The following is a 72,089-nucleotide window of genomic DNA, read 5'->3' as shown; positions in this document are numbered from 1 at the left end:
CATAAATACATCTCATGGAAAACTTGCTTTTATGAGTTTGTATGAAGTTCATAGGGAGATCAATATTTGATTTCCTAAAGAATGAGTCTAGGAAAATAATCATATATATTTCTATCTGTCTATCTATCTATCTATCTATCTATCTATCTATCTATCCATCTATCTATCCATCTATCTATGTAATTTATCATCTTTCTTCCCATCTATTTCTTCCTTCATCAATTTCTCTATTTGATAATGAAGTCTGTCTCTTCACGAAAGTTTGGGAACATAGAGGGGCTTCGTACTTCTGACTGTGGAACTATCAGTGCAAACGATTAGTCATTGCAGTAAAGTGAGCATGAGTTTCTCAAAATTAGATTTCAGTATTCTTTTTCCAAATTTGGGAAAGTGCATAATCCATTTTTGTTATTTTAGTTGCCGTTAAGTCATGATGGCAGCAGAAGCTATAGCAGTAAAGGTAATTGTTAGTCTTAGAGCAGTGGAGGAACTTCCCATTCTCTGCCCACATAGATAGCAAAAGGAAGACACTCCAAACTATGTATGTGACTCTCAGTTATATTTATATTTTTCTATTGGATTTTAACATTCAGTATTTTAAAAATTAGGTTAAAACCAAAGCTTTACCAAAATATAATAGTGAAAAATATGAAATAATCAATATATATTTAACTATATATATTATCTCTCAATTTATTTATATTTCTATATCTCATTATATTATGGTCTTTCATTTGTGCTTATTTCCCCAATTATAAGCAACGTTCCAGAACTTCTATTTATAAAATAAAATATCATAAGTCACTTTTCAAAGCATCAATAACAAGTTTTAGACAAATTAAGAGGAATACACAATTCTGCATTCTAATATTCAACATGAATGTTATGTTACATAAGCCTATAAAAGAATCAGGAACAGACTGGAATAAATTTCATGCATAAAAAGTGTTCAATAAATATCAATCATATTATCAAAAATGAGTAAATGATGTATATGTTGCACCATAAACAATGACATGTATTTTTAGGCAAAGCATTAAACATAGTGCTAATTCTTATAGTTTTCCTGTTTTGTTTTGTTGTTATTAAACAAAGAGAGTATATCCATTTCTTAGATTATTATGTCTTTTCAACTGGACAAAAGATGAATATTATACTAGATGTGCCTGATGTACTTATAAAAAATTTTGATATGTAGTATTTTATTATTTGAAAAATATTCGGAACAATATATACCTTCTCATGTATACAGCGCATATTTCTACCTCTGGGCCTTTCTACTGCCTGTTAGTTAGGCATGAACTATACTTATCTAGATTTTTTAGCACTCATTCCCAAACTATAATCAAGCCTTTTGAAATATTGTCCTCTTCTCCCAAACTGAAACGTATAGAAACATGAGTCTTTTTAGGTCCAACTTTCCCTGATATTCCTATTTGAAACCATAGCTCCCATCACTTTTTCTCTTTATCATGGTTTATTTTTATTGTGTATATAAAATCCTAATGATACAATACATATTTATTTATTCATGGTTTATTTCCACAGTATCATGGTTTATTTCCACAGTGTCACTCAGGGATCTTAATAGCAGTCAATGAAAGTGATTCTGCTAATGAAGCGAAAATGGTCATTTAAAAAAAAAGAAAAATAAAATCAGTTCACAGCATTGTTTGTAGAGTTGGGGAACCAGTCTCAGAACTCCATAACATGATGGAGAAAAAAATTGACCGTCAGGGAAACAACATGATTGCCACTGCCTCACCGAACTCTGGAGAACTGCTGCTTCTAATGATACTGCCAGCTTCATTGATGCCTTTTCTGTGCCCAAAACTCAGTCCACAGCTGCTCCTGAAATTAAGATGCCTGCTGAATTAGCCAAAAATTAATTCCCATCTCCTTAGAGTTTCCTTCCTCAATTTGCTCACTTCCAAATCAAAGTCTCGCATTAATACGTTTGAATGGTAGGGGTTTGGCTCAATAAAGTTTGAATGCATTTTACAGATTGTGATTTTCTTGTATATTGTCCCTGTGCACTTAAGCTGTCATAACAAAATGCCACAGACTGGGTAGCTTAAATAATAGAATTTATTTCCTCACACTTCCGGAATGAGGAAGTCCCAGATCAGGGTGCTGGCACTATTGATTTTCGATGATAGTTCACTTCTTATCTTGCAGAGGGCTGGCTTCTTTTTGTGTCTTCACAAGGTACAGGGATGGGAGATTGAAATGGAAAAGGGGGGTTAGAGAGAACAATCTCTTTGGTGTCTCTTCCTATAAGGGCATTAATTCTATCATGAGGGCCTCAATGCCATAACCTCATGGAGCCTACTTACTTCCCAAAGGCCTTCTTTAAATTATTTGGGAAAGAAGTTAGTCTGACGATTTTTTATATTTTTAATGTATTTTACTGAATAATTATAATCTGTAAAGATGATCTCATTGTAGAGATATCCCAATACAGGACAAAATTATTATTGTATTAATTATACTTTCAAAACAATAATATAAGAGTGGTTTCAAGTGTACATAAATTAATTTAAGTCAGTCACGATCATTTGAAGTTTTGAGAGAGCATGTCATGATTTATTCATGTTGGACAGTTGAGATGTCAGACATATGAAAAAATTGCATACAGCTCCCCTTTTTCTCAAAAAGAAGACTCTCTCCTATATTTTGTGAGTAATTGATTCATGTCTCCAAATCACTTTTCTATGTAGATTCAGAATTTTATATATGTATATACTAAGACTATCCCAATAAATAAACAAAACATTTCATGTAATAACATATTACATTAAAGCTTTACTAAAAAAAATTGTTGGTAATATGAAACCCACCTGAAAAGATTGAATCAATCTATGATTTAAGAAGTGTGCACTTTTTGATATAGTGGGTAGGTAGGACAGATGTTGGAAGATAACAAAACAGATGCTAAATGATTCTCTTTTTACAAGACATTTATAAAAGAGAAACAAAATTAAATGTCAAAATGATAGAACTACTCTCAGTTCAGAGATATAAACCTCCCCAAACTCATTAAACTGGAAACAACAGCCAAAACAGGTGTTTACGTAAGTGGGCGCTTAAAACTTATATGGTATGTGGGAAAATAGGTTCTTACTAGAATAAGATATATATGCCAATTTTTCTGTTCATATTTAAAATACTTTACAGTGATATTTTGAGAGAGGCTACTTTATTTTCACTATCTGTGGGTGAATTTAAATGAATACAATTTCAACATCACAAATGTATAACTAAAGAAAAAATGTGCCTATGCAAAAAATGAAATAGAAAAATCGCTGTCAAAAACAAAGAGAAAGTGCATTATCATTTGAAAAATAACACTACTTTCTTTGAATTATCAAAAATAGATATATTTAATTATGATATCTAGAAACAAGCTTAGAGGAAATTGTAGACACAGGCACAGATGTGATTTTGTGCAGCCAATATTAAAATAGTACATAATTACCACCACAAATAGAATAAATGTCTGTGTCTAGTTCTGTAGGTATTTCTTTCTGTTTCCGGGAATGCTTAGATTTTAAAACTGAAATGAGCAGCATATTCACTTTTTCCCATGTGTTTATAATGAGGCACAAAGAGGGAAAAGTGAATTCTCCTTTAGGCCAATCAATGCAGAAGGCTGTCTGATAACCAGTTGACTTACAGTCAGTGATATACCATAGCTTCCGAACTGAGGTGACTTTAAATCAGGTATTAGACAATAAAATAACAGGTGAGTATATTTCAAGGTGCTTAAAATATGGTACTTAATTGCAATCTAAATTGATTACCATATATTGTTGTAATTGTTGCATAGGTCAATCGTTTCTGTCCATGAAAGTTAACTATATGGAAAGATGTAAAAATGTATTGCATTACTCCTATGTATATATTTATCTTCATTTAAATTTAACTGTATATATATTTTATAATTTTTAAGTTCAGGGGTACATGTGCAGGTTTGTTACATAGGTAAATTTGTGTCATGGGGGTTTGTTATACAGATTATTTCATCCTGCAGGTATCAAGCCTAGTACCCATTAGTAATTTTTCCTAATTTTCTCACTCCTTTCATTCTATAAGAAAGATTTTCCAAAAGATATAGTTTTTATTAGTCATTTTAAATTTAAATGTTTTTATAAATGGCAAAATGAATTATCCTAAGTACTAGAGATAAAAAGTGTATACCTACATTTCCAAAGGAATCATTAAACTTTGGATTGAATTTTGTATTAATGTTAATCTGATTTTGCTCAACCAAGGTGTTAATAAAATGTATATGTCACTGATTGCTTTTTATTATAAATTTATATTGAATACTGAGAGTAATAGAATTTTTATTTTAATAACTCTGCTAGGCAATAAGTTGATTTACATCCTCAACATGCAGGGACATAAACTAACTACAATGTAGTTCTCTTGCATTTCAGTTGGCATTCTTGGTTAGCAGATTGAAGATAAGCAACATTATTCTAAGGTGTTAACTGAATTAATTTATTTAGTGTATAGTTGTTAAATGTTGACAATGTCTAGAACATTGCCCAGGGACTAGAGATAGATACACTGGAGAACAAAGTAAATACAATTCCTGGACTCCTGGAATTCAGAGCGTAGTGTGAGTGAAAAATATTAAGCCAATATTCACAAGAAGCATAATGCAAATGCTTATTGAACTGTGTTCTAGATTGTTTCCTTCCTAGAAAATTGTTATTTTATTTTCCTCATAATGATTTATTTTACATGCAGTGTAACTGGGGAAATATTCTGAAAAAAATTAAGACTCTGTTTACATGTGTAACAGAGAAACCATAGACTTGGGCAAATTTTCCCTGAAGATAAAACATAAAACCAAATATTGATAGTGGCACCTAAACAATGAGTACGAAGAGTGAAATAGGAGAAATTGGCTGTTATAGGTTAAGAAAGCCGCAAGGTTAGTGTTAGATTTTAAAACTGAAATGAGCAGTATATTCACTTTTCCCCATATGTTTATAATGAAGCACAAACAGAGAAAAGTGAATTCTTCTTTTGACCAAGAAACACAGAAGGCTATCTGATAACCGTTTGACTCACACCCATAACCATTTGACCTGAGGCAGGTGCGGGAACATCAGGTTGAAAAGTCCTAATGATCAGCCAGGTACAGTGGCTCACACCTGTAATCCCAGCAATTTGGGAGGACAAGGCAGGTGGATCACCTGAGGTCAGGAGTTGGAGACCAGCCTGGCCAACGTGGCGAAACCCTGTGTCTACTAAAAAATACAAAAATTAGCAGGTTATGGTGACAGATGCCTGTAATCCCAGTTACTCAGGAGGTTGAGGCAGGAGAATCACTGGAACCCTGGAGGTGAAGGTTGCAGTGAGCCAAGATCACAACACTGCACTCCAGCCTGGGCAACAGGAGTGAAACTCTGTCTCAAAAAAAGAAAGAGTTTAGCCTTGAAATAATGGAAAAATCATTGAAAGAAAGGAAAAAAAAGGGAAGAGTATCCTTTTTAAATAGTTGAAATTCCATATTTATGATTTTTTATTGTTTCATTATACACAGAGTTTGATTCAGTTGGTGTTAATTTGACTATTGTGAAAACACTTTTCCATAGAACAGAGCAAAGTATATTATTATAAGGTTATTACTAAGTCAGTTAAACATTAGAAAGTAAGTTCATGTTTCTTTCAGAAACTTTGCCCAGCTGCAGTAATTAGGCTAGTCTGATAAAAATGACTTCGGTTTGAAGTTGCTTTGTAGAAAGTTCCTTAACTCACTCTTCCACTGACTCACTATGTCACAGAAAAGTCTAGTGACCTAGAGTATCACAATTTGTTTATCAAAATGCTAGTAAAAATGTTTTTAAAGAAAGCCCATTGAGTTTCAGTTCTATATACAGTCCTTGAATAGAAACATTTGCTCAGCACCAATTCTCTTCTCAAGTATCTTGGATCCAGAGATTAGTACTAAAAACCTTGAGACTCAGAGAAGTTAACTGGTTTCAATCACTCTATGGGACAGGCAATAGAATAGAGGTATGCTGATTTGCCAGTGTGCAAGATGTATTGGTATATAAGTGACTTTCACATTTATTTAAGGTGATTCTTTAAAACCCTATAAAGTAAACACAAACAGATCAAGTTACTTGCTCAAGTTACACAGCCATTAATATATAGGGCCTGATATATTTTCTATGATACTTTCAGGCTTTTGCATTACATTTCACTGTCTCTATAACCCATTTGATCCAAAGCACATTTACTTTTAAGGCTACATAATACCTTATAAGTGAGGTGGTATCAAGTTAATGGCTTTCTAACTTGAGAAATAGGGGTGGGATTAATTTTTATTCAAAAACTATAACTCTTAAAAGTATCACATTCACTTCCCCGACTTAATGACAACCAAAGAAGCAGCTGCATTCCATACAATACAAATTGAATGTATTTTTGGTGGTATAACATATAGATGATACCATAATTGCTCCTTATAGATGATTAAAAAACTACCCAAATTAACCCTTGTAATTGCCCCAACATAAGCATAATGCTCTACATAGAAAATAAGTTCAAGATACAATACTTGAGCCTCAATATCCATAACAACCTTGTGAAGAAAATACCATTAAATAAATAAATAGATAGCAGCATTTAAAAGAAGGAGTATTAGGAGGAAATTGACTTTCTGATGTGACTGCATAATAGTAAAAATGCTATCCGACTACACACAGGATTGTAGTCTAACTTTAAAATGTAAATTAGAGCACAACAATACCCACATATATGATGAATATCACATATATTTTATTAGTCTAAAAAGTTATGAAGGATATGAAACATTCTGAAAAGGGCAACATTTTTTGTGTCAATAAGGACTAGGATACCATAAAAGACAGACTCTTCTAGACCAGGCACGGTGGCTCACGCCTGTAATCCCAGCACTTTGGGAGATCAAGGCGGGTGGATCATGAGGTCAGGAGATCGAGACCATCATGGCTAACATGGTGAAACCCCATCTCTACTAATAAATACAAAAAAATTAGCCAGGTGTGGTGGCGGGCGCCTGTAGTCCCAGCTTCTTGGGAGGCTGAGGCAGGAGAATGGTGTGAACCCAGGACCAGAATAAATAGCCTACCAACAAAAAAAAGCCTAGGACAAGATGGATTCACAGCCAAGTTGTACTAGATGTACGAGGAAGAGCTGGTAGCATTACTACAGAAACTATTCCTTCAACTCATTCTATGAGGCCAGCATCATCCAAATCCCAAAACCTGGCAGACACATACACACACACACAGACACACACACACACTCACACACACACAAACACACATGCCAAAACAACAGCAACAACAAAAAAAACCTTTAGGCCAGTATACTTGATGAACACTGATGCAAAAATCCTCAGCAAATACTTGCAAACTGAATCCAGCAGAACATCAAAAAGCTAATCCATCATGATCAAGTAGGCTTCATCCCCAAGATGCAAAGTTGGCTCAACATGCCCAAATCAGTAACTGTGATTCATCACATAAACCGAACTGAAGACAAAAATCACATGATTATTTTAATAGATGAAGAAAAGCATTTGATAAAATTCAGCATCCCTTCACGTTAAAAACTCTCCATATTGAGGTATTGAGGGAACATACCTGCAAATATTAAGGGCCCTCTATGACAAACCTAAAGCCAACATCATACTGATTGGGCAAAAGCTGGAAGTATTTCCCTTGAAAACTGGCAAAAGACAAGGATGTGCTTTCTAAACACTCCTATTCAACACAGATTGGAAGTCCTGGCCAGAGCAATCAGGCAAGAGAAAGAAAGAAAGGGCAACAAATAAGAAGAGAGGTAGGCAAACTATCCTTGTTTGCTGATGACATGATTCTATATCTAGAAAACCCCATAGTCAAGGCCTAAAAAGTTTCTTCAGCTGACAAAGAATTTCAGCAAAGTTTTAGGATACGAAATCAATGTACAAAAATATCTAGCATTCTTATACATCAACAACAGTCAAGCTGACAGCCAGAACAGGAAGGCAATCTCATTCACAATTAACACAAAATGAATAAAATACCTGGGAACGCAGCTAACCAGGGAGGTGAAAGATCTCTACAAGACAATTACAAAACGCTGCTTAAAGAAATCAGAGAAGACACAAATAAATGGAAAAAACATTCCATTCTCATGAAGAGGAAGAATCAATATCATTAAAATGACCGTACTGCCCAAAGGAATTTCCAGATTCAGTGCTATTTCTCTCAAACTACCAATGGCATTCTTTGCAGAACTAGAATATTTAAAACTTCACGTGGAAACAAAACCAGCCCAAATAGCCAAGGCAATTCTCAGCAAAAATACCAAAGCTAGAGGCATCACATTAACTGACTTCAAACATGGCTATAGTAACCAAAATAGCATGGTACTGGTACAAAAACAGGAACATAGATGAATGAAATGGAATAGAGAGCCCAGAAATAAGGCCACACACCTATAGCCATCTGATCTTCAACAAAACTGACAAAAACAAGAAATGGAGAAAAGACTTACTCTTTAATAAATGGTGCAGAAGATTGAAGTTGGACACCTTCTTTACACCACATGTAAAAATCAACTCAAGATGGATTAAATATTTAAATGTAAAACCAAAAACTTTAGGAAAAAAAAACAAACCCTGGAAGATAATGTAGGCAATACATCCTGAACACAGGAATGGGCAAAGATTTTGTAACAAACACATAAAAAGCAACCAAACAAAAGCAAAAATGGACAAATGGGATCTAATTAAAGAGCTTCTGCACAGCAAAAACAAACAAACAAACAAACAAACAAAAAAAACCATCAACAGACTAAACAGATAACCTACAGAATGGGTGAAAATACTTGCAAACTATACATCTGATAAAGGTCTATATCCAGCATCTGTCCTGAACTTAAAGCACATTTATAGGGGAAAAAGAAACAACTCCATTAAAAAGTGTGCAAAGGACTTGAACAGACCCTTTTCCCCCAAAAAAGAAATTGATCAACAAGCATATTAAAAACTCAATATTGCTAATCATTAGAGAAATGCAAATCAAAACCACAATGATACTATCTTACACCAGGCAGGATGGCTATTATTAAAAAGTCAAAAAATAACAGATGGTGGCAATATTGCAGAGAAAAGGGAACACTTATACACTGTTGATGGGAGTATAAATTAGTTCAGCCATTATGGAAAGCAGTATGGTGATTTCTCAAAGAGTTAAAAACAGAACTACCATTTAACCCAGCAATTCCATTACTGGGTATAAATTCAGAGGAATATGAATTATTGTACTATAAAGTCATATGCACACAAATATTCATTGAGGCACTATTCACAATAGCAAAGACAGAATAAAAATAAATGTCCATCAATGACAGATTGGATAAAGAAAATGTGGTAGAGATACACGACGGAATACTATGTAGCCTTAAAAATGAATGACTTCTGCAGGAACATAGTTGGAGCTTGTGGCTTTTATCCTTAGCAAACTAATTCGGGAATAGAAAACCAAATACCACATGTTCTCACTTGTAATTGGCAGCTAAATGATGAGAACTTTATAGGAGAAAATCTAATAATCTGCTTAAAAATAGGCAAAAAATCTGAATAGACATTTCACATAAGAGGCCATACAAATGTCAAACAGTCATATGAAAAGGTGCTCAACACCATTGACCATGATGTGATTTGCATTAAATGCAAATCAAAGCTACTATGAGTTATCTTCTCACCCCAGTAACAAAATGGCTTTCATCCAAAGACAGACAATAACAAATCTAGTGGGAATATGGTGAAAAGGAAACCCTTTAACACTGTTGGTGTGAATAGAAACTAGCACAAACACTGTAGAGAACAGTGTGAAAATTCCTCAACAACGAAAAATAGAATACCTGTGTGACCCAGCAGTACCACTGCTAGCTGTATCCCCAAACCAAAAGAAATCAGTGTATTGAGGACATATTTGCATTCTCATATTTATTACAGCACTATTTACTTCGTCAGGTTTTGGAGGCAACCTACGTGTTCACCTACTTATAAATGGATAAAGAAAATGTGCTACACATACACAATGGAGTGCTATTTAGTCATAAAAAAGAATGAGACCTGTCATTTGCAACGACATGGGTGAAACTAGAGATCTTTAGGTTAAGGAAATAAGCCAGGCACAGAAATACAGAATTGCATGTTCTCACATATTTGTGGATCTAAAGATCATAATAATTACACTTATGGACAGAGAGTAGAAGGATGGTTACAATAGGCTGGGAAGAGTAGCCAGGGAGCGTGTAGAGGAGGTGCAGATGCTTAGTAGGTACAAAAAATAGAATGAATCAATAAGACCTACTATTTGGTAGCACAACAGGGTTACTATATAACTTAATCGTACATTTTAAAGTAACAGTATAATTTGATTGTTTGTAACACAAAGGATAAATGCTTGAGGGGAGAGATATCTCATTCTTCATGATGTGATTATGACACATTGCATGCCTGTATCAAAACATCTCATACGCCCCATATATACACACACCTACTATGTACCCACAAACATTAAAATAAAAAAATCTGATAAAGAGTTAATATCCAAAATGTATAAAGTACTTACACCACCCAATAGCAGAAAAACAAATTACCAAATTAGAAGATAGACAAAAGACCTGAGTAGACTTTTATCCAAAGAAGACATAAAAATGGCAAACAGGCTTGTGAAAAGTTGCCTAACATCATCAATCATCACAGAAAGGCAAATTAAAACCACTGTGAGATACCACCTCACATGCATTTGGATGACTATTATCAAAAAGTCTGAAGATAAGAAATGATTATAAATGTGTGAACAAAAGGGAACTCTTTTACACAGTTGTTAAAAATGTAGATTGGTACAGCTGTTATGAAAATTAGTGTACAGGTTTATAAAAAAATTAAAAATAGGCCGGGCGTGGTGGCTCATGCCTGTAAACCCAGCACTTTGGGAGGCCGAGGCGAACAGATCACGAGGTCAGGAGATCCAGACCATCCTGGACAACATGGGGAAACTCCGCCTCTACAAAAATACAAAAAATTAGCCGGGCGTGGTGGCGGGCGCCTGTAGTCCCAGCTACTCGGGAGACTGAAGCAGGGGACCAGCTTAAACCCGGGAGGCAGAGCTTGCAGTGAGCAGAGATCGCGCCACTGCACTCCAGCCTGGGCAACAGACTGAGACTCTATCTCAAAAAAAAAAAAAAAAAAAATTAAAAATAAACAAGCATATGACCATAATACATGTATGTTATATACACATAAATGCATACATATATATTACATAAACATATGTGTATGTATAATATATAGTACATGTGTTCACATAATATATAATGTATAGATAGCATGTGTATATAAAATATACAGTGCATGTGTGGTATACGTATACATTATTGATATGATTTGGCTCTGTGTCTCCTCCACCCAAGTCTCACCTCAAATCCTATTTCCCATAATTCCCAAGGGTCAAGGGCGGGGCAAGGTGAAGGTAATTCCATCATGGCGGCGGTTTCCTCCACACTGTTCCTGTGATAGTGAGTCTCAAGAGATCTGATGGTTTTCTAAGCATCTGGCGTTTTCCCTGCTTGCACTCACTCCGTTCTGCCGCCTGTAAAGAAGGTGCCTGCTTCGCCTTTGCCTTGTCATGATTCTAAGTTTTCTCAGGCCTCCCTAGCCCGGCGGAACTGTAAGTCAATTAAACCTCTTCCCTTCATAAACTACCCAGTCTCAGTATTTATTCGTAGCAATGTGAAAACGGACTAATAAAGTGCATGTATAGTATACATTATGTACACTGTATATTATATATACACATATACTATATACAAACACTACACATGCACTATGTAATATATATGCACGTATGTAGTATATATAGTACATATACACACTATATATGTACTATTCAGGCACTATATTTATAAATATATAATATGCATAAAAAATATATCATATATTTGTATGAAAAGCAAATGGATTTATCCTTAATGTAGTTAGAATAATGTTTCAAATTTGTTGTACATTTATATAGTATATCTAGGTATATTCAGTATACATATGTATTGTGTATGCATATGCACTATATAGCATACATAATATAGTAGATATACAGAATGCATAGACTATAAATTATATATAATATGTAATATATATATTTGAATAATATATATTATGATAAATGTCATTCTTAAGCCATATTTTTATATTTTTAAAATATAAAAATTATTAAAATTTTAGACTGAGTCAAAGTGAAAGTATATCGATCTAAAAATATGAAGTGGCACAACTGAAAACAATTGGAATAGAGTATACCTTAAAAGTAATTCTCATAGAAAATTTTTAAGGTTCAATCACTGACCTTTAATTTTTCTCTCCTAGTTCATTCTGCTATATTAAAGTTATGATACTTGATGTACAATTATTTGTTTCAAAAGCATGTATATACATTTTATATATACGTATATAAACGTATAAAATATATACATGCTATATAAATAGAGTTATATGAATGTGCCGTTACTTATAAAATGTCACAGGGAAGTTAGTTTTGTGCTACATAGTAAAACAGCCCCTTTCTCAATACAAATTAAGAAACAAATGAAACCTAGAGAATTATATTATTTGATGATAAATGCCTATGATATAATAAAATTACAGTTGCAAAATTCATAGTTACTGAAATTCATTAAGTGATGTATAAAAATCAACTTGCTTTGTTTTACTTTATTAAATAAAAATAAAAAAATTATTGTATTAGTAATGACAAATCTGAAAAGCAAGCTTTAGCCCGAGGCTCTTAAAGATGATACAAATTTCTTTAGGAAGTAAAAATGATTTGCCCATGGTCTCATAATTATTTAATAACAGTAGGAATTAATGCATTTGCATCATAACACAAAGTTATCTATTTTTAAAAAATTATTTTTAGCCTTTGTTATAGATTGTCAAAAAAATTACTTGTGAATAAATCTTAAACTTTTAAAAGAGTTATTTGCATTTGTGTGAATTCAAACTTTTAAAATATCAAATTGTGAGCTCCAGAAGCATAAGGATTCACTGGACAATTATGACAATACCTTCAATAAGCCGTGTTGAATTCCTGACCTAGAAAACACTGAATTACAGACTATAGAGATAATAACAATAGCAACACTTGTATGTTACTTGGTGTATTCCAGGCACTGTTCTAAGGGCTTTGCAACTATCACTTCATCTATTCCTCACAATAATGCAGTAAAATGGATAGAATCACTGTTCTGGAGTGAGTGTGTGTGTGTGTGTGTGTGTGTGTGTGTGTGTATTAACAGAAGCACAGAGTAGTTAAGTGACTTGATTGATTCCTCAGGTGGGGATTCAAGCACTTAATGCTGTAGACTATGGCATCTAAACAAACACTGACATGAGTATGACTTCCAATATGCAAGAAAAGAGGCTTAGATCAAGATACTGCAGGACGTACAAGCAATCTAGTAATGGCATAAAACCTGCTATCCGAATTGTCTAAAGTGATGTATTCCCCCAAAATAAAGACTTCAGAGTATGAGTAGATTTTTATTTTTACATAGACAAAGATACTAATTCTTTCATAAGATATAGCATCTCTCAAATGTTGAAGGTTTGATTCCCATATATCATAATCATTTTCTCTGACTAAATAACAAAATTAAAAATCTGGGGAATCAAAAAATGTTGACTGAAATTCTCATATTTTTAAGGATTTTATTGATAGCGTGATATTCATTACCCACAAAATGAGCAGGCTGTGAAAATTTGGCAGTAAATTTAAACATACCCTGCTGATTGACATATTACAGATACTTAGAATGACAAACCCACCGAAAACAATACAAACATTTTTTGGTAACTTTTTTTTTGGCTTTATTAAATATTTTTGATCAAATTACTTAAGCTGTTTTAGATAAATGACTCTTTAAATAAATGTCTAGCGTATTAAATATTCTGGTTCTAGTTAACCAATTTTTGCCTAGTGTTCCATTATTGGAATGCTAAGCATGTGGAAGTTATTTATACCCTACTGCTCAAGGTCATCGCCAAGGTCTGATTGCAAAAATTTTAAAAATTGTATCCTCAGGCATAAATGGGTTAAAAGTTGATAAAATCATATACAAGAAAACATATAAATGCTCAGGAAGAAAAAACAAATATAACCTTTCAGTAAATAATTTCCTACATTACTCATGAAACATCCAAATAGTTACCATGAATACAGATTCAACCCAATTCAAACCAATTTGATTTGATGTGATGCATGTTTATCCTGCTGACATATATTGTATGCTGCTCTATAATCAGATTGTCTGATTTACATGAAGATAGTACTTATAGAATAAAACACTGACAGTTTAATTGTAGGAAACTAGAACAACATGATTTAAGAGCTCAAAATTATAACTTGATTAAAAAAAGCAAACTCAATGTTTGAGAAAATCTTGTTTCTATGCATTGACTTTTATTTCCTACCACTAACTCCAATTATAGTTGCCTTTCATTCACTCATTCATTCACTTATTTACAACTCTTCTGAGTGCCAATTATGTTTCAAAAATTGCACATGATGCTGTTGACATAGTGTGATAAAGGAGACTTTGTCCAGGACTCCACAATATTTACTGTCCACCAGTCATTCAATATTATGTACTGGTGATTTGGAAATGATTAATTTGAAGAAGTTTTAAATTTTCTTTAAATGAAATGTACTTATGTATGTATTAATACATACTGTGTGATGCGATATGTAACAATGGCAAGCTAACACCTGCACTTATAGAAAGAAATTGACATTACTTTCAAACAGTAAGTAAGGTAAGAATTTTGAATGATGAGATAAAATTCCCAGAGCACCGAGACACAGGGCTGATCATTTCCTTGCTAAACTAGATGCAAAATCATTGTTGTTGCTGGAGTAAAAATAAAAACTAAAAACCAAGGCTCTGTGTTTTACTTATGCTCCTCCCTTTGCTAAATCCCTAGGCATGAGGAGTAGGTTTCCAAACAGTTTAAAAGCTGTCACGAGATGAAGATGTTTATGGGATAATAGAAATGCACATGATTTCCCACAAGTGAGTGAGGGTTGCCTAGAGGTGACTCCTTCAGTCTTTGGGTCTCAGAAAATACCCTGAGAAAGCAGGCAGAAGTTGGAAAAGCAGGACTCATGCCACTCAAGCCAATCCGATGGATGGGAAGAAAGTTGAGGCTGAATATTTAAGAAGGGAAGATCAGTAGTACTATATGCTATATATTTACAACTTTATTTTTGAAGATATTTTTGAATGCTTGTACTGAAAAAAGTAATAAAAAGATCAGGAGAATCTACTCTGGTCCATATTTTGGATATCCTTGGGAGTACTGGCAGAGGAGATTATTACAATAAAGGCAATAGTCTACTAAATCTGTGATACATACATGTGACGTTCAATGAAATAAAGATTGTATCAAATATAAAAGTTCAAAAATATTTTTAAATAAAACTATAAGAGAAAGAAAAATTGGAGAAACAGAAATGAATCTTTAACCATTTCTTTCTTTTTGGAAGTCCATCATTCCATATTATATTCAGATACCTTAAAATTCTGCATAATCAAATAAAATAATTATTTCTTTTTTCAGAAGGTAAGAATGAAAAAATATTCCTGTAAAAATATCTGAATATGCCAAAATGCATAACCCAGCTACTGTGCTTATGTTCCAAAATACTATCCAGTTTTAAATATTTCATGTCTCCCATTTTCTAATGACCCCTGTAACTATAAAACATGCCGTTAATTTTAGATGTCCTATAAGTTTTGAAAATTTCATTTAGCTGGTACTGCTGCATAACATTAACACATTATCCTTTGCAAATATCACTCTTATATTGAGGGCATTTAAACTAGTCTTCCATTTTAATTAACTAATAATTAATTTTAATTCATTCTTCATATTAATTCTTCATGTTAATTTTCAATTTTAAACAGACAAGTCACTTAAAAATCTGTATACCTCAATTCAAGCTTGGTAAAATTATGTGTTTGCTAGGTTTAAGTAGCACAATTTTATTCTGGTTATATAATTAAATTTATGAGTCAAGTTAAAAGTATAGCTTTATGTGAAAGAATAAAAATCTCTTACAGTACTATCACCGTTCATATATTACTATACCCAAGACTCTGTTAAGTTCATTCTTTGAGATTCAAATACAGTTTCTGCACAGTCCATCTCTGTCTCTTTTGTGGTTTCTCCTCTTCAGTCCCAAGACAAAAACATCATCTATACAATGCATCCTCGTTTACAGCAAGCTTAACTGACTTCTGCTATGACAGTGAGAGCTTACCTCATGGCTCCGTGAAGAAAACAGCCAAAATTGAATATCAGATCCAATTAATTCAATGAATGCATATTTTACAGCATTAATTTTCCTGTTAAAAATGGCCAATTTTGCATACTTTTTTCTTTTGCAATAACAAATAATTGTCGTGATATTGAAATTTTAGTCTTTCTCTATTTTCATAGCCTTTACCATGAAGCGTACCAGGAGGCAGATTAGTTACTTATGTCACAAATTCACTATATTACTATATCAACTATTATATCACTAGTAAGACATGGTTGACTTAAAATGATAAAAGTGAACATAGTTATATCAAAATGCCTTTTTTTCTGTTAGCCATGTATCTCTCAATATTTAATGATGCGTTTAGACATACAGAGTCACTGTGTGTTTATTATAGAATATGTAGTATTAAAAACAATTTAACACTGTTTTTTGATTTCATACTTTTAAAATAATTCTATATTTTTATATCAGATATTAAATGCCTATATGATTTGTCTTCTTTGCTTAACATTGCTTATACCATTTGAAATAATTTTACTGCGTGTTATAGTAAAAAACAAAAGATGTCAATCAAAGATAAGCACAAACACCACAAATGATACACGACAGGATCAGAATAGAATAACATAAAATAAACATACGAAAAATGAAACAAAAAAAGTTTTTACAAACACAAGCTTATCAGGATACTCGAATCCTAGTGATTCCTAAGACTCTTGTCATCTCAGGGAGAGGCAGACTGGGACCACGTGGACAGACTGGTCTCTGCTTTCAGATAACGACATCAAATTATTTGCCTCCTTCCACAGACAGAGAATGTGGATAAACAGACTAAGTCAGAAGACACCGATCTTTAAAAGACATGGTTGCAATCTTGATAAAAGAATGCTCTTTGTACATGCTAAATTCCTCACAAGTTTGAATATCACCACTGGGTTCAACCAGAAGCTAAGAAGTCCAATTGAACTTTTTAATTACTAGGCTACTTAAGGGACTTCATTGCTAGGTTACTGAAGGAAAAACAGGCAGAGCCATCCAGAGAATATATTGCTTTTCTTCAAGAAAGTGGGTCTAATGTAATATTTCTTTCAGATTTTAACCAATTTTTCCAAACCATCTATGTATTAGATGTAGTCTCTTTCTTTTGATATGTGATTAAAAGATCATTTGCACGATATACATATGTACATCCTTATATGTGTAAAAATATTTGAGGGAGGACTTCTAATCTATTCTATTTAATCCATACCACTGTGATAAGGTCAAAAGCAGTGCGCGTTCATAGTAAATGTTATTATCTGTCGGGACATGACTTTCCTTTATCTCTTGTATTACTCAGAATCTCCAAATTAGTGATACCTCTTTATTTTCTCAGAAAGAAAAAAAAAAGACTTCTTGGCAGAGTATCCTAATCCACTTGAGCATATTCTAGTAATAAAAGGTGTACAGTCAAGATCAATTTGTATAGCGTAATGTCGATTGAGGACAAAATACCTCAAAAGTTCATTATTGCAAGTAAAGCACCTTTCATACCACATGTGATGCTGCTTATCCTGCAACAATGTAGCAGTTTAACAAGTTAGAGTTGAGAATCAGGGAGATTTGGCTTACTGGTTAAAACATAGGGAAAGGTAAGTTAAGGATGCATGAAATTAGAGGGGAGAGTTAGAATTCCAAAGTCATAGAGAATTCAGTTCAGGATGTCAGACTGAGTAAATATGTGTACATTAGTTAATTTGAAGAGCACCACCGATATTCTGAAAACAGGAGCTGGTATGAACAGTAGACCAAAATAATTCTAGAAATATTTTTAATTATGAGACATAAGGCTGACAGAAAAAGTTGCTGTCAACTTAATGTAGAAAAAAGGGAGTTGCTACAGAAATGATGATGATGATGGTGATAATGATGGGTGATGATGACAATTAAGGGAGTTGCTACAGAAATGATGATGATGATGATGGTGATAATGATGGGTGATGATGATGACAATGATGATGATATTTCAAAGAGAATCCTGGCAAAGTCATAGCTCAATGGGTACACTAATATCAGAAATAGAGCAAGGATTTACTAATGGGATTATTTATTCAAGGAGAACATGCTGCATGTCATGGTCGTTTGTGTACAGGAGTCATTAAAAGAATCACCCCTTTAGACAACTGATTGAAAGTAAGTGGGAACTTTCCAGCTGAAATAAAGGATCTACTATAGAAGACTACTATAAAAGACACAAAAAAAACCTTTTGGCTTTTGCCCTATGATGTAGAGACTTACAAGGAACGTTGTTCCCAGCTTGACATTGACAAAGAACCAAATGTACTAGAAGTTTATGAATTTTTTTTAACCCTTTGGAAAATGGAGGTTGGACTGCAAACCTGGCTCAGAATCTAAGGAGATTTGGTGCCTGCAGGGACAAAGGTGAAGCAAGATCCTCATTACTATGCTCTGACCTAAATCCTGTTTACTTACCCAACTTTATATCCTACCTCTGTTCTCCTTGCTCCTTGCACATCATTACTTCTTAATATTCAAGCAAAACTGCTAAGAGACATTTTGAAATTCTCGTGTTATCACCCTCCTTTCCCAATTCTACCAAGTAGTGAGTCATTTTCTCAATGGTGTCCTCCTACTCACGTTCATATGAATATTCTTAACGCCATAATGGATCTAGAGATGGAATGTGGTTGTTGTCTATGGGATCCATGCAACTTCCTCATGAAGCCTTACTTAATGGAGGAGGAATCTTCTTCGTCCCTAAGATAGTTTGCAGGTGGAAAATTAATATATGTTGAAAGCTTATGTACTACTAGGAAATGTTCAAAGTTCTTCAACCTGTTAGAATATCCTTTACCTTCTTGACATCCCGACATATTAGAGGTAGTTATAATACATATATTACAGATGAGGAATCTGAGGTGCAAAGACGCTAACTTATTTCCTCAAGTTCTCACAACAAAGAAGGGATATAGCTGGGATTTAGATCAAAATGGGCTTATTTCATGGCCCATGTTTTAATCAGTACAACATACTGATTTGTAGGAATTGCTGTGTGTTTTCATCTTATTCCCAAGCAGCTTTCAGCCATAAAACAAAGGTAAAAACGGGGGAAAAAACAGAAAATCCATTCATTTCTAATGAATGAGGTCAATTAACAAATGCAAATAATTCATAATTTAGTGTGAGACACATATAATCTCTCAGGTTATAGTGACTATTTGTCCTTTGGCATGATTATCCACTTCACTTGCTCACCAGCAAAGCCATTCTTATATCATTATATGCAATATTTATTCATTAAACACAGAACCACACAATTTTCTTTACCAATACCAGTGACATGAGAATCATTACACAGCAATTATTCATAGAAATTGAGCTCAACATAATATAACTACATTAAGGAAGCTCCCACATATCTGAGTAATAGCTATATAATTTTTTTTCCTGAGATATAGCCTCAGAGTTTCTAATTCATAGATGCTGAGTTGGGGAGAGAAACTCTGAGGTTTTCTACACCCTGCAAATGTGTTAATTTGCTCTATTTTTAAAAACCTAAGGGCCGGAACAGTGGCTCACGCCTATAATCCCAGCACTTTGGGAAGCTGAGACGTGTGCCTCCCTTGAGCCCAGGGGTTTGAGACCAGCCTAGGCAACATGGCAAAACCCCATCTCTAGAAAAAAATGCAAAAATCAGCCAGGTGTGGTGGTGTGACTGTAGTCCTAGCTACTCAAGAGGCTGAGGTAGGAGGATCATTTGAGTCTGGGAGGTGAAGGTTGAAGTGAGCTGAGATTGCACCACTGTATTCTAGCCTCGGTGATAGAGTGAGATCCTGTCTCAAAAAAAAAAAAAAAAAAAAGAAAAGAAAGAGAGAGAGAGAAAGAAAGAAAGAAAGAAAGGAAGAAAGAAAGAAAGGAAGAAAGAAAGAAAACCTCAGCTATGGTGAGTTTAAAATGTTTTTTAAGATTCTATTGATATTATAGTTAGTTAAAATAAATCCTAGACTCTAAGTATACATCAAATGCAAATTTTAGTTTGCATATATATTGGAGAAGGGTTGTGAGCTTTCCACTTATTTCATGTATTCATAGACATCTTAGTAGTTATAGGGATAATCTTTCCTAGAACCTTATAGTGATTGCTATTTATAACCAGTAATAGAGGTTAAGTAATCTAAGCATAAATTTGTTCACTGTTTAAATATGAAAACGTATACTTTTTCATTGCTTCTAATACCTACCTTTTATTTCTTTTATGTTTTACATTCTTTTTTTAAAATTCTGTTTTTTGAGTACATAGTTGGTGTACATATTTATGGGGTACATGATATATTTTTATCCAGGCATATGGCATATGTAAATGGAGATCCATCAACCCAAACATTTCTTTTTGTTACAACATTTAACTATACTCATAGTTATTTTTAGTTACATTATTACAAAATGTATAATATTGTTGACTATCATCACCCTGTTGTGCTATGAAATTGTATTTGCTTTTTTATAGAGCTCATTATCGTTTGTCTTCATTATTCAATCATTTTTCATTTATTTTCTAAGAATAAATTATTTTTCTCTTTGGAGGAACATAAAAATTTAGTAATGTACTTCATGTTGAAAACTTGGAGGGAAGATAAATAGATGATGATAGATACGTGGATAGATAGATAAATGATAAAAAGTGAAATAGAAAGTAAAGCTGGGTGGTCTTAATATTTCATATGATTAACATGATATTTGAAAAAAAATCATTACAAATGACAAGAAAGTGGACAGTGAGTTGTTAGGGAAAGCTCACGTCAAGCAGGAGGTGGGCAGAGGAAGCCCATGGCCCAGAAGGTGGCAGTGTGTTTGACATATTTGACCAAGAACACGCAGGACAACAAATGCTGCAGTAGTCTGAGTGAAATGGGGAAATTTAAGAGATTAAATGAACGTCTAGATGTTAGAGGCTATTGAAAGCCATTGTGAACTTTATGGCTCCAATTTTGAAAGCAATGAAAAGTCCTTAGTTTGAAGCTGAGAAATGACATGATGAGATGTGGTAGACATTGTGATGTGCAGGTCATCTCAGATTTGGATGAGAATCTTGTTGCCTCGGCTACTGGGATAGTATTGGCAGGCAGCCAGCCTTTACCTTCCAGGTGATTCAGAGTTTGCCACAGCTGCAGAGACCTTGCCCAATATCATGCTCTTTTCAGGGTGCATCCCAAAAGAATAGCCCTCTAAGCTCATCTTGGAAAACTTTGAGATAGCCCTAAAAGGTTTTTACAACTCCAGAGCACCCAGTGAGACTGGCTGCGTCTGCAACTGGATCTTCTTTCAGCTTTAACTTCTCCTTCTGCCTATGTTGCTTCTTTCTTTTTCCATCCATAGCTGTTAAAGGAAAAGATACACCTTGATAAATAAACTGCATATTAAACCCCATCTGAGAATCTGCTTATTGAGGAGACCAACTTGTGTATGTGACACAGGTCTTCACAGGTTAACTATGGTGGTTGTGTTGAGAAAAAAAAAAGGGGATAGATAGACGTAGAGAGAGTATTTAGGAGACGACTGAAATCATACAATGGTTTAGGTGTTCTAGACCTAGTTTATAGTAGATGAGGTAAAAAAAAAAAAATACGTGGACAACTTCCAGATGTATTATCAATTTAATATCAAATATGGGATGTGAGAGGAAGATAACAGTCAATTGTGACTTCCAAATTTTGAAGACTAAGAAAAAAAAAAAAACAGTTGCTATTAGATGAGATACAAAAGGCCGCATTAGAAGCAGATTTTGGGAAAAGTTCCTAAGCACAGTTTTGTCATTTTAGGTTAAGATGTCTTTTATACTTTAGAGTGCAAACGCACAAGAAGCTTGGAAACGCCAATCTGGAGTAAAGTGTAAAACAAAGTAGCAAACATAAAAAGCCTTGTTTACTCATTTCTGCTTGCCAGCGTAATTTCACAATGCCTCTGGCTCTTGTAAAAGAGCCAGACCTATATGTCTGGAGACTATATGTCTCCTGAGACTATATGTGTGGAGACATATAGGTCTCCAGAAAGATGCTTTGAAGACAAAACAGAATAGAAACATGGTCCCGTATGTCTCTTGCCTGAGCCACTACATTCCATATAAAAGATAAATGACCTAGGCTGGGAATGGTGACTCATGCCTGCAATCCCAGCACTTTGGGAGGTTGAGGCGGGTGGATCATGAGGTCAGGAGTTCGAGACCAGCCTGACCAACATGGCAAAACCCCATCTCTACTAAAAATACAAAAAGTAACCTGGCGTGGCTGCGTGCCGTCTGTCATCCCAGCTACTCAGGAGGCTGAGGCAGGAGAATCGAGATTGGGCTGTCGACAGAGCAAGATCCTATCTCAAAATAAAATAAAATAAAATAAAATTTAAAAAGAGAAAAGAAATGACCTTAGCCCTTTGCTTTTCTTATACATAAGATAATGTCTGACAGGGTTAGTTATTATGCTTCTGTAATCTAGAACTAGATGTGCTCTTACACCCAAACCACAATGTGATTCTACTTTAACGTAACTTGTAAGTAGGTGAGACGTGATTTTGCAAGCACTGAACCTCCACCACGGGTGTATAAGAAGTGGGCTGAAATACTCACTGAATCTCTCTACAGGGCTGCTCCTGAGACTGAGGCTTCAGTCTATAGTCCCCGGTAAGATTACTGAATAAAATTCACCTTAATTCTGTAAAAGCTTGATTGACTTTCTGTAGTCAATGTGAATATAGCCACAGGCAAGAGGTATATGTTTAGAAATATTATAGGTTTAGATTATATTTAAAAACAATGAAGCTGGTTGGGCACACAATAGGAGTATATGTGGAAATACAAAGGATTCAAGGACTGAGGCCTGGAACCCTCCAGTGTAAAGAGGTGAAAGAATTGAGATAAGCCGGGCGCGGTGGCTCACGCCTGTAATCCCAGCACTTTGGGAGGCCGAGGCAAGTGGATCACCTGAGGTCGGGAGTTCAAGACCAGCCTGACCAACATGGAGAAACCCCGTCTCTACTAAAAATACAAAATTAGCTGGCGTGGTGGCGTGTGCCTGTAATCCCAGCTACTTGGGAGGCTGAGACAGGAGAATCGTTTGAACCCGGGAGGCGGAGATTGCGGTGAGCCGAGATAGCACCATTGCACTCCAGCCTGGGCAAAAAGAGTGAAACTCTGTCTCAAAAAAAAAAAAAAAAAAAAAAAAGAAAAGAAAAAAAAAGAATTGAGATAAAACTAAGAAAGAGACACTGAAAATGGGTTTCTGGTGAAGGAGGACAGTGGTATTTATGAGGTAAGTGAAGACAATACGCAAATGAGGAGAAACTAATAATGCGTGTTAAATTCCATGATGAAATGAAGAGGACTAAGACTTGACCATTAGATATTAAAAAGCAAGTATCCGTGGTGATATTGACAAGAACAGCGTTAGTGAAGTGATGCATTGGTCAAAAGCCTAAACACAGTTGGTCCTGAAGAGAACTGAAGAAAAGCTATTGTGAACAGCAAGTAAGTGAAACTCCTTTGGAAGAGCTTTCTGTAAGGGATGTGAATAAATGGGTTAGTGATTAGTGGGAAAATTAAGTCTATCGACAGTGGTTTTAAGATGGCAGAAATAACGACGTTTGCTTGCCGCTGAGAAAGAGCAGTAGAGAGAGGTAAGTTGAAGCTGTCGCCATAAATAAATGAATCTGGAGCAGTGACCTTGAGGAAATGAGAGTGTCTGTGATCTAACCTCTGAGAAGAGGAATATGGATTGCCAAGCCAAAGTAGCATAAAAGAAAGTATAGAACGTGGGGACAACTATGGGTAAAAGGGTAAATGTGCTAATATGAGCTTATAAGAATTTCCTTCTTACCAAATCTATTTTCATTATCAGATAAGAAACAAAGTTGTTTGGCAGGAATGAAGACAGATGAGGAGATGTTGGAGGTTTAAAAGTAGAGCAGAAGGTCTTAAGTACAATTGTTGTGAAGTATTCATTTTTATATTCTAAGAGCTCTTAAATTGTATTTGTAGTTGTCGCTTAATGTTGTATTCTACAAATTAATTCATATCAATAAAATAATAGATTTATATATACTATCTTATGTAATCATTTGATAAGAAAATTGATTGTTTCTCATCACAGTGTTAGAGGCAATAAAAAGATCTTTTACTTTCTCAGCAGCTTTCGTTTTAATCTGATTTTATGCTGGAGGCAAAGCATTGCATTGATTTCTCCAAGCAAATTGCTTATACAAAACTCTAGTAGCAACTCTTCTGGCAGTCCTTAGATCAATGATAACCAATAAACAGTGTCTATGTCTTTTTTGAATTATTTGTTTGCAAGCTAGAGAAATAAATTAGGCTACCTTTAGCAAAATTAAGTAATTTATTGGAAAGATAGGGGACAACCCACAGAATCAAAGCAAAGGCTACAGAAAACAATTCTTGAAAAGGACTGAGACAAGAGAACTCCTGTAGTTTTTATAAATCAATGGGCAGTCTCCTCAGAAAACAAAGACAGGATGGATTAACCTAAACAATGGCTCAACATATCTATATCTTTTACAGGGACTGTAAAAACAGTGAAACACTTGTTCATTCTTCTTCTGCCATTTAAGGCTACTGCTCTGTAATACCTCATTAGCTCCAGGGTTGTGAAAATTCAAAGCAATAGAAGATTGTTTTGAGTTTAAAGCTGGAATTAAGCCATATCTTTTTGGTTTCATCCATATTATACATTATAATGAAGCCAGTGATGATGGATTATTAATTAGGAAAATCAGTGGAATTTGTGATTATAAATGTTTTATCTTTATGCACTGTATCTGTTATATGACTTACTACTCAATGGCAAAATGTTACTCTGTTAAGGAGCTTGCAATTCACTTACTCTTTTAAAACAGCTGATCAGAAATAGGCACCATCTTTCTCTCATTTTTCTACCCACTTTCTGCTCATGACATCTGTTACACTAGGTTTAGTGTATTATTTCTAATACTAATGGGCAAGTGTAAATTCTTAAACAAAATGTCACAAACTGGGCCTCTGCCAACAGAATCTCAATATTTATTCTTTTTCAAATATTTATGGCGTGCAGTTGAATATACTAGTGCAGTTGATGTATATCATTTTCTCATTTCAATATAAAGAACATTTTTTATTTACTGTATATTTAATTGTATAATTTAGAATTTACAGTACAATACTGTAGTTAGACTATAACTTCTCTAACTTTAAGATTACATCATCCCAGCCTCCAAATCTCTTAATAATTAACCATATTAGTATACACCAAGACAGTGTTATCTGTAAATTTGTCATAATAACCTTACTATGCCATCATGTTCTAGGCTTCCTCATTGCCCAAATTCAGTGCCAGTTCTTAAGTTTATTGGAAAGAAAAATAATGCAATCAGAACAAGAAGAAATAGAACGAGAGCACAATGAAGAAGTAGACAAAAATCGAGAAAGAAGCAAGAGAGACAGTGAATACAGATAGTTGAACCATTTTACTTGTTTAAAGTAGGGGGACATGACAACAATTAGCAATATTTCTGTTATGCATCAATATCTCTTATGAAAATCGGAAAATTCTGGCAATGTGACTAGGAATTCAATAACTGATAAAACTTAGAATTTTATCTGTCTCCTTTCAATCACTTGTGATTTATGAGAATTTATTTTCTATCATAGTTTTTTAACTTCCAGATTTTTGTGGCCACACGGTTCATTTCCTATCATTTAATAATATTTAGAAATAAGATCCATCAAAAGTTATAAATTTTTCTATATGTGTGCTTTAGATAACTCAATTCTCTGCCTTTTCATTTATCTTTAGCTTTCTCCTCTCAAATTTAGTATTTTGCTACCTCTCTCCTCTCTCTCTCTCTCTCTCTCTCTCTCTCTCTCTCTCATTACTTTAAAGAGTTTCTGATATGGTAGAAGAGATACATCTTTCCAATTCATCCCTCATTCAAGATATGAAATATATTTTTAGATGACACTAGACTTTTGCAGCAAAATAATCTGGAGAGAAGATGAAGAATCACATTACCTACTGTCACTGTTTATGATGATGGCCTTGCCAAAGTTGTGTACTGGAACTTGTATCTAAGGCAAACTACACACAGGCAAGGCCATTTTTATTTTAACTTCATAGTGCAGGATGGGTGGAACTTCAATCTTCAATCTTCAAGTTTTCTCCGGAAATTTATTTCTTTTAAAGTTCCACTCACTCCTCTTTGATGAATGGTTAGAAAGGTAAACTCACTCTTCCATTTAAAAATAAGTGCCTTAGGGTCAACAATGTAATTTCTCCCACTGGACATTTTATAGGAACAAAATGGTCACATAGTTTCTTGCTGAAAATAAATTGTGTGTGTAACATACAGCCTGATTTTTTCCCTCCAGTATATGTAGAACTTCTGTTTCTTAGTTTTGTTTGTTTTGGTGAAGTGAGATTGCTGCATTAGGAGAAGATATGTGACATGGCCATAGTGTTTGACTCAGTGACTCACTGGTTGAATAGAAGAGTCGGTTTATTTGTCAAAATCGTTATAAATTTGTGTGAGATATGGTGGCCCATACACAGTAGACACAAAGTAGTAAAATGAACAAAAACCATAGAGGGTAGAATTTTTACACAATAGAAATTCACATATTTTTCTAATAGGAAAAATAAATCTGCTAATACACCTCAACCTCATCTTTGTCAATTATTTTCAACTTTTTTTGTTTTTTTTTTTTAATACTACACAGTTGATTTAAAACATTTGATTACATTGTGACCTCATGGTGGCCAACAATCTTACAATTAAAATACAATCAATTAATCCCTGTCACTTTGCTGAACCTTACTCTCTTTGTAAGATTATCTGTATGTTTTTCCTACTTAAATTCCTGGAAACGGCCTCTTTGTTCGTCTTTTCCAAACCCAAAAAGGCTCATTTTTTCCACTGAGTTTTGATTTCATTTATTAATAGCAAAGTCTCAAAGTGTCGAAGGCTAGATTGATATCCCAGGAGGAGTAAATACCTCCCTAAAATGTGCCTTGGAAATAATCTGTTGGTAAAGGAGCAGATGCTTTCCTTCAGAAAAGGCGCAGAAGAACCTCTTGAACTTGCTGTCACCAGGTATGTTAACATCCCTCCTTCAAGACCTTAGTGACCCTACTTCATACTTGTTAGAGTCTAACGTTCTTTTTTTCACATAAAATAATCAAGTTATGCACAATTACAGGTGACTCCAAGTACTGGGAAATCTCAAACAGCAACCAGTACTGGAAAACAGTTTTCAGCCAGTAGAGATCAGTTACACGATTTGGATGTAGGGAAGCCTTATGGGACATGTGATGGAAACAAAATCTGTTTTCATGTAACTAAAAGTATCTTCCCCTAACCTCACAAAAATATTTGGCTCCTTCTTCGTGTCATTAACCTGGGTTTGCTATTTTCTTATGATCAAATTTTCTCTCTTGAAAAGTTTGATATACATATTTACACTATTATTGTTATTATTTTAGATCAGCATCATAGTCCCTAGTCTATTACATTTATGTTTTAAACTGTATTCTCAACTCCACCTTCATTTCTATCTAGTCTAACTGTCATACCACGGTCATCAGAGCTAGCTTTTTAGCATAATTTACCATAATTTTATAAAATATAGCAAGGAATTTAAGATAATATTTTTAAGAAATTAGAATTCACATCTATTTCTCAAGGGTCAGACTTGTTTTGGTAAATAGTCATTCTCTAATTTTTAACAGCTTCTGACATAAATTTGGTGATCAAAAGTATTCATTGAATTGAACATTTAATTAAAAAGCATTAGAATCTCCTTGAAGACATAGCTATCTTGTATAATTTCAGACTGATTGAAAGAATAAACAGTGCTTGGCACATTGTAGATTTTCAAATGGTTATTTGAATGAATGGCTACTTGGAGTATATTAAAGATTTAGTCTAAAATGTAAAATAATGGTAATATTTTAAGAGTTTCTTTGCTTTAATGGGGATTCCTATTTTCAGGGCATCAAATTCTTAACATCTAGAGTGGAAGTTCAGCAGGTGGATAAACAACAACAATAATAATACATTTAAAAAGTGACAAATGCATGGTGATGGGCATTGTGACTATTACTGTCATGTCTACAGATTCACACATAAATATTAGGAAAATTGTGATAATTAAACTATTCCTGCCTCGGGCTGTTTTAGAAATGCAAATGTGGAAACTTTCTGCCTAGTGAAACAGGAGGCAGTTTCTGAAAAAAATGTATTATTTCTCCAGTGAAATAGCCAGCAGGAAGGATTGTTCTGTCTCTTTGTCTGAATCTGTCATGTTAGGACGAGATAACCAGAATTGCTGCAGCAATCTTGCTACCTAGACAATTAAGATACATGGAGAACTTAGAAACTTGAAAATAGTACTAAACTGATCATTGAACCAACCTGAAATTTACCCATCTTGGACTTCCTGAGGAAAGCACTGTGTTTTTCTTATTTCCAAAAATAATTGAGTCGCATTTTCATCATTTACAGTCCACAGCAGCCTAAGAGATTGACAATTTTTTGTGTTACTTTCTGTGGTGATTTGGTGTTTGCTTTATTTACTTAGTGCTATCCAAATTCAGTTCCATGAATAGTTAAGTTACCTAACACAAATGCACAGAATGAAATTGAATTTAAAATAAGGATAAGTAAAAATGAGGATAAATAAAGATATTATAGCAAGTTGAAGGCAAAATGAATTCACCGATGAGAATATCATCAGCTATTCTGTAGTCAACAGTGGTAAGCAGTTAATTTGGTCCTGAGATTCCTATCAGCCTACGTGAGGAAGAAATCCTATTAATTCAAAAAGTGTATTCAATTAAGTAAAAAGAAAGCAGGCCTGGCACGGTGGCTCATGTCTGTAGCCTGGAATTCCAGCACTTTGGGAAACCATGGCAAGAGGATGACTTGAGCCCAAGGAGTTTGAGACCATCCTGTGCAACATAGTGAGATCTCCTCTCTACAAAACAATTTAAAAATTATCCTGGCATAGTGGTGTGTACCTATAGTTTCAGCTACTTGGGAGGCTGATGCAAGAGGATTACTTGAGCCTAGGAGATCAAGGCTGAAGTGAGACATGATCATACCACTGCACTCCAGCCTGGACTACAGAGTAAGATCCTGTCTCAAAATAAATAAATAAATGAATAAATAAATAAATAAATAAATAAGAAAAAGGAAGTCATTGTACAGAAAATAAACATCTGGTTTATTTTATTATTTTATTTTATTTTATTTTATGTGTGTGTGTGTGTGTGTATTTGTTTTGGTTTGTTTTTGTCATGAAGTATAGCTATAAGTCTTTATATGACAACAAACTTTAAGAAGTACTTATAACTCAATGTCATTTCCAATTCAACCTGAAGAGGTAGCTCTCTTTCAATGTGAGGAGACAATGTATTTTTGTGTTTATCTATCTTTGATAAAAATATGAGCTCCCAGTGACTAAAAAAATTCAATTCAAACTGTATGGAACATTGAAAAAAAAATGTTTGGTACATTTTGCTAACTCAAAACTTAAAGCAGAAGGCAACGTTTGACTTATGTCTCCTCACCAGCATCACCAAAGATCCAGCCTCTGCCTAGTACATTTTCTGTTATTTCTCTCAGGCCCAGCCTTCTGGGAGGCCATGAGTTTCTCTCAGGCAGCATCAGGTGCTCTTCTTGGAGTCACATCGGAAGGCCAGCCTTCCTGCTCACAGAATTGCTCTGCAGATGGAGAGAGAGCTTCACTCTCAGAGCAGCTAAAGCCAGCCCAATTCCTGAGCCCGGTTTTCAGTGGCTTAAAATCTGTACAACTCTTTCCTGAAACAAATGAATATAATTAAGCTGATTGGATTACGCCAGTTACTAAGTCTATATAGAGGTGAAGCTGTGGTCCATCCCACCAAAATTTATTGAGAGTTTTCCAAAATATTGTCAAAAATAATATTAAAGAACACAGACAGAATGAAAAGTCAGAGAAAAGGAGATTTTCCTCCCTGTCTCCCTGTCTCTGTTTCCTTGTCTACCTTCTTCCTCTCTCCCCTCCCCCTCCCCCTTCTATCACCCTGACATCTCTCTTCTAGAGCTGGGACACCCTTATTTTTCTGTCCTTGGATATCAAAACTCTGGGACTTTTGGTTTTTGGACTCTGAAACTTACACCTGAGACCCTCAGGGTTTTCAGGCCTTCAGGATCCAGCTGAGAGTGACACCTTTGCCTTCCATGGTTCTGAGGCTTTGGGACTTGGAATGAGCCACACTACTGTAATATTTTAGGGTCTCGAGCTTACAGAAGTCCTATGCGGGAACTTCTCAGCCTCCATTATTATGTGAGCCAGTTCCCCTAATAAATTCTCTCTGATCTATATCTATCTATCTGTGTATATCCTACCACTTCTATCTCTCCACAGAATTGTGACAAATACAATTGTCTTGTAAACTAGAAAGATTTTTAAGTATAACTACAAGTAATTAATCCATTCAGGAGAAAGAAACATAGCACAGGATATTTTTTATTAAATCAATTTGATATGAGAGAAAGATTTATTAACTGGTATAAGGGAGCATCAGTACAATTAAAGCATACCTAATTCTAATCGTAATTGTGAGTGGAAAGCTAGCTTTTTACTTCCACTTATACAGGAAGGAATATTCCAAACGTGGGAGCGTTATATAGACTAACATAAATTGTTCATGCATTTGTTTGCAAATTCTATTGTTTTCTTTTTGATAGAAACTCAGTGTTAAAAAAATATATGCAATGATTCACCATAAACCTGCTAAATCTGTGCAGCTGATGAATCGAGGGTGCTGTAAAATTCATTTAATTTACAACAAGTAAATACACAGAGATTAGTAAAATTGCTAAGTTGATACAAATTCACATAAAATTTCCTAAACTTGAGAATACATTAAAATAGCTCAAGGCTTTAGTATAAATGTCAACAAATAGCTATGCTGGATTAGGGAATGATAAGGTGATTTTACATTCTTAGTTATGCTTTGAACATTTGCTTTGTTTTTAAATTTTTGTACTGTATGACACTTATTTCTATATGCAAATTGTCCATTCTAACCACTAGTGACAATAGAATACATGTATCGTTAAATTCATATGGCTTTGTCTAGCTTTAAAAAAAAAATCATACTGGATACCTTTTTTCATGAGGCAAACAGGGTAGGCAATCATTAGTGTTAGCACATTGAGTGTTTTCACCTCAAGAAAAGTGTATACATTTAGAACCTTCTCTTCAGGGTCAGTCCTCATAAAATTGTATGCATAAACAGATTTTTAAAACTCTCATATTCCTTGAGTTTATAAAAAAATTGCCTGAATCTTACTTATACTCATGTTATTCAGAAAGCTTCTGGTATTATGAAATTAATAACAAACAGAAGAAGACTTCATAGCTAAAGTAATTAGGAAAGTTAAAGCAAGGAATCATACAAAACAATATAAATTTAACATTTGGCTGTATTAATTTTATTTTAATGTAAAATTTACCTACATAGTGTTTTGGATATTAATGCTTGATGTCCAGACTTGGACATAAAATATTGTATATTGAATACTAAAAACAAAGTAGTTATTATTGTTAATTTTTTATTTCACTTTAACTTCCAGGATACATGTGCAGAACATGTAGATTTGTTACATAGGTATACATGTGCCATGGTGGTTTGCTGCACCTGTCAACCTATCATCTAGGTTTTAAGCCCTGCATGCATTGGCTATTTGTCCTAATGCTCTCCCTCCCCTCGACCGCCACTGCCTTACTGGCCTCGGTGTGTGTTGTTCCCCTCCCTGTGTCCATGTGTTCTTATTGTTCAATTCCCACTCATGAGTGAGAACATGCAGTGTCTTGTTTTCTGTTCCTGTGTTAGTTTGCTGAGGATGATGGTTTCCAGCTTCATCCATGTCCCTGCAAAGGACATGATTTCATTCAGATATGGCTGCATAGTATTCCATAGTGTAAATGTACCACATTTTCTTTATCCAGTCTATCACTGATGGGCTTTTGGGTTGGCTCCATGTCTTTGCTATTGTAAGTTCTAAGTAACCTATAAAGGAAAACCTATCAGATTAACAGCAGAAACCTTACAAGCTAGAAGGGATTGGGGTCCTAACTTTAGCCTCCTTAAACAAAATAATTATCAGCCAAGGATTTTGTATATAACATGGTGTCTCCATGATTGGTATAATAGTCTACCTTCTAAATTCTTTTTCTGGCAATTCAGAGATTTCATCTTGGTTTGGATCTATTGATGGTGAGCTAGTGGGATCTTTGGAGGATATTAAAGAACCTTGTGTTGTCATATTGCCAGAATTATTTTTCTGTTCCTTCTCATTTGGGTAGACTATGCCAGAGGCAACATCTGGGACTCGAGAGCTATTGTTCAGATTATTTTGTCCCATGGGGTGCTCCCTTGATGTGGTGCTCTCCCATTTCCCCTATGGATAGGGCTTCCTGAGTGCCAAAATTCAGTAATCGTTATTCCTATTTTGGATCTAGTCATCCAGCAGAGCTATCAGGCTCCAGGATATACTGGAAAGTGTCTGCAAAGAGTCCTGTGATGTGATCCATCTTCAGGTCTTTCACCCGTGGATACCAGCACCTGCTCTGGTGGAGGTAGCAGGGGAGTGAAGTGGACTCTGTGAGGGTCCTTGGTTCTATTTTTGTTGAGTGCGCTGGTTTTATGTTGGTTGGCCTCCAGCCAGGAGGTGGCGCTTTCAAGAGTGTATCAGCTGTACTTAAGCAGGGAGGGTACAAGCTTGTCCTAGGGTCACTTTTGGATGACTATTCCGGTTTCTCATGCAGTGGGGAGGGCCATAGAGGGATTATGTCCCTTGTCTTCAACTACCATGGTGGGCAGAGAAAGACCATCAGGTGGGGGCACGGTTAGGCATGTGAGCTCAGACTCCCCATGGGTGGGGCTTGTTGTGGTTGCCTTGTGGAATGGGGGGTGTGGTTTTTCAGGCCAATGGAGTTATGTTCCCTGAGGGATTGTGACTGCCTCTGCTGCAGCCCCCAGGTTGCCAGGGAAGTAGGGGAAAGCCAGCTGTCACAGGCCTCACCAGCAACTAAAAAGCTTGCAGCCCAAAAGACCAGACTCAGTCCCACACCATGCCCCTCTAACAGCACCAAGTTTATTTCCAAGCAGCTGGTGAGCAAGACTGAGAAATTGCCTCAGGCTTCAAGCCTCCCAGCTGAGAAAGCAAGCCGACTCACAGTTCCTCAGCTGTTTCATGGAACCTGCAGCTGTAATCCACCTCCTTCAAGGGTCTGTACACTCTCTCAGCTTTCCTGGTATGTTCCTGTGGTAGTTCTTGGAGCAAAAATTCATGAGGTGGATCTCCACATGCTGCTCAGTCCTTCCAACTGTGAGCTGCACGTTAGTTCTGCCTCCTATCTGCCATTTCCCCCCCCCCCCCAGTGTTTGTTATTCTATGTGGAAGATGGTTTATACGTTTGTAACATCAAATCAATTACAGTTAACAAGAAAATGAACACTTCAAAAAAAGAAAACATTCTCACTAATACAGATATTCAGTGGGCAATAATTTCTGCTGCCCTTTCGCTTGGATGATGTAGGCTTTATAGGAAATCATAGGTTTGAGCTGCATAGAAGTAGAGGATTGTATGCTCCATAGAGGGCTACAAAAAATATCTCCAACCCACATGCTGCTCTTACAATGTAACTTTGAAGTTATTCTAACTAAAAGATAAGTGTCTGCATTTCTTCTGAGAGCTGGGTGGTAGACTTTTAATTTTGGCAGATATCACATGATTTGACATCTGAGGCTGGTTCATTTAAGGAAGAGTTGAGATCTTTGAAGCCATGAATGTTAATGTAAGAAGTCCAAGATTTCTATGCCCCGAGGAAGGACAGGATATGTGAAGTACTGGTCTGGAGGACAAAGCCAGTAGAAATCTTGCTTGCTGCCAGCATCTACCAATAGATGTGTGAGTGAACATGCCACCACTTGATTCTTTTGCGCAGAAACTGAAGCCTCTCAAGTGAAGCTTCTGCTGTCATGAGCAGATACAAATTCTTTTTGCTTATCTTCTGAATTCCTGCCCCACAGTACCTGTAAGCATAATAAAATGATTGTTTTAAACTGAACATTTGGGGTAGTTTAATATGCATTTGTAAATAATTGGAGCTGATAATGGAACCGATTGTAGGGTCTGCCATAACCCAAACCTAAACTATACAACATTTCTTTGAGCCTTAAGGTTTCTGTTAATGACAGCCTAAAGGGAGTTAGGAATCATCTTAATGAAGCCTGCATGGCCTGGAGAAATCTGTCAGAGAAAGTTTAAAGGAGATTAAGGGAAATGACAGTGGGAACTAGAAGAAAGGTGACACATCATACAGTGCCACTAAATTTGACAATACTCTTGCCTGAATTAATTTGCAAAAGAGAAAACATCCCTAGTGAACTCAATGATCTAGTGAAGGAAATCTCCAGGCAAAATTGTTGAAGATGCCACCTGGCCTTTTCTCTCTGCATTTAAATCAAATGAAAGAGAAGAGATAGGAGCTAAAGAATTGATGGTTAAATATTTAAGTAGTCAAGGATTGCAGAGTTTTAAATTAAAACTGCATCTTTTGCCAACCTCTCCAGATGGCAAACCATCCCTAATTTAAGAAATAGCTTCCAGGAAAAGATTCAATCCAAGGTAGAACTGCAAGATCTTATGTTAAGACCTTAGAAAAGATCTAAGATGAGGTCTTATGTAACCTTTCAGACAGACAAAAATTCTTCCAAAGAGTGTGAGATTATTCCTCAAAGGTCTTCTCTATTGAACAAATGGTTTTCTAAGAATCTTAAGGACTGCCCTATCGCAGTACCATAGGGAGACCAAATAGATATGAGATTATCTTGATGAGATTGTGGGTGTGACTCTTGTCTCTGGAATAATTTATAAATTAACACATACTCCAAAGCTTTAAAAGTTTTGTTTAATGGTGTTCGTAAACTTAAAGGGATAGTTAAAACAAACAAACAAACAAACAAAAAAGATTATTGTCCTTCAAACTTCCACAAGCAAAAAAAAAAAGATTGCTAAAAATCTTCTCAGAGATTACACATATATATTACCCCCAATGAAAAGAAAAGGATGATTTAGATGGTGAAACAAGTAGTCTAGTAGGCAGATTCAAAAGCCCCAGAGAATAACTGAGTCTTAATCTAAAAAATAAATAACCCAATGAATTTTCAAATAACTAGAGACCAATGACTGGGGTGTGCCTCCTGATTTTCTCATTTTAAACTGGGAACGTCTATTGTGGTTACATATGTCTATCCCACCATAGTATGATGACTGTGTGGTAGAGTAGAGAAACACATTTTCTTTACACCTTTAAACATATGTATTATTACTTCCCTGGTCCTATATATGTCTGCTTATCACTTGGGTTAATATAAGGATCCCAGTTTTTCCCCTACTGCATGACAACATATTCACAAAATATAACTGAAGTAATTTTTTTCAACATTCAAATCAAATGATGTCCCTCTTTGCCCAAAATTCTGCAATAGCTTCACATCTCACTTGGAAAAAAAAAAAAATAGTCCTTACTATGAACAGAAGACTAGCCATCTTCTGTACCAGGATACTGAATGGCTGATTCTAATCTTTCTTTCTGTATAATTGGATAGTAAGCCCATACTCTTTGCCACATAGCTCTGTGCACTCTGCCATTGTAGATTAAAAATATTTCTCTCCCATATTAATATTAGACTTGGCTACGTAATTTGCTTTGGTAATGAAATATGAATCTATTTGACATAAATAGAGGCACAAAATATGCTTTTTTTGGTCTGGTTTCCCATCTACTATTTTTCCCTAAAAGGAGCACACCTCAGCTGTGGGTCCAAAGAGGGACAAATGGAGCAGCTCTTGATTCTTTTTACAGACAAATAACAAATGCGTCTGGCCCTCATCCAGAAGAAGAAGAGCCCAGTCAAGTCCACACTAGATAAGCTGAACTCCAGGACACCTGATACTTGAGGATGGAAAATACATTTTTTTTTTTTTTTCTGGTAAACCAGATGTCTGTATGCCTGCTTCCTTGTTGTAATCAGAAACATTGTCACAACTATGACCTCCAGCCCTCCCACATTTTAACCATCTGGATTTTTTCCTTGAGTATTTGTACATCTGATAATTGCATATTTATTGTTAATGTCTTTTAATTGCCTGCTTCCCTCTCAAGCCGATAAACTTTATGAAAAAGGGGAAGTATGTTTTTGGTTTGGTTTTTGGTGTGTTCACAGCACCCCAACTATTGCATGGTTCATAATGGGACCTCAAAATGTATTTAGTAAACAAGTGACATATGTACATACTTGACAGTGTGTTAATTCACTATGAGTTTTTATTCATGTTTCTGGTCAGAGTGACCAGGATACATCTGAAAAAAAAACTATGTAGGTTGATCTGTATTAGGTAAAAGACTATTAGAGGTGTAAATCATTTATGTTTTATTTTGATTTGATGTGATTTCTGTGTGTGGTGAAACTCACAGTATAATATAGAGAATATTTCTGCATAAGGTCAATTTATCCTGTGGTACCAGAGAGGATTAGTTACAGAAATTATCAAAGGACTTCACTAGAGTTTATCTTTACCTACATGATGAGTTCATGAAATGAGCATTAGAGACAGGATTTTAATGAGTACAGTTTACAAAATATTGCTTTCATTACATTCTGTAGGAAATAATAACACTGAGTGAAAGTAGTTTAAAACATTTTAAAGGATTATTGATTTAATCAAAACAGAAATACATATAATCATTTAATGAAGATTTTACTTTATTGGCATTCTTTATAATACCATATATAGCAAAGATGTATTAGCTTCACTAAGTAAGTCTTGCATCTGAGATTCTTGTTTTTCTAACCAGCAAAATATTAAAAGGCAAAACTTTCTTTTTTGATATTTTTTTTCCTTATAACATAACTTTCCAAATATATCTCTTCTTTATGATTATTGTAGGTTTGGTAACTGAATATTGGAGGCATATAAGAAGTCAGTCCTCTAATAATGAGCATCACATGAGGTGTCTGTTGATTACCAACACAGAATACCTAAGCCACTTGTTCAATTCCGGTTTAATATTACACAATTTTATTGTTATTGTAATAATGCTTTTGTCATAATAATGTTTTTTGATACTGTTATATAATAATGCTTTTTTAAGAATTGTTTTTTATAAACTACTTCATTATCTTTTTATAAATAACATTCAAATTATTTTATAATGAAATGTTAATAAAACATTTTATTTTATTTTTTGTTCTTAAGTTTTGTGGGTACATAGGAAGTGTACATATAATTATGGGGTACATGAGATGTTCTGATAACAGAACATGAAATAAGCACATAATGAAGAATGGGGTATCTGTCTCTTTAAGCATTTATACTTTTAGTTATAAACAATCCAATTGCACTCTTTATCTTAATATGTACAATTAAGTTATTATTGAATATAGTCACCCTGTTGTGCTATCAAATAGTATGTCTTATTCATTCTCTCTAACTAATTTGTGCACCCATTAACCATCGCCACCACCTCTCTGCCCCCTCCTTCCATTTTGAGCCTCTGGTAACCATCTTTCTACTCTCTATGTCCATGAGTTCAATTGTTTGGATTTTTAGATCCCACAAATAAGTGAGAACACATGATGTTTTTCTTTCTGTGCCTGGTTTATTTCACTTGACATGGTGATCTCCAGTTCTATTGATGTTGTTGCAAATGAATGGATCACATTCTTTTTTATGATTGAATAGTACTCCATTGTGTATATGTACCACATTTTCCATATACATTTATCTATTGATAGACACTCTTTTCATGCTGCTGATAAAGACATACCAGAAACTGGGTAATTTATAAAGAAAAAGAGGTTTAGTGGACTCACAGTTCCATGTAGCTGGGGAGGCCTCACAATTATGGTGGAAGGTGAAAGGCACGTCTTACATGGCAACAGACATGAGAGAAATGAGAGTCAAGCAACAGGAGAAACCCGTTAAAAAATCATCAGATCTCATGAGACTTATTCACTACCATAAGAACAGTATATAGGGGAAAGCGCCCCCATGATTCAATTATCTCCCACCTAGTCTCTCCCAAAACAGGTGGGAATTGAGAGTTACAGTTCAAGATGAGATTTGGGAGGGGAAACAGCCAAACCATATCAGACACATAAGCTAATTTAAAATCTTAGTTATTATAAACAGTGCTGCAACAAACATGGGAGTGCAGACATCTCTTTGATATACTGATTTCCTTTCTTTTGGGTATATACCCAGAAGTTTGAGATTGTGTATTCAGATTGTTTGCCCATTTTTGATTGGATTATTTGATTTTTTTCTATAGCATTGTTTGAGATCCTGAGGTATTCTGATTATTAATCTTTTGTTAGATGGGTAGTTTGCAAATATTTTCTTCCATTCTGTGGGTTGTCTCATCACTGTCTTGATTGTATCCTTTGCTGTGCCGAAGCTTTTTAACTTATGTGATCCCCTTGTCAAATTTTTCTTTGGTTGCCAGTGCTTGTGGTGTATTGCTCAAACAATTTTTATCCAGACCAATATCCTGGAGATAATCCCTAATATTTTCTTGTAGTAGTTTCATAGGTTTAGGTTGGAGATTTAAGTCTTTAATCCATTGTGATTTGATTTTTGTATATAGTGAGAGATTCCAACACCATCTGTTGAAGACTATCTTTTCCCCAGTGTATGTTCTTGGCAGCTTTGTCGAAAATGAGTTAACTGTAGGTGTGTAGATTTCTTTATGGGTTCTCCATCCTGTTCCTTTGGTCTATGTGTTCATTTTTATGCTAGTACATGCCCTTTTAGTTACTATAGCTCTGTAGTATAATTTGAAGTCAGGTAATGTGATTCTTCCAGTTTTGTTCTTTTTTCTTAGGAAAGCTTTGACTATTTTGGGTCTTTTGTGGTTCCAAATGCACTTTAGGATTCTAATTTTTATTTGTAAAGAATGTCATTGGTATTCTGATAGGGATTGCATTGAATCTAGATTAGTTACTATAAACATTTTAACAGTATTATTAATAATTATTCCAATCAATGAACATGGAATCTTTTTCCTTTTTTTTTTTTTTTTTTTTTTTTTTGGTGCCTTCCATTTCTTTCATCAGGGTTTTATAGTTTTCATCATGGAGATCTTTCTTTTTTTTTTTTTTTTTTTTTTTTTGAGACGGAGTCTCGCTCTGTCGCCTGGGCTGGAGTGCAGTGGCTGGATCTCAGCTCACTGCAAGCTCCGCCTCCTGGGTTCACGCCATTCTCCTGCCTCAGCCTCCCGAGTAGCTGGGACTACAGGCGCTGGCCACCTCGCCCGGCTAGTTTTTTTTTTTGTATTTTTAGTAGAGACGGGGTTTCACCATGTTAGCCAGGATGGTCTCGATCTCCTGACCTCGTGATCCGCCCGTCTCGGCCTCCCAAAGTGCTGGGATTACAGGCTTGAGCCACCGCGCCCGGCCGAGATCTTTCACTTATTTGGTTATTTCCTAAGTATTTATTTTTATGTGTGGCTATTGTAAATAGGACTATTTACAGTGTGAACAATTTCACACTGTTCAATGTTGGCATATAGAAATACCACTGTATTTTGTATGGTGATTTTTTATTCTGCAACTTCACTGAATATGTTTATATATACTTATAGTTTTCTTGTGGAAAACTAATAAAAACTCTTCATCCACCTGCTTTTTAGTGTTTCATTTTTTTTTTTTTTTTTTTTTGAGACGGAGTCTCGCTCTGTCGCCCAGGCTGGAGTGCAGTGGCCGGATCTCAGCTCACTGCAAGCTCCGCCTCCCGGGTTTACGCCATTCTCCTGCCTCAGCCTCCCGAGCAGCTGGGACTACAGGCGCCTGCCACCACGCCCGGCTAGTTTTTTGTATTTTTTAATAGAGACGGGGTTTCACCGGGTTAGCCAGGATGGTCTCGATCTCCTGACCTCATGATCCGCCCGTCTCGGCCTCCCAAAGTGCTGGGATTACAGGCTTGAGCCACCGCATTTTTTTTCTATATATCTTTTTGTTCTGACAATGTCTTGAAAAGTTGTAGTTGTAATTGTTTTTGTTTGGTTCATTTTGTAGCCTTTTTACTTGGGAAAAAAGTAGTTTACACACCATAGTTACAATGTTATATGATTCTGTTTTTCTCTGTATTTACTATTACCAGTGAATTTTGCACCTTTTGGTGATTATATGTATTGCTCATTAATGACATTTTCTTTCTGTTTCAATTACTCTTTTTAGTGTTTCTTGTAGGAAAGTCCTGGTATTAATGAAATGCTTCAGCTTTTATTTGTCCCATAAAGCCTTTTTTTAAATTATTATAGTTTATTTTAATATTAAAATGATTCTCCATTCTCTAAGTGACATTTGTAGGTAATGTGATAAACCTGAAAATATGGCTTTTAAAAATATTTTGATAGGTTATTAGGATACAGGTGGTGTTTGGTTGCATGAGTAAGTTCTTCATCACCCGAGCAGTAAACACTGCACCCTATTTGTAGTCTTTTATCCCTCTCTCCTCTCCCACTCTTCCCCCGAAGTCACCAAAGTCCACTTTATCATTCTTATCCCTTTGTGTCTTGATAGTTTAGCTCCCACATATCAGTAAGAACATACGATGTTTGGTTTTCCACTCCTGAGTTACTTCACTTGGAATAATAGTCTCCAATCTTATCCAGGTTGCTGCGGATGCCGTTAATTCATTCATTTTTACGGCTGAGTAGCATTCCATCATATATATATACACCACAGTTTCTTTATTCACTCATTGATTGATGGACATTTGGGTTGGTTCCACAATTTTGCAGTTGTGAATTGTGCTGCTATAAACATGCTTGTGAAAGCATCTTTTTCATATAATGACTTATTTTCCTCTGAGTACATATCCAGTGGTGGAATTGCTGGATCAAATGATAATTTTACTTTTAGCTCTTTAAGGAATCTTCACACTGTTTTCCATAGTGGCTGTACTAGTTTACATTTCCACCAGCAGTGTAGAAGTGTTCCCTGATCACCGCATCCACGCCAACATCTACAGTTTTTGGATTTTTCAATTATGGCCATTCTTGCAGGTGTAAGGTGGTATCACATTGTGGTTTTGATTTGCATTTCCCTGATCATCAGTGATGTCGAGCATTTCTTCATATGTTTGTTGGCCATTTGTACGCCTTCTTTTGAGAATTGTCTATTCATGTCCTTAGCCCACTTTTTGATGGGATTTTTTTTTCTTGCTGATTTGTTTGAGTTCGTTGTAGATTCTGGGTTTTAGTCTTTTGTCAGATGTATAGATTGTGAAGTTTTCTCCCACTCTGTGGGTTGTCTGTTTACTCTGCTGACTGTTCCTTTTGCTGTTCAAAAGCTCATTAGTTTAATTAAATACCAGCTATGTATCTTTGTTTTTATTGCATTTGCTTTTGGGTTTTTGGTCATGAAATCCTTGCCTAAGACAATACCTAGATGAGTTTTTCAATGTTGTCGTCTATAATTTTTATGGTTTCAGGTCTTAGATTTAAGTCGTTAATCCATCTTGAGTTGATTTTTATATAAGGTGAGAGACGAGGATTCAGTTTCATTCAACTACATGTGGCTAGCCAGTTATTCCAGCATCATTCATTGAAAAGGGTATCCTTTTCCCATTTTATATTTATATTGCTCTGCCAAAAATCAGTTGGCTGTAAGTATTTGGGTTTATTTCTAGGTTCTCTATTTTGTTCCATTGTTCTACGTGCCTATTTTTATACCAGTGCCATGATGTTTTGGTGAATGTGGCCTTACAGTTTAGTTTGAAATTAGGTAATGTGATGTCCCCAGATTTGTTCTTTTTGCTTAGTCTTGCTTTGGCTATGTGGGCTCTTTTTTAGTTCTCTATGAATTTTAGGATGGTTTTTCCTAGTTCTGTGAGGGATGATGGCAGTATTTTGAAGGGAATTGCATTGAATTTATAGATTGCTTTTGGCAGTATGGTCATTTTCACACTCTTGATTCTATCCAGCCATGAGCATGAGATGTGTTCCATTTGTTTGTGTCATCTATGATTTCTGTGTATTTACTATTACCAGTGAGTTTTGTACCTTCTAGTGACTATACGTTGCTCATTAATATCATCTTCTTTCTGATTGAGTTATTCCCTTTACCATTTTCTATAGAAAAGGTCTGGTATTGATGAAATCCTTCAGCTTTTATTTGTCCCACAGGGTCTTTTTAAAAATTTTATTATGTTTTATTTCAATATTGAAATGATTCTCCATTATCTAAGTGGCATTTGTAGGCAATATGATAAACCTTCATGTTGAAGGATATTTTCAGCATATAATACTATTCTAATACTACTCTAGGGTAAAGGTTGTTTTTTTGTTTGTTTGTTTTGTTTTGTGTGTGTATGTGTGTGTGTGTGTGTGTGTGTGTGTGTGTTTCCCCTCAGCACTTCCAATATATCACGCCAGTCTCTTCTGGACTATAAGGTTTCCACTAAAAAGTTGGCTGCCAGAAGTACTGAAGCTCCAATGTATCTTATTTGTTTTCTTTCTCTTGCTGCTTTTATAATTATTTCTGTATCTTTGACCTCTTGTAGTCTGATTATTAAATGCCTTCAGTGAATCCTCTTTGGGTTAAGTCTGCTTGGTGTTCTACAATCATCCTGTACTTTGATATTGGCATCTTTCTCTAGGTTTGGCAAGTTCTCCATTATTAGCCCTTTGAATACACTTTCTACTCCTATTATCTTTCTCTGCCTCCTCCTTTACTGCCAACAACTCTTAGATTTGCCTCTTTGTGGCTATTTTCTAGATCCTGTTTTATATACTTTATGTTTTATATTCTTTTTCTTTTGTCCCCTGATATAGTTAGGCTTTGTGTTTCCACCCAAATCTCATCTTGAATTGTAATTCCCATAATCCCTACATGTCTAGGGAGAAACTGGGTGGGAGGTGAATAGATCATGGTGAGTGGGTTCTCATGAGATCTGATGGTTTTATAAGGGGGATTTTCCCCTTTGCTACTCACTCATTTCTCTCCTGCTGCCTTGTGAAGAAGAATGTATTTACTTCCCCTTCTGCCATGATTGTAAGTTTCCTGAGGCCTCCCCAGCCATGTGGAACTGTGAGTCAATTAAACTTCTTTTTTTAATAAATTACTCAGTCTCAGATATTTCTTTATAGCAGTGCGAAAATGGACTAAAACATCTCCTCTGACTGTGTATTTTCGAATAGTCTGTCTTCCAGTTCACTAATTCTTTTTCTGCTTGATGAATACTTTTGTTAAAGTACTCTGGTGTCATTCTTTAGTATGCTAATTGCAATCTTCAGCTGCAGAATTTCTGCTTTTTAAAAAATTATTTCAACCTTTTTGTTAAATTTATCTGATAGAATTTTGAATTCCTTCTCTGTGATATCTTGAATTTTTTTGAGTTCCTTCAACACAACTATTTTGAATTATGTGTCTGAAAGGCCACATATTTTTATTTCTTCAGAATTGATTCCTTGTGGTTTATTTAGTTCCTTTGGTGAGGTCATGTTTTCCTGGATGCTTCTGATGCCACTAGATGTTCCTTGGTGTCTGAGCACTGGAGAGTTGGCTATTTATTGTAGTCTTCACTGTCGGGCTTATTTGTAGCCATCCATCTCAGGAAGGACTTCCAGATATTTGACAGTACTTGGATGCTGTGATCTAAGCTGTATCTGATTTAGGCAGTACCCCAAGCCCAGTAATGCTGTGGTTCTTGCAGACTCATAGAGGTACTGCCTTGAAGGTCTTAGGCAAGATTTGAGATAATTTTCTGTATTATCAGGCAGAGGCTTTTGTTCTCTTCCCTTACTTTCTCCTAAACATACAGAGTTTCTGTCTCTGTTCTGAGTCACCTAAAGCTGAGGGTAGAGTGACACACACACACCCCTGTGGCCACCACCACTATGACTGTGTTCAATGAGACCTGAAGCCTTCAAAGTTCTAGGTCTCACCCAAGGCCTGCTCTGATCACTCCCTAGCTACCAACCATGTTCACTCAAGCCCTGGGTCTCTACATTCTTCAGGTGGTAATACCAGCCAGAATTGTGTCCTTCTCTTCAGAGCAACAAGGTCCCACAGGCCCTGGGCAGGTCCAGAAGTGCTGTTCAGGAGTCAGGGATTTGACTCAAAAACCATAGAAATCTACCTGGTGCTATATGGTATTGTGGCTGAGCTGGCGCTCAAAGCACAAGATGCAATTCTTTCCATTCTTCCTTCTCCTTCCCAATGGCAGAGAAGCCTCACCTCATAGCCATTACCACTTGAGGCCACAAGAAGTACTGCCAGACTACCTGTGATGTTCCCTTAAGAGCCAAGATGTCTTCCGTCAGCTTGTGGTGAATGCCACCTGGCCTGGGACTCACCTTTTAGGGCAGTGGGTGCCCTGCTGGGGCTCGGAGCAAGTCTAGAAATGCCATCTAAGAGTCAAGTCCTGAAATCAGGGACCCCACGAGCCTGCTTGGTAGCTCTACCCACCGTGGCCATGCTGGGACCTATGATGAAAGAAAAAGCACCCTTCACTTTCCCTCTGCTTTTCTCAAGCAGAAGGAGTTTTGCCCCAGAGCCACCACAGCTGGCGATGTACTGTGGTGGCTCTGGGGACTTCACCTGAAGTCCACAAGTCTCAGAGGCTTTCCCAAGGCCCTCAAGGTAGCACCTGAGTATCACTGCTGGTTATTCAGGGCCCAGGGGCTCTTCAGTCAGCAGGTGATAAATGCTGCCAGGACTGGGTCCTCTCCACCAGTGCAGCAGGTTCTCTTCTGGCCAAGGATGTGTCTAGAAATGTTGTTTGGGAGCTACAGCCTAGCATGGGGGTCTCACAACTGACTGACACTCTATCCTGCTGTGGCTGAGATGGTATCCTGGATGCAAGACAAAGTCTTTCCCACTCTTTTCTCTCTTCTTCTCAAGAAGAAGACGGAGTCTCGTTTGGAGCTATAAGCTGCACAGCCTGGGGTCAGAAGAAGGGATGCCAGCACTCCCTTGGCTGTCTTAGCTGGTGTCTCAGCCTGTCACATGCCCCCTAATGCACTGTTTCTGGCCCTAGTTTAGCATTAGGACTCTCCTAAGAATTGCAGTCCTATGGCCTAGACTGCCTTTCAAGTTTATTTGGAGACACAAAGTGTTGTACCCCTTGGTGGGGAGGTTTGCAGGCACTCAAGTTCAGACGTTTAAAAATATTGTAAATTAATTGCCAACATTTCACAATTAAGATAATTCACATAAAGTTGGGATTGCACAGTTTCCTCTCCAACCCATCTAGTCCAGGGTAGCCTATTTCTAAAAGATTTACTTGACTCTTGTTGACATTTCAGCTTGAGACTCCAGGATTACTTGAGACCCCTGAATTGCTATGGTAATTCGATTGTTGTGGCATTGTTAGGGATTGAAGATTCCCCTGCGGTCAGTGCTGGTTTAAATGCTTCCTCTGTGGGCAGTCGTCAGCTAAGTTTGGTCTGATTTTTGTTTCTGCTTTAACAGAAGAGCACAGGGTTTAATGTTGCAAGATTGCTGTGTTCCCCCTCTCCCAGCACCGAGAGATGCTCTCAGCACTATGCCACCACTGCCAGGGGTTGGGGACAGGGTGGCGTGGGCAATTCTGGACTGTCTTTCTGTCTCTTCAGTGTCTTTTTTAGTGATACAAGGTTAAAACCAGATACTATGAGTGCTCACGTGGTTTTTTGGTTCTCTGAGTGTGTATTTTCTGTGTAGACAGTTGTTAGCTTCGTGTCCTTGCTGGGGAAATCATCAGTGAAACTCTCTATTCTACCATCTTGCTCCATCCCCAGACATATAATTTTATACTATGAAGGAACTATTCTGGACATTGTAACTCAAAACTTTTATGGAATTAATGTATGTTTTTTCACGTAAGATTATTCAAGAGAGAAGTATCTCAGAGTTTTGACATAGAGTGAAACTAAATCTGTATAGTGAGACAGCAAATTCCTTACTTATGAAATTTCATGTCTCCTTCAACTCCTGGAATTAATTATTCTATTGAGCTTTAATTTGCATAAAATAAAATAATGGATTTAAAGTGTCAAGTGTAATGGGTTGTAAGGGATGTCTAAAACCAAGTAATCTGCTCACTTTTATTAAGATATATAATGTTTAACCCCCAAAATTCTATTTAGCCTTTCCAAGACAAGGAAAAGTTACCTTAATATGGCAATATCATTGACATACATAATTTAGAGCTCAGCATAGTATTAAAATGTCATCCTTATCCTATGACGAAGAAGGTAAAGAATCAGACTCTGCATGTGCTCATGTTTCTTATACTTCTTCAAAAGTGATGAAAATTATAACTATTTTACAGCTGATTAAAAATAAATGAATTAAAAATTTTACTTTAGGTTTAATTTTGATAATTTTATAAATATTTAAAAGCACATAATTCTACATTTTGAAATGTTTGATATGGTCAAGAATGATGGCACTAACCTAATAACAAGGAAATTTAGGATTGCTTTGCATATTTGAAACATCATATCAATTGTTTGGCTGGTTTTTAATTGAAAGAAAAATATGTTTAATAATTTGCCTAAATAGGAAGTCACCACTAATCTTGCTAAAATTTATTATGAATTATTAGTAATTTGTTTCAATATTTTCTCTTCTAATTTGATGATTGTCCTCTAGATTGCTACTAATAGTTTTCCCTCAGTATCAGTTTCCCCCCTTTTTCCTCTTTATAGTAAAGGACCTGTATTTCATTTGTTTGTTTATTTTGTTTGGTTTTGGTCTGGATGTATGATTCTGTAGAAAGCTAAAATCCTACTCCACATCATCTCTTGTATTAGATGGTAAATGTGGTAACGTGACTGTGACTTGGCCAGTGGTACACACGGGGAAGAACTCTGCTTTACTTTCAGGTATTTTCCTGATAAGGAATGGTGCCCCCTTCCCTGTCCTCCACCTTACTACACTAGAAATGGAAATGAGATACATTTGATCAGGTAGATGAAAGAAACATGCCAGAGATGACAGGTCTAAAGCATAGTGGGAGTGTGTAGCCCGGGATAACTTGTGAAGGTAACCTTTATAAAAGCTTTAGCCTTTCTCTTTCTAGATGGTTATATGAGAAAAAAATAAAGTATCTTGCTGAAGCCACTCTATTGTGAAGTTTCTGTTTGGATTAGCTAAAACCAAATCAGAATTCATACTTTGATTTTATCAATCCAAAATTTTCTCAATAAGTAATTTGTTTCTGAAATGAAATATATATAGTCAAAATATTTTCTACTTTTATTATATTTATTGTTTACAGCCCTCTTAGTAAATTTAATAAATCAAATCATTAATATTTCTTAGATTTATCATCTATTTTTAGTTTTAGCAGAACTAATTTCTTGAAAGGTTATTTTATTTACCATGCCATATTGTAACAGTTCACAGACTCAAATGTAAAAACACATTCCTAATATGTTTAGTGTCTTCCAATAACTATAAACATTGCGTCTAATTGTTATCATTAATGACTTACAAAATACAGACGTCAATAGTAGGTATGTCTTCAGTGATCAATATATTCAGTGAGTAAATATTTTTGAAAACATTTTTTTACAGCTACAGTTAACTATCTCACCAATATACAAAACAACTTGAAAATACCCATTTTAAATTTTGGGAGAAATACCCATTTAAAATTCTGTCCTTGTATCTAATAACTTCCTTGTTTAACTTGTTTAAAAATAAAACAAATGATCGGGTGGGAAGGAACTAAGATTGAACATATCTTTTCTACAGTAACCAATTATGTGTTATAGAGTAAAGAGTGGAATTAATTCTGGTAGTTTAGCAATGTGGCTATTAATAAAATAAAAATGTGATTCTTTCTCATACGTATATTTCACTCATACATAAGAAGTCACGTTGGTCATTTGAATATATTTTATGGACTGCTATGAGTTGAGAAACAGAGCATGAATTGTGTAGTTGAAGAATTTTTCTTATCCATTTAGTTCTAATTATGCAATTAACGAGTTCTTAAATATGTAATCACATCAAAACTTTTTCAATCTTCACATTTAATTAATATCCAGAGTTCTGAGGTTTCAATCTTTTTTATGGGTTGAAGAACTCTATTCGTTATAGCTACAGTAGTTTCTAGTGATATATTATTTTTCCCTACTGGCAGAATATTTGTCTATGAATATTAATTTTTCACATTTAATACTATTATCTCAAACACAATGAAAAAATGAAAAGTAATGACTATAGAAAGTCAGGTCTCAATTGATTTTACTTTGTTTCTAGGAGTGTATCACATCTGCTGCCTTAGTTAACTGAACACAATGATTACTACAATGGTAATAGAAAATAAAAGTAAGGTAAGATAAGAAATATTAGAATTTACCACTATTGTCAACAGATAAAATGTCAATAGAGTTTTTTTTTAATTGGCTTTTACCAATGATTTTGAAATCGAGCAGCATCTCACAAAATAGAATGAGTGCTCTGATGAACTGAGCAAAAGGGGTTGGTTTTAGGGCAGAAAAGGGCTGAAGAAAGTCTAAATGAGAAAACAAGAAGCTGAGTAGTCTTTTCAAAGTTACTGTTTTATAGTGTTAAAGCAGATGGGACCTCCTTATCATGGCAGCTCAAGTACGTTGGGTTTCTTCTGATTGGTTGCTGTGAATCTTCTGTTTTTCACAAAATTAGTCCAGTTTGATTACATGGCATTGAGCTCAAGGGACCCCATTCTGGTTTAGTCTGCTCTATTGAGGCCTAATGCAGGAGCTCAGTCTACGACAATGACCTCTGATGAATTTTTATTTAATATTACTATTTGTATTAAAAATAAAAGAAATATATTTAATTTAATAAAATAATTATATTTTGTTCTGTGAATTATTATATTTTTCTATTAATAATTTAATTTTTCTTCCAGGGTATTATCTTCTGTTTCCATTAGCCAAGGAAATAATAAAAATAAAGAAGAAAGAGTGAAAACATCCTTATTTAGAAGATGAATATTCAAATTTTGATAGATCAAGGTTTGCAACTCATATTTTAGAAATATTTGAAACTTTAAAGGTTAGAATAAGAGCCAATTCAGGAAAGTTTTTTAAAAAAACCTCACTATTATTAATATCATAATTCCAATAATTAAAACTAATCAGCAATTGGAAGTGTTGGGGAAATATAATTAAAAATAAAATCTCCTCCCAAACCAGAAAACCTGTCCACAAAAGTAGAAGGGCAGTAAAGAAGTTTTATTATTCAGTAAGCAATAAACAAGAGTATTATGGGGATCACAGACAATCTGCTAAGAGATCACAGAGTTACGAAGAAATCTCACTATTTTGCAGAGCCAAGCAGATATAACCTTTTGCATACATGCTCTCAAGATAAACAACTAGTTCTCAAATAGAGGACTTGAAAGTGCCGTTTTTCATACATAATTTATCATAAACTCACTGCTATTTGGGGTGACCATCTGAGTTAGCCAACTGGTTTTCTTTAAAGGAAAAAAACTTCATATTTTTACATTTTATAAAATAAGCTTTTCATGTTTTTATACTTTTTTTTTTTTCTTTTTGAGATGGAGTCTCACTCTGTCACCCAGGCTGGAGTACAGTGGTGCAATCTCGACTTGCTGCAACCTCTGCCTCCCAGGTTCAAGCGATTCTTCTGCCTCAGCCACCCACAAGTATCTGGGAATACAGGCGTGCGCCACCACATCTGGCTAATTTTTGTATTTTTGGTAGAGACAAGATTTCACCATGTTGGCCAGGCTGGTCTAGAACTCCTGACCTCAAGTGATCTGCCGGCCTCATCCTCCCAAAGTACTGGTGTTCTAGGAGTGAGTCACCACTCACTCCTGAGTTCGTTTTGCAAATTGGAGCAAGCCACTTCTACACAAATTAGATTCCTATCATCCCATAGAAACTGGAAAATAGGTGAGCTGGTCTTCCTTGATGAGTACATCAATGAAATTGTCCCATGTAATTAAGAAAACATGTCTGAGTCATAAAGCTAGCAAGGTTATTTAGCTCTGTTTCCTGAATTTGCATACATTTCTGAGAAACAGAGACAGAAACTAAACATTTTGTAAAGTAAACACTCTAAGAAAAGGGAATGGGACAAATCTCTTCCTTTATTTTCAATAAGGAGGAGTTATTTGTTTGACATTTCCCTTTTTTCTTAAACTTTATATATTTGTAAGGTTTCTCTTTTTAACTTTCATTTTAAGTTCAGGGGTACATGTGCAGGTTTGTTACACAGGTAAACTTGTGTCATAGGGGTTTGTTGCACAGATTATTTCATCACTCAGGCATTAAACCTAGTACCCATTAGTTATTTTTCCTGATCCTCTCCCTCCTCCCACCCTCCACCTTTGGCTAGGCCTCAGTGTGTGTTGTTCTCCTTTATGCAGCCATGAGTTCTCAACATTTAGCTCCCACTTATAAGTGAGAGCATGTGGTATTTAGTTTCCGTTCTTGTGTTAGTTTGCTAAGATTATATTTTCTCTTATAGGAGAAGGATAACGGATTCCCATTAGCTTAATGAAAGTTTAAAATTCAATTAATCATTGTAGTTTTAATAGTATTATAATGTTAGGATTAGATATGTAAAATAAGGTACAATGAGTATCTCCCAATGTTGAGATTCATGAATTATGTTTTGTTTCTGAGATTCTATCTCTTAGTCTTCATATGTGCAGACTTCTGCCCCTGAGTATCTCTATCTTTCTGTCTCTTTTTCTCTTGAACTAATGCTTTCCCCCTTATTCTCTTTCTCCCTTTCTAAAATTTAACATTAAAACCTGCTGAATGATTTTTAATAAATCAGATCTATCTATCTATCTACACAAATATATTCCCCTCCAACATGAACTAATCTCAATCCTTCACTTGTATAGACCTTTGAAAATAGTGCTTAGCAAAGTTTCAATGGACATTTTGAATAATTAAAATTCTAGTGCATTCAGAAAGCTCAGAGGTTTAATGAAACCCTAAATTTCAAAGGATGTGTGGAAACACCTGTATGTCTAGGCAGAGGTGTGCTGCAGGGGTGGAGCCCTCATGAAGAATTTCTGCTAGGGCAATGTGGAAGGGAAGTGTGGGGTTGGAGCCCCCACAAAGAGTCCCCACTGGGGCACTGCCTAGTGGAGCTGTGAGAAGAGGGCCGTTGTCCTCCAGACCACAGAATCGTAGATCCACTGACAGTTTGCACTGTGCTCCTGGAAAAGTGGCACATTCAGTGCCAGCCCATGAAAGCATTCAGGAGGGGAGCTATACCGTGTAAAACCGCAGTGGCAGAGCTGTGGTAGGCCATGGGAGTCCACTTCTTGCATCAGTGTGCCCTGGATGGGAGATGTGGATCAAAGAAGATAGTTTCAGAACTGGCCTATTCAATTTCAGACTTGCATGAGGCCTGTAGCTCCTTTGTTTTGGCCAATTTCTCCCATTTGGAACAGGTATGTCTTCCCCATGCCTGTACTCCCATTGCATCTAGGAAGTAACTAACTTGTTTTTGATTTTATAGGCTTATAGGCAGAAGGAAATTGCCTTGTCTCAGATGAGATTTTGGACTTTGACTTTTTATTTTGGAATGAATTAAGACTTTGGGGGATTGTTGGGAAGACATGAATGTGTTTTGAAATGTGACAACATGAGATTTGGAAGGAGCCAGGAACAGAATGATAGGATTTGTCTGTGTCCTCACTCCAATTTCATCTTGAATTGTAATCCCCATTTGTCATAGTAGGGACCTGGTGGGTGGTAATTAAATTGTGGGGGTGGTTACCCCCATGATGCTGTTCTTACTTGAAATCCTGTTATGCAAAGACAAACGCATTAAAATGTTGGTGAATTTATTTAAGATATAAAAATATCTGTAGCTATAAAATGACATGGATATATAATTTTATACATTTAATATTAGTATATGTATTCTAATCTAAACATTTGTTATGAGTTTGTGCATATAATAATGAATATATAACTTCATATAGTTAATACTATATATTTATGGGGTTGATAATTATTTTAGACATTCATATATTTATTATAAATGGAGATATATAAAAACATACATTCCCATAAACACACATATATGGTTATAGAATGTGAAAAGATATATAAATTTATACATTTCTAACAAAATTTGAGCATTTTGCATACAGCTTTAATACTGTTCAATATTGTACTTTTTAATTTGACTATTAATGGTTTTGCATAAAAAATGATTAATTCCTCCCCTCTTTGAAAAAATTGTTAATAAATACTGATTAGCTACAATATATATAGATTTACTCATGCATAAATAAAATTTATTTTGGCTTTTGTTTTTTATAGAAGATTATAGTGATGGGTTTTTATTTATTTATGACAATACAAGCTATATTAACATTAAGAAACTCTGAATTATCAGAAAATACAATAATTAGGTTATAGTAAAGATGTTTTTATTAGTTTATTTCCTTAAATTTCCACATATTACCCTATAGGCATGGATTCCTAAAAATGCTATATAATTCAATTTTGAAACAGAAATTATAATTCACATTTATAACTATATATATATATTTGTTTACTCTCAGATTATCCTATCTTTAGAAAGACAAATGAAAGCACTCTGAAAATCTCAATGGCATTTAATAGTCTCAACCACCCTAGTTTTAAAATATCATAATTTCCAATATGTCATTAAAACATATTGGTAATGCTCTCAAAAGTAGAGGAAAAGTGTGACTCATAATCATCAGTTTACTGCTAAATTTTACAATGTTTGGAATCTTTTCAAGAATACTTTACATTTTAAAAAAATTATACTGATTCCTATTATTTCTGTTATATTTTTACAGTGGGTACATGTAAACTTTATTTGCAGACTCAAAGATACAGATTTAAGAGTTTTCTAATCCTTCAAAGCATTTAGAGTAATGCTTTTGGTTAATCATAGGGACTCTGATAGCACATTACGTGGGTTCATCCCAACAGTTCTGATGATGACAAGTGTGATCTTTACAGTAAGTCACTCTCTTCTTCTGAATTGCTGATGATTATTTATAGGGTTGTTGTGAAGATTAAATAAGATAACCTATGTAAAGTGTTAACACAATGATCCTTAGCGATAATAGCAGAAGAAGAATGAGGAGAAGGAGGAAATGGAGAAAAAAATACCAGGCTTTCAGTTCATCTGTATAATGACCTTTCACTTAAGTGTCTCAGATTATTTGGAAAATTTACATAGTCTCACCTATGTTCCATATTAAAAAAAACTGTATGCAAATTATCCATTAAAATGGTCTCACCTTTGCTCTTCCAGAACTGCCAAGTGCTGCCAAGAACTGCCAGCACTATGTTGAATAGAATTTACAAGAATAGGGATCTTTATTTTCTTTCTGATGCTATAGGAAAACTATTAGTTTTTCACTGTTAAATAGGATATTAAATGTGGGCTTGTTTAGGCAAGAAAAAAGAAATAAAAGACATCCAAAATCTGAAAGAAAGAAAAAAAACTTACAACTAATAAACATATTTAATAATGTTACAGGAAACAAAATCCACATACAACATTTAAAAAATTGCATTTGTAGTTCTACATACTAACAACATGCAATCTGAAAAGGAAATTAAAATTCTCATTTATAATATAATTAATCTCATTAAAAAATAGAAATAAACTTACCCAAGGAGGTAAAAGACTTTTTCCTTACACTGAAAGCTACAATACATTAAGGAGAGAAATTAGAAAAAAATAAATGGAAAGAAATCTCGTGTTTATGTATTGAAATCTTAATATTGTTAAAACATTCATATTACACAATAAATTGGAATTCTATTCCCATCAAAATCCCAATGGCATTTCTTTCAGAAATAGAAAAATAGTGCTAAAATTTATACAGAACAACAAAAGACCCAGGATATACAAAGTCATCTAGAGAAGAAAGAACAAAACTAGAGGCATCACACTGCAACACTTCAAAACATATTAAAAAGCTATAGCAATCAAAACAGGATGGTACTGGGATAAAGACAGACATATAGACCAACGAAACAGAATTGAGAGCTCAGCTGGGCATGCATAGCTCATGCCTGTAATCCTATCACTGTAATTCCTGTAATCTGGCAAAAGTTGGCAGATAACCTGAGACCAGGGGTTCCAGATGGGCCTGGGCAACATGGTAAAACCCCATCTCTACTAAAAATACAAAAATGAGCCCAGTGTGGTGGCACATGCTTGTAGTCACAGCTGCTCAAGAAGGTGAGGCCTCAGGATCACCTGAATCCAGAAGGCAGAGGGTTACAGTGAACCATGACTCTGCCACTGCACACCAGCCTGGGTGACAGAGCAAGACTCTGTCTCAAATATATGTGTGTGTGTGTGTGTATACACATATATATACACACACACATATATATACACATATATACACACACATATATACACATATATATACACACACATATATATATTAAAAAACTTGAGAGTTAGGAAATAAATGTAGGTGTCTATGGTTAACTGATCTTCTACAAGGCCACCATGCATATACAATAGGGAGAGGATAGACTTTTCAAGAAATGATGCTGGGAAATCCAGAAATCCACATGCAAAAGTATGAAATTGGAATCCCACATCTTACATTACACACAAAAATCAACTCAAAATGGATTAAAGACTTGAGCATAAGACCTGGAATTGTAAAGCTCCTAGAAGAAAACAGGAGAAAATTCCTTAACATTGCCTTTGGCAATGAGTTATTGAATATGTCACCAAAACCACAGGCAACTAAAATAAAAACTGGCAAGTGGGAACAGCACCAAGGTAAAAAGCCTCTGCACAGCAAAGGAAACGAGTAATAAGATAATAAGGCAATTTATGGAATGGGAGAAAATATTTGTAAAGCATATATCTGACCAGGGGTGAATATCCAAAATACGCAGGGAGCTTACTCAACTAAATAAAAAATAAAGTGAAAATGGACAAAGAACTTAGACACTTCTCCAGAGAAGACACGCAAATGACTATCAGATATAAAATAAGGTGCTCAACACACTAACCATAAGGGAGCTAAAAATCAAAACCACAGTGAGTTATCAGCTCACACCTACTAATATGGTTACTATAGATACAAAATATAAATATTGGTGACAGTATTGAAAACTGTCACCTTTGAACACGGTTGATGGGAATGTACAATGAGGCAATCACTCTGAAAAACAGTATGCAGGCCAGGCGCGGTGGCTGACGCCTGTAATCCCAGCACTTTGGGAGGCTGAAGAGGGCAGATCACTAGGTCAGGAGATCGAGACCATCCTGGCCAACATGGTGAAATGCCATCTCTACTAAAAATACAAAAATTACTTGGGCTTCGTGGTGTGCTCCTGTAGTCCCAGCTACTCAGGAGGTTGAGGAAGGAGAATTGCTAGAACCCGGGAGGTGGAGGCTGTAGCGAGCTGAGATCATGCCACTGCACTCCAGCCTGGCGACAGAGAGAGACTGTTTTGTTTTATAAAAAAGTTTTAGAATCATTTCATAATTATAAAAAAAAATGAAATGTGGTTAACTTTACCTAGCACAAACTAAAATAAAAACATGGTAATTTGAAAATAAACTGAATATAAATTTTCTCTTCACCCTTATAGAAGTTACAGTCAAAATATAATAGGCAACATCAAAATATCTCATGTTCCCCATAAATATATGTATCTACTAGGTGCCCACAAAAAATTACAAAATAAAAATTAAAAAATAAAATATATATGTGTATGTCTATATATGTATATGTGTATGTGTATATACACATACATGTATTTATGTATGTGTGTGTGATTTTGTGTGTGTGTATATATATATATATATCAGGCAGTGTTTCTTAGAAACCATCTTAGATTCCAATGAGATACTGGCATTGCATTTTTTAATGCTTTTTAAAAAATTATAAATTTATTTTTTAAATTTAAAAATATAAATTGAGTGTATTTATGGTATATGATGTGATGTTTTGATATCTATTGTAAAGTCATAAATTAAGCTAATTAACATCCATTAATGAATAAAATATAATATAACCATGAATATCATGAATATGTCTCAGTACTCCCACCTATCTACTGGATTGAGCCTGCTCTAAACTTTGGTAGTTATTTATCTCTGAACTCCTTTCTGCCTTCTCAGCACTGTCCTGTCCGCAAAACATTGGAGTGCCTGAAAATAATTCTTGACCTTCCTAACTGGCATTATATAGTTTCCTATGAGCCCTCAGGCTTCTTTCATGGCTTTAAATATTCTCTGGAGGTTGATGATTTCAGACTGAGTTTAACAATATTACTCTGACTACATTCACTAGCAACAGCATGCAGAAGATGCATCCAAGGGATCAGTTATCTGGCGACTGTAATAATACAGGTGAAATTAGATGATTGCTTGGAGCAGGGTGATAATGCAAGCAGGAAAATGTGGTAAGATTCTTGAAATGTTTGGTGGTAGTGACCACAAGTCTCACTGATGTATTAGATCTTGGTTTTAAAGGAAAACAAGAAATTAAGAATGACAATTGGGACGTTTACCTAATCAACTGAATAATTAGTGGCATCAATTATTAAGAGGAAAAAAATTAGGGAATGACAAGTGGGATGGAATAATTGGGTATATCACAAAATTCTGTATTGAATTGTTTTGTAAAAGTGTGAGAGAGCTTAGCAGAGGCCTAAAGAGATGAGTCTACTTTTGGTTAAATTATAGAATGTAAGGGAAGAGAATTGTGAGTTGATTTGGATTACATTTTTTAGTAGTTCCATTGTGAATGGAATAAAAATAGGACAATAGTTACAGGGTAATGTAGGCTCAATGAGTGTTTTGCTCTATATTTGTGTTTATTTAAGCCTGTCCATCAGGTTTCTTATTTGCAAATGCTGGAAATCACCCAAGGCAACTTAGGCATTTTAGTGTATGAATAAGAACTACATATGAAAAATGTGTACATATTATGACAAGCAATTTCATCATAGATATGCCACTAAGTACTTATAAAAAACTTTCTTAGCATTATTCTTTCATCTCTAAAATAAGGAGTTTTTACTAAAGGTCTAGTCTTTCCACTGCAAAATTTTACAATTCTAAGAGCATCTGAGGCCAAGTTTGACTGCAATTTGTTATGAATGAATACATATGACAGTTCTATTTTTTGATTAGAGGTTAAATCAGAGGCTATACAGGAGGTTATAGTATTTTATACTACACTTTATTATTTCTTTGGGAAATCAAGGTTTTAAAAACACATTTACTTAACATTGAGAACGCATTTAATATGTGAGAAAGAATAAGTCACTTAATATTTTGTGCCTAATGTTTCTAATATTAAAGATGGACACAGTTATGTAGACGAAATGCTTGTAATTATAAGCATTCCATGAATCTACCTTTCTGAGATACTATAATTTGAAATATTAATATAATTTGAAGTTTAGCTTTGTTATTCACATATGCTGATCGTATTAGCATTTAAAAAATGTGAGACAGTATTATTTCTTCACACCACATGGACTTGGTAATCCACTACAAAGGCAAATTTCTACTGTCTAATCCAGGTAAATGACTATTTTGTTTACTATTATAAAGGTCATTGGCTGGCTTACCTTTATATTGTCATACTGTATTCTGATCTGGAGTGGGACTCCTAATCCCACAAAATATTTAGTGATGGAAAAAGATATATTCTAAAAATAATCAGAAATAGAGATATTTATGAAAGATAAATGTTCTCTTATCATCATGGAGGGTTTATGAAGTAGAGAATCATAAACAGAAAAAAATGGTCAAGATAGACAGAAAAATGCAGGCAGTTTTACAATGGACATAAAGCTGTTCAGCAAATACTAAATGCTTTCTCTCACTTCAGGAAACCCATACTAGCACGAAACTCTCAGTCGAACCAGGCTGAGCACAAACTTGTACCAGTACACCTTATGAGTTAAATATTAACATTAAATTCTTGAAGTCTCACATATTCAAAAAGATTGAAACTGAAAATGAAAAACAAAGTGAGTAGGTCTAGCTTGGGCAAAAGTCATTTAATGTTTAAAACGCATTAGGCAGTTACCAAATAGTTAGATTATTCTGCATTTCCTCAAACTTTGCTGTACATCATAGTGTTAAGCAAATGTTTCTGATAATATTGGTACTCAATGATTAATCACCTTCTATAGTTAAATTTCCATCTACAAAACCAGTATTGACTGAGTGGTACACCATGCTTCTATCCTCCCTTAATTATTATACTATTTGAGAGATTAAGCTTATAAACCCATAAAAATATTACCCATTTACCTAGTAAATATTGCTCAGGTTGCTTACCTGGTATTTCTTAAGTAATAAACACCTCCAAGAGGAGTAATTAGGAAAATCCAGTCTCTGTTAAGCATGAGTGGAAATCACACATAAACCAGCAAAAGCATCCTGTGTGCATGGGAAAACTCAAGTCCAAATGGAAAGGAGCCATGTGTAAGGATGTGTGAGCATTCTAAAAAGGCTAAGTCATCACAGATATGTCCATTTTCTGTCCAAGGAAATGTTTTTTTCTGAAAATGAAGAATATTGATATGTACAGCTATGCATATGAAAGATACCTTAATCAAAGTGTTTCAAATTCAGTTAAACAGTGGCTTAAAGCTTATCTCTTACAGACACACTTAATGCATGCAATGAATGTCATTGCAAATAAGAGTAAAGGTGTTAAATAGTACACATGGGTTAGATTTTAGGATTATATTCTGGCATTACATTACATAGTTATCCTAAACCAAAATTTCTGATATCACTAGGATACAAATGTCTGTTCCATGTTCTTTTGATATCTCAGTCTTACTCATTGTTCTCTGAGTCAATTCCATCACACTGGTTCAGGGCATCTCATCTCAGTGTGGAATGTCTATAGTAATCTTAGAGCCTGTCTCTTTGATCAGAATTTCTGTTCTCCAAATCATATAAAATGCTGCCTCTTTAAAAATTTGACGAATTGTTTACTAGTAATACAAAATAATATAGTTTAAACTTTTATATTATACATCTTTTTAAATTGCAAAACTTATTTTAGAGTAATTCTGTCTCTGCAAACACCGAATTCAGATGCTCTACTATTAAAATTAAAACAACTGATAGTTATCTGTATTCCAAATATATGGTGTTATTTCCCACACTATGATAAAGTGGCATAACAGGCCATTGTTCTTGTACTCTAATTATTATCTATATGAAGAGTAACACTGATTATTTTAAAAACAAAACCACCCTCTTTGTAAATTGTTTTTCAGCATTTCATGGCATATGTTCAGAAATCCAATGTCATAGTTATGTGAGAGTTAAATTTACAACCCTCATTTTGAACGTTTCAACATAACCACATTGCTTAAATGAAACGCCTGTGAGGATTTAATTGATTTTTTTAAAACAAAAACCACACTAGGATATTGGTTTGAATATTTTCCAAACTAAAAATCATTACATCTAATCTCCATGACATAGAACTTTGGGGCCGTGACTGTCTATAAGTATTATTGGAACAGATGGACATAGAGCGGTTTTCTGAGAAAGGCAGGACCAAATTTTAAATTTTTCTGAGAGGACTTAACCCTTCCCTCTGCCTCACTGAATATTAAAGCATGCATGTCTGCCATTAACAACTATTATGAAATATTTGCACTCAAATTTCTTGCAGAGTAGAAATTTTGTTGGTCACCTAATAGAACCTTATTTTGTCATGTAAAACAACCAAACACTCCTTAATAATCCAAATATCAGTTTATCAAATACCTGATATAATAGAACTTTTATGAAGGATTTATCAAAGAACATATGACCCATTCATTTATCTGAATATTCAAAATTTTATTTTGGATTACATATGAGAAGCATAAAAGTAGGCATATCAACTACATCAAGAGCTTGACTTACTTTATTGATAGTGTTTTAATATTTTGACAATTATCAGCAGAAAGCATATGCATGGACTGAATGTTTGTGTTCACCCAAACTTCATATGCTGCAATCTTAAGCTCCAATGTAATGGTATGAAGAGATGGGCCTGTGAGAGGTAATTAGGCTATGACAATGGAACCCTCACAAATGGGGTTAGTTCCCCTGTGAAAGGTACTATCTGCACTCTGATATATTTTTTTTCCTTCTATCCTCTTTTAGAAAACATTCACTGGCTTTTTTTTTTTTTTTGAGTTGAAGTCTCACTCTGTCGCCAGGCTGGAGTGCAGTGGCGCGACCTTGGCTCACTGAAACCACCTCCTGGGTTCAAGTAATTCTCCTGCCTCAGCCACCCGAGTAGCTGGGATTACGGGTGCTCTCATGCCCAGCTGAGTTTTTTCTACTTTACGAGAACATAAAATATTTTTCATATCACGTTCAAAACAGATTATTAAAAAACACTCCTAATTTTTAGGTAACTATCTTGCTCTCTTTCAGTCATGTGAGAATACAAGAAAAAGTTGGCAATGTGCAACCAGAAGAGGGCCCTCACCAGAACCCAGCCATGCAGGCTACCTGAACTGACTTCCAGCCTCCAGAACCGTAAGAAATAATTTTCTGTTGTTTATAAGCCACCCATCTATAGTGCTTTCTTGTAGCAGCCCAAATGACTGAGACAGAATACTATATATATATATATATATATATATGTATATATATATATTTTTTTTACTTTGAAGCATTTTTTCTTGCCACTTACAAAGACAACTTAAAGGATACTTTTTCAGTATTTCCATAAGCTTGTTTTAAAGAGAGCATGTGGCAGAATTTTTTTTTCCCCCAGTTCTCAGTATCAGGAAATATGCTTTTCTTAAAAATGTTGTTTTGTTTCTTTGTGCTTTCTGTTCCTTCTGCATGCTATGAATTGTTAACTGATGATGTGTACATTTTTGGTTTAGCTGCTAAATCTCTACATCTCCAGCAGTAGTGGCATAAGGTATACGAATCTTCCCTTGGCATTACAATTTTTGTATCATTCTTTGTAATAATCCCTGACTCTCTGGGTTTATTTTTATTATTATTTTACAGAAGGGAAATTTTCTAATCACTGCAAAATCTCTTGGAGATAAGGCAGAACCTTGACAAATGACAAACCTGGTGAACCAATATAAACAACTTCTAACTAGGCAGGATACTGCCCCAACAAGGATGAACTGAGTAATGGCCAGATGGTGCCACTATCTCCTCACTCTGGCAAAACTGTTGAGTCTTGCTGACAGTGTCAGCTGTACTAACTCAGGAAAAGTAATGCCCAGCTCCATACCATAATTTCTACACTGTCCCTCACAGACTACTGCCGAATTTCATTAAACATAAAGGTTCTCTCTGTTCTACGAGAAAACATCAAGACTAAATCAACTTCACCACTTGCCACTATTTTTTTTGGTCAGTGTTTAACAGGTACGTTTCTCAGAGCTTCAGTCTTACAAGCTATTCTTTTTTCTAGTAACTTTTTATTCCTTTTCCCAGGTTGAGTTTCCTCTTCATTTCCCCATCTCTTCTAACACTCTGCTGCTATGGACACTGCATTCTCTGTTCTAATTTCAATAGTGTATAATGCTCTCTCAAAATTCTTTTGTCCAAAAGTTACTTCTACGTCCATCTTTTAACTAAACACACTGTTTCCTCTTCAATCCATTCAAATAGAGACTTTTTAAATTTTTTCACATTTCATATGCCTTGTGTTGGGAAGTAGAATCACTCTGCTCCTTATTTCCAAACTATTTATCCTTCATTCTCTTGTAAAACTCACTGTTCTTTGATGATTGTGCCATTTGATATACTGCTTTCTACTATATAATCATCTTATTTTATGGATATTATCTTCATTCATCTAAGATCTTAAGATCTAATCTACAGAATCCTACCCAACCCACCAAGACGCCTTCATATTCTTGAGAAAAAACACTATCCCCTATAAATAACTTTTTTCTATTTCATTTTTGTCTTCCAATATATGGTCAATGCTGGATCATTGGGAACTAAAATTTTGAAGTTACTATCTTAAATATCCTAATCTCTAACCATATCCTTCTATTATCATGGGCTGTATTTGTCTTCATATTCAACTGAGACCATTATTCATGGACCATTATTCAGTTGTTCTTTTCACTTCTTTTAACTCCCTTGCTCTTCCATAATTTGTTAACTTCCCAAGTAATACCTATTCATGTGTAAAATATCTCAATCAAATTCTGTAAATCTGTCCCTGTACAATAAGTGCTGATGAATAAAATCAAATAGATACCACTATAGCATACACTCACAGTCACTAGTGACAGCTAGTTCTTAATCCTGCATTTTTTTTTTTTTATGATCCTCAAGGAACTTTGTTCTGTGTTCACTGTTCACGATTACTTCAAGCCATTACAGGCCATACCATGTTTTAAACTTTCTTCTCTAATAAACTAATGAGCATTTTTCATGTAGAAAAGAGCAAATAAAAGTCATGAAATGGTAATTCCCTGGCATGTTAGTACTAAAATTGATCATACCTGCTTTCCCCACTTCCCTTCAGTAACAATGAGAAAAGTGTCTCTTATTAAAATCCAATTCTTGCATCTGCATATGATTTTTCCTGTCAACCCTCATTTAGAAAACGTTCGCTGGCATTTTCTTCTGCTTTACCAGAACGTAATATATTTTTACTATCAGAGTCAAAGGAAATTATTAACAACACTTCTAAGTTTCAAATGTAATAATAAAGTAGAATTTAAAGAGTTTTAACCTCCAGTATAACATCTAATTCAATCTCTAAAGACCAAGTAGAAAACCTGTATATATATTAATTCCTAGCACAAGGCTGTCAAAATAGGCCTTACTTGCTTTTCTAGAACTGTGGAATTTTATAATGGAAAGATAGATCATTTAGTAAACAACCCTTATTTTAGAGATGGAAAATTGTTTTTAATTACATAACTGTATAGTGGAAGATTTATGATTACAAACAAACTATGCAATTATTTTGTTCTCTTTATTGTCACTCTGTTATTAATTTAAAACTGCATTAGCCAGCTTTGAAGTCAGTTATCATTTGAGCAGCCTACAAAGTGTTTAAGGACATCGTATTTGAAATCAGACTTCTCGGCCGGGCGCGGTGGCTCAAGCCTGTAATCCCAGCACTTTGGGAGGCCGAGACGGGCGGATCACGAGGTCAGGAGATCGAGACCATCCTGGCTAACACGGTGAAACCCCGTCTCTACTAAAAATACAAAAAACTAGCCGGGCGAGGTGGCGGGCGCCTGTAGTCCCAGCTACTCAGGAGGCTGAGGCAGGAGAATGGCGTGAACCCGGGAGACAGAGCTTGCAGTGAGCTGAGATCCGGCCACTGTACTCCAGCCTGGGTGACAGAGCGAGACTCCGTCTCAAAAAAAAAAAAAAAAAAAAAAAAAAATGAAATCAGACTTCTCTGAGATTAAACTGCAGGTCATCTTACAAGAATGAGATTTTGCACAATTTGCTTTACATTGCCAAGTCTTTTTTTTTTTTTTTTTTTCGGAGTCTTGCTCTGTTGCCCAGGCTGGAGTGCAATGGTGAGATCTCAGCCCACTGCAACCTCCGCCTCCTGGGTTCAAGTGATTATCCTGCTTACTCCCCTGAGTAGCTGAGATTACAGGCATGTGCCACCATAGTCGGATAAATTTTGTATTTTTAGTAGAGATGAGGTTTCACCATGTTGGTCAGGCTGGTCTTGAACTCCTGACCTCGAGATCCACCCGCCTCAGACTCCCAGAGTGCTGGGATTACAGACGTGAACCACCGCACCCGGCCTACATTGCCAAGTCTTATCATGCTTGTAATATATTGTCTAACTCATGCACTAATTGTGAATATCAAATATAAGAACATATACAACAAGTGCTCAATTCTTTCATGGTCATTTGCTCCCTGCAAACATTAGAAACAAAAAGGCAAAAAACTGAGGTATGAGCAAGAAGGAAGTTGCAATGACATATAATGTGCTAATGGAAGTAACAATGACATTGCCTTTGCCATATTCTATGGATTAGATTACATCACAGCTCCTATCTGTACTCAAAGGGAAGAGATTATATGATAATACAAATGTCACGACTTGGGGATAAAGGGGGATAGGTGGAGGGAGCATTTTAGGAAAGTCAATCACACATACTGGTGTTCATTTATTTATTCTTTCATAAAAATATTGTGGGTGGAACAAACTTGAATGTAAGTAATTGGAGGTCATACATTTTTGTGTGTCTCATGACTTAAAAAATAATTCATTTAAAGTTTGATGACTAATATGTGCTATTTTAGATTGGCTGTATTTAGATTTAGCTTACTTAGGGGGAAAAAACCTGGTAGAATACATTGTAGATGGTCTACAGTGTTGTAATAATATGCTGATTTTATAACATTAATAAATAATTAGCCAGGTCAGTTTAGTGGAAACTTTAGGGCTATCTGGGGATAAATTTAGCAGACCAAGCATCCTACTTAAAAAGAATATATTACATGTCATTTACCACAACTCCAACTCACTTTATGTGACTTGGAAGTCGTCTTTATCGCTATGACAGTTAATCATTTTATTTATTTCAGATTTGGGGCATCGACTATGCCACTGGGTTCTGTTGATTTCAATATGAACATTTCAGCCTGCATGAAGCAAGAACATTGATAGAATGTGAGAGATCGTCATCCTGCTTAATATTGCTCGTGGTAGCTCTGGACAGACTGCTATTTGACCTTCTTAAATGAGCAGCTTGCTTAAAACACCCACAACCGATGTACATACATGATCACTTGGCTGTCAACACTCATAACCATCTGTTATGATGGCAACATGCCTGCGCTCAAATGATATTCCAGTTTAGGCTGCAGGTGCCAACTGAGTAGATTGGCAGTCTGAATTCTGAAAAGGCTTTCTCTTGTGCAAAAAGGAAGCGATGCCACGTTAACACCCACATGACTTCTTACCACAACACCACCTGTTCATTATTTTTTAGGCCAAAAATATCCATGAAAAAGCCAATAGTGTGTGGTTGATGAAAAAACACTAGGCACCAATGGGATATTTCAAAGGACAACGTGCTGTTCTGTTTTCTAAAAGTGATCCTATTATTGAAAAAGCACAAATATGTGAGTGTGAAATAGTGTAGCACCCAGAGATCCTTTTAAGGAAAATGATTCTAAGACTATATGGCATTCAGCATAACAATAACTTACTATTTAATATTTTAATATTTTAGTATCTTTGTTATTATCCATGTTGGTGGGAAATAGCTGGCTGCTCATCTATATAAATATCACAAGAATTATGTAAATTTCCTTGCTTATATGCAATGCTCTTAGATATTTTGTGTGAATTCACATCTACATGCATTTCTTTGCAGCAGAATTCCAAAAGTGAAAAAAAGAGTAAGACAGAAGCTACTCTATTACACTTCTGTGATTTCAGCATTCGTTTGCTTTCCGAAGAAGAGGACATATCTAAAACTCTCCCTAACATTCTATTCAATTCCATCCTCCTCCTACACCACATCTGAAGCAAATAATAAATGGCTGCTATTAGTATCTGAAATGTGTTAAGTACCAGGTTTTAGCAAAGCCAAAGGAACAAACATTACCCTCTGTAGCTATTTTATATGTTCTCTGCAAAAATGATCCGATTTACCTTTGTCTGCAGCTTATGACCTTGTCTTACATTTCATGTAATAAATTATCTTTCATCAAATAAAAATAAGTGTGCCCCTACTAAATACAAAAATGTGCCTAATCCTCTAATTTGTTTCTCCTCCTGCACAAGATAAAACTCTCCACTTGTGTTCATCCCACCTTTTCAGCAGCTGCTGTTCGTGAATCACTTCCTCCTGCTCTCGCCAATTCAGTCCTGTTTCCTCAGTCTCCCAGCTTGTTGGCATGCATTAATATTTCTCTTCATAAAGGAATGCAAGCTGTCGTAACACTATATCCAGTTTCTGCCGTCAACATATAATCTTCCTAAAAGTCTTGTGTTCCATAATGTCTCCACTTTGTCACCTTATTCCTCTGAATCAATTCCAGTCTTACTATGGCACTTAAACAGAATTATCATTTAACTTATCTTAAACAAAACTATACGTATTAACATTTTCTGGCCTTCCGACTTACTAAGTCTAATTTATTTATTTATTTACTTACTTACTTACTTTTGAGACCAAGTCTCACTCTGTTGCCCAAGCTGGAGTGCAGTGGTGTGATCTTGGCTCACTGCAACCTCCACCCGCCCAGGTTCAAGGGATTCTTCTGCCTCAGCCTCCCGAGTAGCTGGGACTACAGGCACGCGCCACCACGCCCGGCTAAACTCCTACTTTAAAAAAGTACCTCCTCTTCGCATTCTCCTTCCCTTCTTCTTTATTTTCCTCTCGCACTAAAACTATAGGCTTTCTCCCCTATCTCTGCCTCTCCTTTTCAGACACCTGTGCTGGCCCCTTTTACTCTAGCTGTCTTGTAAATTGTTGAAATTCCTCAGAAATCGGGACTGGGTATTCTTTTTCGCTGAAGAAATCTTAGAACATTTCCATGGATCCTAATACAAACTAGAGACTAATTACCTGATTTATAGATATATTTTTCCATGATGTCCTCCAAGTTCCAGATAAGTATATTTATTTGTAATTGTCCTTTTCATGTGGATGCCTATGTTTCTGGGAGATCTATGCCCTTCTCCAAGTTCTGGTGAAGAAGGTTTGGGGTCAGCCACTACCTGGAATGTATTTGTCTTCATTCTTCACCTTGCTAAATCTTACGCATTTTAAGGTCTCAGCTTTCTATTCCTCCATTCAAAAAACATAATTTGATTATTTGCTTCTATTCCAATATTCTTTGTATTTCCCCCACAGGATATATTACTTTAGATGTCCGAAGAGATTTTTGCCTTTCAATGTACCCAAGCCCAACACATGCCATGGGACAGAGTAGAGATTTTCTCTCTCTCTCCCTCTCTCTCTCTCTCTGAAACAGAGTATACATTCTTTTGATCAAGTTTATATATTTTTACTCCAAACTCAGTTCTGATGACCAGATGAGAAAAAATAGGAGAAAAATATTTTTCCATGTAAGAAAAAGTATACCAGTGGAGCAAAATGCATCGTGCTTCTTATCTAACTATTGCTACATAAAAACTCAAAATTTTATCTCTACTATTTCAGAACTATTTACTTGATACCTTAGTAGTAAAAAGTAATTTTGTATGTTCGCATTTTGCACATTGTCGCATTCAGACTTTTCTTTTATATGTATTATCTTCAGTGTTAACATATTTTAAAACGTTTCATTGCCACTCATATTCTGATTTTAAGACAGAAGTACATTTTAAGCATCAATTTCAACTTACGCAAAATTGCCTTCTCACGAAATTGGCTGTTATTCTGATAACTAAAAGAGCTAAGTGGAAGAGACATATAATTACTTACTCTAAAATTGTAGAATTTGGCAAGAAGTGAGAATTATTTGATTCATCTATAAAACATGTAAACAAAAGACAGTTAACCTCTGCCTGATTTAAAATAGATGAGTTTTTCATAAAAATAAATGACTATTCTCATGCACTGAAGTCAATTTTCACCTGAATTATGAGTAACTCTGTAGTCCAAGTTGGTAGAACAAAAATATTTATGATTAATATTTGAAATCTCAACTTCTATTTGAAAGGTAGGTTCAGGAGATAAAGACATTTTCTTAAAAATATAAAATAGAGAATAAAAAACTTTGTTGTATTTCTTAAGCACTTAGTATAGCATAGGAAGAAATCATTACTGTGATGTTTTCATTAAATTGTGTTTTTTGTTACTTTTGATGCATTCAGAGTCTTAAAGATGACAAAGTTCTGGCCAAGAAGTTAGAAAACTTAGCTATTGAAATTGATGTTTATTCTAACCAGTCACAGTTTCAGCCAACCTACTTAAAAACTTGGTATCTTAACTTCATCATCTGTAAAATGAAACTGATGATGAAACTAATGATTACTGACACAGTTGACAGCTAAAGTTCCATATTAGATGAAAACCTAAAGTCACAGATCCAATAAGCTAAACAAATGCTAAGACAGAAAAACACTAAATTATACTGACAGAAAATATGTCAGTGGTTGCCTAGAAGGTGGAGTGGGTGAGAGATGACCACAGACTGAGCAGGAGGAAATTTTTGAGTCTCTAAAAACATTCTAAAACTTTATATGGGTAATATTCATACAAGTGAATATATGTGTCAAAACATTGAATTGATAGCTTAAAATAAATATGTTATTATATATCTATTATACCCTAATAAAGTTAATTCAAAAGATGTACACACACCTTTGTGTGTGTGTGTGTGTGTGTGAACCAGTGGTATAAAACAATACCAAGAATTTCATGAATATGCCTTCTTCATAGCTACAATTTTATTATTTAGGTTATTTAAGATGTTTCTCTGTCTCTCATATTTTAAATGTATACATACTCCATAAAATTACCACATATATGGTCATTGTTTTAGAAATCCAAATTGTCAGTTGTTCAGTTTTCACATGCTAAACAAGTTAGCAGGTATTAAGTGAGTTTATTGCCCCAAACATAATTTTTTCTTTGTTGGTTTACACGTTTCTCAAAGTTAACTAATTCTGTGATACCTTATTATTTATAATCAAATGGAAATTAATTATTTAGCGTAAGCCTACAAAATATGGAATAATAAAGAAAGTAATAAGTGGACCTTAATAAAAGAATGTATTGCTTAATTAGAACACCCTTTTAGAAATACTGTATGCTAAATATGGCTTTATGAGATTGAGACAAATAAAACTGCCCTAAGACTTGATTTCCTCAAAACCTATATGCTTAAAAGCAAAATTATAAGTTTTATTAAACTTGGTGTGTTCCCTGTAGTCAAGTTTAAATCGACATGTTTGTGATTCATTTTCCAACATAATGGAGTCAAGATCTTAGCTATCATTAGAAAATTATAACAAGATAGATAAGATGTGAAATCAGACTTTTGAAAAAAAATTAAACTTGGAATTTAATAATCTATCTTCAAAAATGTAACAAGCAAATCATTGGGTGCATGTAAAAATTTTTTTTTAAAATGCAACAAAAATCTGGCAAGTTATTTCATATAACTTACTGTTATTAAATTGTATAATTAATGATTAAAATACGTGAGAAATATTTGTAGTAAATTTTCAAGAAAATTTTAACATAGATGGCGCTTGCTTGGGATTCCATCCACTCTTGGCATTTAATCTGAGGTTGTTTGACTAGTGGTTTACATGCAGCACTGTTTCTAGTTCAAAGTATAAACAGGATATTCCCTCATGTTCTCCTGCAGCTCATATATTGTGTGAATCTATGATTTTCCTTCTGTATTACACTGTACTACAATGACAGGTTTATCAAAGTGCCCAGGTACAACAGTGACTTTTTCCATAAAAATACAGGAACATAGATTAACTTATCAAGGTCATATGGCAAGTTTGTGACAGAACCAGGATTAAAACTCCCAGAGTTCCTGGTCAGTTACAGCAATTTCACGGTAGCATTCTTGTAAAGCTATAACCTGGATCTGTGTAATTTATATTTGAGTTCACATGCCTAGAATCAGTGTGACCTAGGTCTACTTTAAATCTTAAATGAAAAGAGTATCTTTTAAATTAAAAAAAAAAGATTAGATGGGATGCTTTTAACTGAATAAAACCCGCTAAAACATTGAATTGTGAAATAAAACTGATTTGAAAATTCAAATATACCCTTTATAATATGCCATGTAAAAATGTGGAGATTAGTCTAAATATATGATAATGTGACATAAGAACAACTATACTTATTTTAGATAAATAGGTAGTTGCACATGGTTTAGGTTGCACAAATATAAAAACTAAAGAGAACATGTATTTGTCAGCTATTAAAACATATATATTGCATATAGGCAGTAGCAATTTAGCCCAATAATGGAATGATTTATATCAGAAATATATGCTGTATTTCATAGGCAACAGAGACTTCCAATATGAAAGTGGGTTAATTGGATTTTGCCAGCAGTAGTAAGGATGAATGAGTAATGCTGATTTTTTAGGACTATAGAGAAAACAGATCATTATTGTATTACAATTATCCAGCTAGGAATAGTGAGGACGAAGAATTTGCAATAGATGCACTAAGGAGCTTGGACTTAGGTGCAACATATCAGACACAGAATAAGATATTATTTTGACTAAGAAAATGAGAACGTGGAAAGAAAGAAATGACTAGACAATGATATAAGATTTGTGGCTTGTATACTCTGGAACATGGTGGCATCACGAGCCAAGTCATCTTATTGGAGAATGTAGAATATTGGAAAAAGGAGGGACAAATTCATTTAAAGGAGAACGTGATGTGTTTAGTTTTCAACATGTTGAATTATAGTCTAGCAGGATATTTACGTTGATTTTTGGCAGACAATTTGAGATATGAATTTAGCTGTTTACAATAAATGTTGGAGATGAAACAAGAGTCATTAATATCAAGATTTTAAATAAATCTTGTAATAACAGATGATGGTTTTTAAAGAAATTGTGTAGCCAAAATGATGTAATTAAGGAGTATAATAACATGGAGTTAGACAAGGCTAAGAATGAATTAGGCTTTTCTGGAGAATTGCTGTCACTAATCTGGAACCTGAAAAGGTTATAGATAGATGTTGATGCTCTGGTGAACTGTGGAAAAGCCAGTTTATGCTTGAGTTCATGCAACTCAAATAATGTTGAGGCCACTGTATTTGGTCAGCCATAGAGAAGACCCCAAGACTTTTCAACTTTTAAACACCAGAAACAAAGTCAGTCTTCTATATCAGTTAAAGAATGAGACAGGAGAGGATGAAGGAGGGGGCAGGAGAGAGAGAGAGAGAGAGAGAAAATAATGAGAGAAGAATGTAAGAATTTAAGATGATTAAGAAAGTCCTGTATCTTAATTGTGCTGGTGGTCACATAAATTAACATATGAATCACAACTGCATAAATCAATACATGGAATACAATTGCAAACACACACACACACACACAGGTTAAGTTTAAAAAGGTAAAACCTGTATAAGATTTGTAATCTTGTTAAATGTAATACACCAATGTCAGTTTTCTGGTTTGATATTGTGCTACAGCTATATAAGGTCTCACCACTTTGGGGCTTACTTTATGAAGGTTACATAAAATTCTTTATACAGTTTTTGAAACTGTTAGTGAATCCATAATTTTTTTTGAAATGAAATTTATTTAAAATGGAAGAGATGAGTTTCCACATTGAGAGAGTCCACTGTGCACTCAATTCCATGGAAACCCCAGACAAAGATAAACCATTCTAAAATTTGAGATTATCAGGATAAGGAGCTAATTCTTAAAGATATCTGAATAAAAAATAGCAGAGTAAAAAGAATAAATTATAGGAAAGTGTTAGACTTCTCAACATCAAAACCAAAGCCAAATGACCAATATTGCAGTATCTGTAACAGTTAAGGACAATTAATTACAACTTCTCTTTTGTACCCAGCAAACTATCATATAGGTGTTCAAGTAGAGTAAAACTGCTTGGAAAAATGTAGAGTCTCAAAATTGTCCTTTGTACTATCCTTTCTCAAGAAATAAATGAACTACGTTCTTTACTAATTAAG

Source organism: Papio anubis, chromosome 4 (assembly GCF_008728515.1).
Source record: "Papio anubis isolate 15944 chromosome 4, Panubis1.0, whole genome shotgun sequence".
Taxonomy (NCBI): domain Eukaryota; kingdom Metazoa; phylum Chordata; class Mammalia; order Primates; family Cercopithecidae; genus Papio; species Papio anubis.
The sequence above is the reverse complement of the archived record's forward strand: the minus strand, read 5'-3'. Positions refer to the sequence as shown.